The sequence below is a fragment of the Electrona antarctica genome (genome assembly GCF_951216825.1).
Source record: "Electrona antarctica genome assembly, chromosome: 3".
NCBI lineage: Eukaryota > Metazoa > Chordata > Actinopteri > Myctophiformes > Myctophidae > Electrona > Electrona antarctica.
In genome coordinates, this window is record NC_136808.1 from 20,989,939 (window position 1) to 21,051,638 (window position 61,700).

General features: G+C 41.4%; 1 protein-coding gene across 1 annotated transcript; it reads left to right on the plus strand.

The window, feature by feature from the left end:
- Positions 1–26,595: 26,595 nt before the first annotated feature.
- LOC306919691 (uncharacterized protein) lies at positions 26,596–60,748 on the plus strand (the record flags this gene model as incomplete). The annotated part of the gene is made up of 12 exons (XM_079496245.1): positions 26,596–26,796; positions 27,708–27,857; positions 30,037–30,148; positions 33,245–33,383; positions 33,689–33,798; positions 53,336–53,544; positions 54,000–54,052; positions 54,565–54,578; positions 54,761–54,969; positions 55,425–55,574; positions 58,237–58,327; positions 60,627–60,748. The coding sequence occupies 12 exons, from the start codon at positions 26,596–26,598 to the stop codon at positions 60,746–60,748; spliced, it is 1,560 nt and encodes a 519-aa protein (XP_079352371.1).
- Between the last annotated feature and the right edge of the window lie 952 nt (positions 60,749–61,700).

Sequence of the window (61,700 nt, forward strand, 5' to 3'; positions counted from 1 at the left end):
AAGCAACAGCGTAGCTGAAAGTGACGTCACCACGTCTACACTTCCTCTTTCACGTTGGCGCGAGTGTTCAGCAGCAGCAGTGAAAAGCTGAGAGAGACTAAGTTCATAAAAAAGTATATAAATAACAGAACAGATACACCAGCTGTGGCTACAGTGTGGTGCTGTATGTTAGTCTTGCCAGGGGAGAATCCTGCAGCCGTTTGGTGTGTGAACCAAACGTTAACCCACTCGGTGAGATAAACAAATCAACTCAATGACATGTTTTGCTAACTAGCTAATGCTAACGTCTTTCATACATGATGCTAACAGCTAGCACCCTGTTTATACAGGCAAACCCCTGTTGTGAGAATTGAGTCCTGACGTCGCTCAGTACTGGAACATTGGATGTGATTCGGTCAGGTTTTTTGATGAGGTTGAAGATCCCTGGAGACCAGTATTCCTGGTAACCAGAACCCTGGAGACCCAGTAACCCTGGAGATCCAGTTGATGGCGAGCTACCCAGTTGATGATTCCAGGACCAGATCTGCATCAACCACGTTCTCAAACAGCAGACGGACGGTCTGTTGATGGTAGGATTGTGCCAGTCACCCGACTGGTGCTGAATTCGAACGCGTGATTAAGAGTGCACTCCAACGAACTGAATTGATCACATAGACCCGGTCTGTGTGAAACTCTGGATCAGAGTCAGACTAGATCAGTCTGATTCCAACGAACTATTCACTGACTAATCGAGTGATTATTACAAACACTTGACTTACAGAGCTCTAAAAAGTGACGACTTCACTTAAGACATTTCATTTTCTATTTTTATTTTGGGGGTTATTGTTTGCCGGCTAATGTACCATTGTTTGTATGTATTTCATGTGCACTATACAGCTGCTAAAATACTAAAAGAGTGCCAAGAGGTTACTCAACAAAAGTTACTGTGTCGTCTGATGTGTCACTGTGGTCATTGTACATCGAACATAACAGCTTTAACGGACCTAGAACAAAGCGTCCACCGTAATACGCAGAGTGGGGTACAGGTGGGGGTTACACAAAGTGGCGAGCTAGCCAGGAGCTAAATACTGTTGTACAATTACCACAACACATCAGATGTATATGTTTTCATGTACTGTTATGAGCATTGGTCATTACGAGTGAACTTAACGAAACAAAAAACGAAAATGGATATGGATGTAATTGAGAAAGAAAGTGTCAAGGTTCCAAATTCAGTACTCATCACAGGTATGTCCAATACAACTGTAGATGAGGAGATATTTGACTACTTGAAACAGTTTGGGGCTATTGAGAGAAAAATATATATTCCACTGGTGCCAGAAAATATAATTTTAGAATTTAAATCTGGTACTACTGTTGAATCTTTACCGTTACCAATGCACAGAACCAGTGAAGCAGACCCTGACATCGTACACCATGTTGATGCACTAGCCAGTGTATATTCCATTGACAAGGGCTCAGTCTTAACAGGCAAGTTTTTGTCTGACCTTAAAAACATGGCTAATATTAGTGGCAAGTCCTTTGAACAAATTTTGCAAGACGAGTTAGCTAGGATAACCGATGCTGTTGGAGAACCAAACAAGGAAGTGTCTGGTGGAACTGAGGAAAACGCAGCTGATAGTTCATTAAATCTCAGTCCAAGTGTAGCTGTTAATGTCACACCAGCTAGAGTAGCATCAGAACCCATTCCAAAGCTTTCGTCCGAGCAAATAATTCCACCCGAAGTACAACGTCTAGTTGTAGAACACATTGTAAAGACTACAGATTCCTCAGCACAGAGCCATTCAACCGCAAGGTTGCGTTCTTTCTCGGGCAAGGTACCATGTCCCAATTTCGAAGTAGACTATGAAACCTGGAGAGATAGTGTTGAATTCTACATAGCAGACTCCACAATCTCTGAAAGACAGTTAGTGAGGAAAATTGTTGACAGTTTATCATCCCCAGCTGTCAGTGTGGTCAAGTCATTAGGCCCACACTCAACGCCGAGAGCTTATTTAGAATTACTTGACTCCGCCTATGCTACAGTTGAAGACGGCGATGAGTTATTTGCAAAGTTCCTCAGCCTGAACCAAAATTCTAACTCTGGAGAGAAAGCATCAAACTACCTTCAGAGGCTACAGACTGTTCTGAACAAAGCTGTACAAATGAAAGCCATCACAGCCAGTGATGCAGATATGCAGCTCTTGAAACAGTTCTGCAGAGGATGCTGGGAGAATGACCTTATCAACAAACTTCAACTGGAGCGTAAGACAAAAAAACCTCCTACCTTCTCTGAATTCTTAATGCTCTTGCGCACTGAGGAGGATAAGCAGGCAGCCAAAGACACCAGAATGAAGCGACATTTAGGTTTCACCAAAACCAAAGCTCAATCTCAAGCTCATAATGTTAGCTTCCCTGACAATGATGATGGTGAGTCACATTCACCCGCTGCAGTCAGCAAACCACCTCCAGAACTAAAGCAAATCCAGAAGCAGCTTGTCGCTCTTCAAACACAGATTGCGACTCTCATGCTACACAATGAAGGGAAATCTGATCAGAACAAAGGAGCAAAGAAAAAGTATAAACCATCCAGTGAAAAGGAAGAACCACTCAGTGTGAAGCAGCCACCAGTCAAACCTGTCTATGCAGCTAAACGACCAAAACCGTGGTACTGCTTCCAATGTGGTGAGGACGGACACATCAAGATCACTTGCAGCAATCCTCCTGATCCTGCACTAGTGAATGCAAAGAGACAAGAGCTGAAAGCAAAACAAGAAGCTTGGGAGAAAAATAACACAGACCCTTTAAACGACTAACTGTTCCTATTGCGGGGCAAATGGGAACAGATCAGTGCGAAAGTCCCAAAACTGAGACTGTACACAAAACCAGAGCATCACTAAAAGAACACAGAACTACACCAACCAGAATAATCCCCAAAGGTTTAGTAGGCAGCAAGACTGCAGCTAACATTAAAGTTAATGGAATCGACTGCAACTCATTACTTGATACCGGTTCACAGGTCACTACTGTGTCCCAGTCCTTCTATAACTTGCACTTGTCAGACCAAACTATGCACCCAGTGAACAAAATACTAGAAGTAGAAGGAGCCACTGGTGATTTAGTGCCCTATGCAGGTTGTGTACAGTTGAATATCCAATTCCCCAAAGAGTTCATTGCTTCTGAACCTCAAGTTGAAACCCTTGCTTTAGTAGTGCCAGACGTTCGTTCCAACAGCGACATGCCAGTACTGATTGGAACTAACACTCTCGACACACTCTACGAACAGTACTATGACTCTATACCCTCAGTTAATCCCTACTGCGGTTATCAACAAGTACTGCAGATCTTACAGTTCAGACACAAGCAACAAGATGGTCAGCTCGGATTTGTCAAGCTGCGAGGCAGTGAGTCAGATGTCATCCCTGCTGGTCAGAAAGTTGTGTTAGAAGGTTTTGTTAATGTCAGTGGCATCAGCAATGAGAAATGGGCATTACTTGAACAACCCACCTTTTCATCCTTACCCGGTGGAATCCTCACTGATCGCTGTCTCATTACTCTTCCAGCTCGTTCACCACACAAGATTCCAGTGGTGTTAAGCAATGAAACCAACCATGATATTGTCCTCCCAACCAACTGTGTTATTGCTAAGCTTAGTGTTCCACAGAAAATCACTGATCCCCAGAGCACTGGTTCACAGGAGAACCAGAAACCCGAAGCTAGTCAGCAACATCCTGCTAGCCAGACAAACCAACAGAAATGTGACACGAATGAAAGTCTCACGTTCGATTTTGGAGATTCCCCACTTCCAGAGGAGTGGAAGGCCCGAGTAGCTAAAAATCTCAACTCCTACTCTGATGTCTTTTCCCATCATGATCTTGACTTCGGTCATGCGACGAAAGTCAAACACCGAATCCAACTCAAAGATGAGACTACTTTCAAACAGAGACCACGACCTATACACCCTCAAGATTACGATGCTGTAAGACGTCACCTTCAAACTCTTCTAGAGGCTGGAGTTATCCGGGAATCTGAGTCGCCATTTTCATCACCGATAGTCGTTGTCAAAAAGAAGAATGGTGATATTCGGTTATGCGTTGACTACCGGAAATTAAACATTCAAACAATCAAGGACGCATACGCTTTGCCTAACCTTGAAGAGTCGTTCTCTGCACTCAGTGGATCGCAATGGTTCTCGGTGATGGATTTAAAGTCAGGATACTATCAAATAGAGATGGAAGAGAGTGATAAGGCCAAAACAGCATTTGTGTGTCCTCTCGGTTTTTGGGAGTGGAATAGAATGCCGCAAGGGATAACTAACGCACCAAGCACATTCCAGCGCTTAATGGAGAAGTGCATGGGCGATATCAACCTGCGTGAAGTCCTAGTCTTTCTTGATGACATCATCGTCTTTTCAAAAACCTTGGAGGAACATGAGACTCGTTTAGCCAAAGTCCTGAGTCGTTTGAGAGAGAATGGTCTGAAATTGTCTCCAGAGAAGTGTAGTTTCTTCCAAACATCAGTACGCTATCTGGGACATATCGTGTCTCGAAGTGGAGTGGAAACCGATCCCAAGAAGATCGAAGCCTTAAAGACCTGGCCGAAACCTCAGACTTTGAAGGAACTAAGATCGTTTCTAGGTTTTTCTGGATACTATCGTCGGTACGTTGAAGGGTACTCAAAGATTGCAAAGCCCTTAACAAGTCTCACGGCAGGCTATCCACCAACCCGGAAAATGACAAAAGTATCCAAAGATGGTACCAAATACCACAATCCCAAGGAACCCTTCGGAGAAAGATGGACACAAGCATGTCAAAAATCATTTGAGGAAATCATTGAGAAACTAACGTCATCCCCAGTCCTAGGGTTTGCAAATCCTGAGATACCATACATCATCCATACGGATGCAAGTACAACAGGACTGGGAGCGGCATTGTATCAGGAGCAGGATGGAAAGAGTCGGGTTATTGCCTATGCAAGTAGAGGCCTATCAAGAAGTGAAGCACGATACCCAGCCCATAAGCTGGAATTCCTAGCCTTAAAATGGGCTGTCAGTGAAAAATTCCATGACTATCTGTATGGGAACACCTTTACTGTAATAACCGACAACAATCCACTCAGATATATACTCACCACTGCTAAGATGGATGCCACCAGCTACCGTTGGTTGGCCAACCTGTCCACTTACACTTTTGACATCAAATACCGTGCCGGTAAGCAGAACCAAGACGCGGATGGTCTATCAAGAAGACCACATGGAGAATTGACCAACGATCTCTTTTCTCAAGAGGAAAGCATGAGAATCCATGATTTCACATCACACCACTTAGCTCCTGTGGATGTAGTCAAGGCAACCTGTCAGTATCACATTGTGGTACAAGAAGAGGAACAGTTCCAATCTCCTTGTCTCGTAGAGTCATTAGCCATCCATCCGGATGCTATCCCAGCTGCATATGAAGAGGAGGATGGGTCCTCTGACGGCCTTTGCACAGTTCCAAAGTACAGTGAAGCTGAGTTGGCGAGATTACAGCAAGCCGATCCTGTAATCTGTACTATCATTAAATTCCTTGAATCAGGAGAACCTGTACCTGACAGCTTAAAGCTAGAGCTGCCAGAGATTCCTCTTATGCTCAGAGAGATAAGTCGGCTAGAACTGAAGAATAGCCTGTTATACAGGAAACGACAGTGTGGCAACACAACCGTGTACCAACTTGTTCTTCCACGTGTGTTAAGATCGTCTGTACTCACCAGTCTTCACGATGAGATGGGTCATCTCGGAATAGAACGCACTCTCGATTTGGCCAGATCTCGATTTTATTGGCCGAAGATGACATCTGAAGTGGAGTCCAAGATCAAAACCTGTGGGAGATGTGTCAAAAGGAAAAAACAACCAGACAAGGCCGCACCTCTGGTCAATATCAGAACCAGTCGGCCTATGGAATTAGTCTGTATGGATTTCCTGTCACTAGAGCCGGATAGTCACAACACAAAGGATATCCTGGTCATAACTGACCACTTCACCAAATATGCTGTGGCCATACCGACTAGAGACCAGAAAGCCACCACAGTCGCTCGATGTCTTTGGGAGCAGTATTTCGTTCATTATGGATTCCCAGAACGTCTCCATAGCGATCAGGGACGTGACTTTGAATCCCTGCTCATCAAAGAACTCTGTGCCTTGGTGGGGATAAAGAAAATCAGAACAAGTCCATACCACCCTCGAGGGAACCCAGTAGAACGGTACAACCGTACGCTACTAAGCATGCTGGGTACTCTACAGGAAAAACAAAAGACGAAGTGGCGTGAATATGTTAAGCCTTTAACTCATGCATACAACTGCACGAAGAACGACGTCACAGGTTTTTCGCCCTACGAGCTCATGTTTGGACGACAGCCTCGACTACCGATTGACATAGCATTTGGATTGCCAGTCAAGGAAGGCTCAGCCACAACTCACACGCAATATGTGAAAAACCTGAAGTCTTACCTGAAAGCAAGTTACCAGCTAGCTACAACAAATGCAAAGAAAGTGGCTGACAAGAACAAACAAAGATTCGACGCGCGAGTGAGAGAATCTACTCTGGAGATAGGAGATAGAGTGCTGGTGCGTAATGTCCGCCTCCGTGGCAAGAATAAACTCGCTGATCGGTGGGAGTCTACTGTTTATGTAGTGCAAAAGAGAGCAGGTGACCTACCAGTCTATACAGTATGTCCTGAAGGTCGAGATGGACCAACACGTACTTTGCACCGAGATCTACTGCTTCCATGCGGATTTCTCTCTGAAATGGAGGAAGAGCCTGTTAAATCAAAGACACCTACTAAGCGTAGGACAAGACAAACCACCCAAATGGATGACAATCATCAGTTCTCGGACGAGGATGAAGATGAAATTCCATTATTCTATCCCTTAGAGATTGAGACACTGTTCTATCCCATAGAAATTGAGACTGAAGCCAGAGAGTCGTCAAAACCCTTCAGTGTGTCTCCATCGGAGGATGTCGCAGCAACTGGAAGGGAGACAAAACACCTACCTGAAATGGAGCAACCAAACTTACCTGAATCCACTGAAGCTGAAGTTCTAAACTCATCTGTGGAAGGAGAAAATTCAAACTTACCTTTGGAAACTGAAACAAATACGGATGAACCTGTGGAGAAAGACAATGATATAATGGACATGGAAAACCAACAAACTGAAACAGACTTACCTGCAACGGAAAGAGAGGAAATAACCGAAATAGGACAAGAAGAAATGGGAAGTGGAGAAAAGCAAGCAAGAGATGAGAATCTTCTATTGGAAGAAGAATTACCAGCAGATAATCCTCAGGAAGACTACCAGTCACCTGCAGAAACACCTGAAGATACTGTTAGTGAACAAGATCCCATACAATCTGTACGTAGGTCAGAACGTCAGAGAAAGCCTACTGGGAAATTCACTTACCCTCAGTTAGGAAATCCCTTTCTTTCTTTTATTCAAACCGTATTTGATGGTTTCAATAGAGCACTAGTTGAAACCTTTGAAAGCAATATGTTGAAGGAAGAACATGAAGGGACTCATGTTAGTTAAGGAGGGGAGGGTGTAACCCAGGTGGAAAACCCAGCTTACAAGCTAAAAGAGTTAACAAGGTTAACCAAGACATTATTTTATTTGTATTGAAATTCAATGTAAGGTATTGTTTTATTTAAAAACATGTACAAAAGAACCTACCTCAAACTAATACTACTACAATGGTTTAGTTGTTCATGAGGTATACTTGAAAGCAACACTAGAGGGCAGCACTGCTTTTTACAAGCACACACACACTTGAAAGCAACAGCGTAGCTGAAAGTGACGTCACCACGTCTACACTTCCTCTTTCACGTTGGCGCGAGTGTTCAGCAGCAGCAGTGAAAAGCTGAGAGAGACTAAGTTCATAAAAAAGTATATAAATAACAGAACAGATACACCAGCTGTGGCTACAGTGTGGTGCTGTATGTTAGTCTTGCCAGGGGAGAATCCTGCAGCCGTTTGGTGTGTGAACCAAACGTTAACCCACTCGGTGAGATAAACAAATCAACTCAATGACATGTTTTGCTAACTAGCTAATGCTAACGTCTTTCATACATGATGCTAACAGCTAGCACCCTGTTTATACAGGCAAACCCCTGTTGTGAGAATTGAGTCCTGACGTCGCTCAGTACTGGAACATTGGATGTGATTCGGTCAGGTTTTTTGATGAGGTTGAAGATCCCTGGAGACCAGTATTCCTGGTAACCAGAACCCTGGAGACCCAGTAACCCTGGAGATCCAGTTGATGGCGAGCTACCCAGTTGATGATTCCAGGACCAGATCTGCATCAACCACGTTCTCAAACAGCAGACGGACGGTCTGTTGATGGTAGGATTGTGCCAGTCACCCGACTGGTGCTGAATTCGAACGCGTGATTAAGAGTGCACTCCAACGAACTGAATTGATCACATAGACCCGGTCTGTGTGAAACTCTGGATCAGAGTCAGACTAGATCAGTCTGATTCCAACGAACTATTCACTGACTAATCGAGTGATTATTACAAACACTTGACTTACAGAGCTCTAAAAAGTGACGACTTCACTTAAGACATTTCATTTTCTATTTTTATTTTGGGGGTTATTGTTTGCCGGCTAATGTACCATTGTTTGTATGTATTTCATGTGCACTATACAGCTGCTAAAATACTAAAAGAGTGCCAAGAGGTTACTCAACAAAAGTTACTGTGTCGTCTGATGTGTCACTGTGGTCATTGTACATCGAACATAACAGCTTTAACGGACCTAGAACAAAGCGTCCGCCGTAATACGCAGAGTGGGGTACAGGTGGGGGTTACATTAGCCAAAAAGAAGACCTTGTTGTTTAACTTGTTAAGGTTCACACTTCAGCTATACGTCCATACCTCATGCATATAGCAGATTGTTATATTATATATGTTATCTTGTGAGCAGCTGCACCTGCAACCAGTCAGATTGAAAAAGGAGTGCTTGTTTTCAATTTGTTCACCTCCCGCGCTCCCCGGCGTACAATCACCAGCGACGATATGATGTGATGTAATATCACCATCATAACATACCGCAGTTGACATGGTGTTTATTTACTGGATTATTCTTGTTGGTGAAGCATGCAAAATATGAATATGTATCTGCGCAAGATGAGAGAAACATCATGAATATTCACGAGGTGTTTACAGAGAACCATGTCCGAATTACAAACGCATGCCAGCCACAGATGTTCCGTAAACCATGAAGACCCGAGGCCCATTCTCAGTGGTGAAAAAGTATACTCACTATTTCTACTTTCTACTTTCTACTACTGCAATTTAGAAATACGTTGTTACAATAAAAGTCTGGAATTCAAAATGTAGGCCTACTTGAGTAAAAGTACAAAAAGTATTGGCATCAAAATACTTTTACTACTTAAATTACTTAGATGTCGGTCTTCATACATTCTCTAAATTCTTACATTATATTACTTTTTGGTTTACGAATCAATACATTTCTAATGCAACAATTAGGTCTACTCATAGTTCAACCATTCAACAAGCTAACTAAACATAACTTATTTCCTAATCACATGCTTACTTCAGTGTTTCCTGGGAAGGTTGAACTTCTAAATAGAATAAATGATTAGATCGCTGACCTTTATCCAGGGATTAAACTCCACGTCCACATCATCTTAAATGTTTAATAGAACATAAAGTACAGAGGCAATCTGTATCCAATAATCAATTATTGATCCTTTTCATTAATAATAATGAATAATGTAAACTGGGCCGTCCAGTATAGAGCCCTATTGCTTTTTTCTCATTTTTTCTACGTTAGATGAAAAGAGAGAAATGTGTTTGTACAGTATGTCCCTTTAATATTCCCCATGAGCCACTGGGGGGGGGGGGGTCTGAATGCAGGATGGACCCCCAGTGTTCACTCTCAACCCCCTGGATAATTAAAGTGTGTGTGTGTGTGTGTGTGTGTGTGTGTGTGTGTGTGTGTGTGTGTGTGTGTGTGTGTGTGTGTGTGTGTGTGTGTGTGTGTGTGTGTGTGTGTGTGTGTGTGTGTGTGCGTGTGTGTGTGTGTGTGTCCACGACTTGTAAAATATAATTTTTTTTTGTAAAAAGATTTTTTTAAAGATGCCCCAAACCTCCCTGAAATGGATTTTTCCAGGGTGGGATGTCTGATGTGTGCTCTTGCCTGTGGGGAGTCAAATGTGATGTTCAAGGTTTCCTCGCTGCATGGTAAATGGTAAAATGGTAAATGGTGCATTTATATAGCGCCTTTATCCAAGGCGCTTTACATAGGTGCATTACATTCACTCATTTACACACACATGGCAGTGGAAACCATGCAAGGCACCAATCAGAACATCAGGAGCAATTTAGGGGTTCAGTGTCTTGCTCAAGGACACTTCGACACTACCTCTGGGGGAGCCCGGGTTCGAGCTGGCAACCTTGCAAGGTTGCGGTTACCATCCAGCCACTCTACACCGCCACCCCTGCATGGCAGGGGGGAAAATGAATGGCTGTAGTGTAATTATGGTGTGATTGTTTGCCATTAACCTTGAAAACAATGTGCTGTGATACATGACAATAGACAAAGCAATGGCTGCAACATGCATTCATAATAACAGCCACTACAGTACGTCTCCTCCAGATCTCCCTGTTAAACCATGGCAACGCTCCATCCCTCCTACCTTAAGGAACGTCCTCACACCTCCACTCGCAACCCCCGGCTCTGAAAATATTAACCTTCTCACGTATTTATGCAGCAGATGTTAAGTGCATTATAAAACAAATACATTGCAAAAAGTATTACATCCATCCATGTAAAAAATAATTTTCAGACTTTTTACGCATGTCTTACATTTTTATTTTTTGCTTTTTTTCCTCCCCAATCGTTATGCCAATTAATTCCTCCCCACACACATTCCGGTGTTGCCGTTCACCTGCCAGTGAGGAGCCCCCACCGGCCCACCGGAAGGACGCAGAGCCTCCGTCCTACTCCCCCCGCCCCAACACTCCCTAATGACAGCCTGTAGGAGTACGCCCGGCTTCCTCGTGTTCGGATAGACGTTAGCCGGATGCAGGATTCGAACCCCTAGCCTCCACGGTGGGCAGCTACTTTACAGCTACTTTGCAGCCACCCAAGCTTTTTTATGTTCATTTATTGGCAGTAACTTAAATCTACACTTTATCTATATACTCACACCTCCAGAATACAACAAGACACATAGACCATAAATTATGCAAAGAACAGTGCTTCTCAAAGTGGGGTCCGGGGACCCCCAGGGGTGCTAGGGGGTCTCCAGGGGTACTAGGGGGTCTCCAGCAAAATCAAAATAACTGCAAACTACTTTCACCCTATCTTATGCTATCTTTGAAGAATCTTGAGGAATCTCCGCTTATCTGGAGTCGGGTCATGGGGGCAACAGTTCCAGCAAAGAACTCAAGACTTCCCTCTCCAGAGCAACATTAACAACTTCCTCCTGGGGGATCATGAAGCGTTCCCAGGCCAGTGTGGCGATGTAATCCTGCCATCTGGTCCTTGGTCTGCCCAGGGGGGTACAGTCTCTCTCGTGTGACACCAGTGGTCCTCAGGTGGTCCCCAGCTAAATGATGGAGAGTTGGTAGCCAAATGGACCCTTATAAATCTAACCATAATGGTTTCATATTACGCTCCCTAGAGTTAAATTATTGTTAAAGTCTGCATTACTTCATTTACAAGAAGTCTACACAATTAGAGAATGTAGAATAATTGTTATTTTGATCAACGTTTGCCTGTCATCTCCCCTTATGGTACCATAATATGGTAACCATATGTAATATCGGAATTGGTCAGAATCGGTATCGGCAGATATGACCCCCGGAATAATAAGAGATCGGATATCGGTCATAATTTCATAATCGTGCACCAGTCGTACAAAATATTAGTAAGTCTTGGATCTAAGAGGATACATCTCATGAAATGGTGGTCCGTGGCTCAAATGTCGAATAAATAATGGATCTTGATCTAGGTTGAAAACCACTGTATTAGATGACTGCCACATGGTCAGGTCATCTGCATGCTAGTTGTCTGAACATATACAGTATATAGTCTATGTGTGTAGCCTATTGCAGGACCCAGCCACACTGGAGGCACATCCATCTAGTGTTGCCAGGTGCACGACAATGATCATATTTCTAATATAATCTCACCCTCTGTGAGTAGATCACCTAACAAAAACATTGTTTAATAAAAATCAGCAGAGAAGGCAGCGTAGATTTGTCTCAAGAAATGCAAATTAAAGGCTAAATGGAACTGAATCTGTTTTTCTTTTCTAACTAGCACTTGAATATGTTTACTGACCTTGCATCCCTGATTACTTGAGGTAAAGCATTCCACCATTTAGGGCCATAATTATTAACAAATGCAGCATCGCCAATTTTCTTTTTTGGGTGGGGATTTTGATTGTAATCTCCACCAAGACCTTGAGAGCTCTTTCTTGGGGGCATGTGGGTTGTCAGCAAGTGAATTAGGCTGCTGCTAGCTGCCAGCCTAGTTAGTGTTTTATACATGAGTACAAGGACTTTGAAGTAAATTCTACACGATGCAGTGATGAAGCAGTTCAGACTGACTGCATATATGCTCTCTCTCCTCGTAGGTTTATGTTGTCAGTGGCCTGGTGGCAGAATGTACAATGAATGAATGTGAACTTCTCTCTAGACTAGTTGGGGAAGCCAGTACAGAATGAGTGTGAACCTCTCGGCTACATGGGGAGGCCAGTACAGAATGAGTGAGTGTGAACCTCTCGGCTACATGGGGAGGCCAGTACAGAATGAGTGTGAACCTCTCGGCTACATGGGGAGGCCAGTACAGATTGAATCAGTGTGAACCTCTCGGCTACATGGGGAGGCCAGTACAGATTGAATGAGTGTGAACCTCTCGGCTACATGGGGAGGCCAGTACAGATTGAATGAGTGTGAACCTCTCGGCTACATGGGGAGGCCAGTACAGATTGAATGAGTGTGAACCTCTCGGCTACATGGGGAGGCCAGTACAGAATGAATGAGTGTGAACCTCTCGGCTACATGGGGAGGCCAGTACATATTGAATGAGTGTGAACCTCTCGGCTACATGGGGAGGCCAGTACATATTGAATGAGTGTGAACCTCTCGGCTACATGGGGAGGCCAGTACATATTGAATGAGTGTGAACCTCTCGGCTACATGGGGAGGCCAGTACAGATTGAATGAGTGTGAACCTCTCGGCTACATGGGGAGGCCAGTACAGATTGAATGAGTGTGAACCTCTCTAGACTATATGGGGAGGCCAGTACAGAATGAGTGCAAACCTATCTAGACTTAGCCACGGAAACCCAGACGTTTTTATTTCCAGGACTCTAGACTAGATGGGGAGGCCAGTACAGAATGAGTGCGAACCTCTCTCTAGACTACTTGGTGAGGCAAGAGTGCATTCCAGAGTAAATTGCAGGAATCATCTGGGGACCCCCCCCCCCCCCCAAAAAAAGAATTGGGGACCCCCAGTTTGGGAACCTCTGTTCTAGACTACTTGTGGAGGCCAGAGTAATTGGAATCTCTCTCTAGACCAGCAGTACTCAAATTAACTGGGGACCCCTCCCCCACCCTGACAAGCACTACATTACATTAGTTTGAGTTGGTTCCACAGATACTGTAAATGTTTTGAAAATAGCAGATCTTACATGCTCAGATAACCAGAAAAGGAGTTGATCCCAGACTATGTTGACATTGTTTCTCTCGCAAAACACATGGTGATATCATCATAACTAAACACTACCGCACAAGATTATGGTGTTACAACTCTGTTAGTAGAGTCATCGAACACAACGTGAGAGTTTTCCAGGGTTGTGATGTAAGATGGAGAAGCAACGTCTGATGCAATTTGGCCCCAAACCATGGAGTGATTTCAAGATGAGCAGCATATATTTCACAGTATAAATTCTTCACTGGAAGCCTGCACAGAGATCTAAGAATCTGTGTTAATGTGCTTCATGCTTTTTTATGTTCTTGTTAGAAGTCTAGCAGCTGCAATATGAATGAGCTGGATCCGTCTCATAGCTTTTATGGAGAGAACTAAAAAGAATGGGAAAAAAAAATACCAAGCGGTATAGGCTACTGTTAATTCAGTGGTTCTCAAATCAAGGACCACCAAATGAATGATGTATAGGCCTACAGTATTTGGCCATGGACCCCAAAATATTTTGTGCCAGGGATCAAGATTTGTTGTTAACATTTGTCAAAGATAATTGAAAAAGTTCACGTTTCACAATTGTTCTGAAATGTGTCAGCCTTAATAGCCTTTATTTTCAGTCTTTCCTTCTTGGTAATAGAACGTAGACCATATTGAACATATCCATTTAGAAGACATGTCCTATGTTTCGTATTATCCCAGTTTTGTCTTTATTTGAAGTTTGTAGGAAATGCTGTCAATGCACCGTCCCAGTAAATCTATGGAACCATAGTAATTCTTTCATAAATCTAAGATTATGATCCAATAGCCTATGTAGTGCAGTAGAAGTAAAAGTATTGGAAATGTGTAAATATTCAAGTAAAGTGCACCTCAAAATGTTACTTAACTAAATGTAGCCTACTTGGTTACTTTCCACCACTGATAGCCAAAGTTTAAACTGACATAGATGCTTTTCCTATCGGCCATCGTCTGCCCCCAAATCGCAGATTTGCGCTATAAAATAAATAATGTGAGAACAGCTCCTCAGTCTTTTAAGCTTGAGTTATATTCAACGTACAGCAGGTCGCATGTCGAAAATAGCAGACCTACAAGCTCTCACTGTGTCGCGGACGCCACGCGTTGTGCTTCAACTGTAGATCTGCCTTTTCTTTCAGCGGCAGGGTATACAAACTTGCCCCATATGGAACCTCTCCATCTGCTATACCGTAGCTCAGAGCTACAGTAATCCAATCCATGATTGCCGATATGTTCGTCCCATCTTCCAACCCTAGTATATGCCAGTATATACTGGCATTCTGTCATTAGTATCCAGGTTGGTGTCCTGTAGGATGATGCCAATTTGGCAGCAAGTGGCTGGTTGTGAAATTAATCCACATTCTGGAAGCAGATGGATTGTGCGTTTTAAACCATGGTTTATGTCTCTGAACTGGAATTCAGAAAACAGCGCCTCCCGTTACTGTGTGTGTGTGTGTAAAGGGCACCTATATGGACGGTTGCAATTCGAAACTGGCCCCCGTAAAATCTGAATCCCCCCACCGCCCACCCCCTTTTTCCCCTCACTGTATATGTTTCTTTTCCCTTTTTACCTCCTTTATGATGAATTCCTGTTCTGTTATTTGACTATATAGAAGTGTCTATTTGTACGTCTCTAGGGCAGTATTATGCGTGTCTTAAGTACCAGGTCTTATGACTTAACTTAAGACCTGAAGGCGTGGCCAATGCTGTTTGGCCACTCAGAATATCCAAATGGCATTGTTCACGCCTCCAGGTCTTAGGTTAAGTAATAAGACCTGGTACTTAAGACATGCATAATACTGCCCTAAATGTTTTGATGAATTGAACATGGTGGACCCTCTTGTAAACAAGTGTAATGCTTAATTGGGTCGTCCACTCACAGTTAACAGTCTTTGTATTGAGTTTGTGCTTGAAATGCACTGTAATTCTGCAAACTGTTAATACATATTTCAATCAATCAATCAAAGTGTGTGTGTGTGTGTGTGTGTGTGTGTGTGTGCGTGTGCGTGTGCGCGTGCGTGCGTGCGTGCGTGCGTGCGTGCGTGCGTGCGTGCGTGCGTGCGTGCGCGGTCATTATGAGGATTATATCTAGTAATATAGACACAGTCGTAATGCGACGTCTTGTATTTTCAAACAAATCTTGAAAGCTGTGTGTATGTAGCAGTTATTACTTTCAACTGTTTGAAAAGTGTTGTAAGTGATATTTTTGATTACCCCCCCCCCCCCCCCTTTTAAGCTATAGTTAAAGCTCTATATTGTGAATTTCTCATAGTAATCATTGCTGTGATTTAGATGTGTCCTTGCATATTGTTCCCACCGGAGGGCGCCCTACAATTGTACAATTGTTCAGAAACTGGTTCTTAAACTTCACTTCCTTCCAGGTCGTTTTTGTATGGTTGCTGAGAACAAAGCGTTTCTATTTGAAAGTGTGTAGGAGTAGATACTGTAGGTGCCAAAGTTTTGAGGTGGTGAAAAGTGTAGGATATCTACACAACTAAAACATGTGAATACGCGTTTTCCACCACTGCGTTCATTCACCCGAGAGTGAGTGGCAGTGCAGCATAATGATGAGATTGTAGAGTTAATACCTATAGAGGAAGGCCTGATGCGACAATATTTGCTACTATAATTCCCACAGTAATATGCACAGGAACCTATACTTAAACACGCACGCACACATGCACACACACGCACGCACGCATACACGCACGCACACACACAGTCACACACACAGTCACACAGTAACACACATTCGTGTTCATTGGAGAAGAATGTACCCAGCCCCATTTCAATTATCTTTTATAATGTCCCTGTTGGTGCATTTAAAACACAATATAATATAGTACTGCACAACAGTCAGTGGTTCCCACTTCTTAGATCGAGACCAGAATAAGAAAGATACATTTGCCTTGTGGTTAGAGTGTCCGCCCTTGGACTCGGAGGTCGGGGTTCGATCCCCGGCCGGGTCATATCATACCAAAGACCCAGTGGCAGTGCTGCTTTATCAACATCAAGGGTTGGATTGGGGTTACTGTAAGACCATGCGACATACAGCGTCACTATAAGGTCAGTCTTGCTGTAGCCATTAAATTGTAGGATTTATATCTTTGGTAAGACAAGCATAATGTATTATTTCATGTGACACTGAGAACAGAGTGAGAGCACATTAAGAATTGTACGGGACGACGAAGCAGTTAATTGTGGATAAAGGATTCAGTGCCGTTTCACAGTGCAACCATCATGGTATTATACAAGTCTTCAAACAAGGCCCCTGGAAACCACTTTTTCTAAAATAGCTAGCTCATAGCTACAAGCTCCTAGCTTGTAAATCTGCATTTTTTTGAATAGCCAAAGTACTATACAATATGGTTAAAGTGGTTCAAATGATTGTGATGTTATTAACTACTTTTGCTGGCGGGCACCCCTGGGGTCCCCCGGACCCAACTTTAAGGGCCAAAATGATCATATAAGGGGCAACTGCAGACTCATACCGACAGCGATACTAACATCAATAACGGCAATAACGTTTCCATGTTTTGGACTCTTTTTTTTGCCTTTTGTCTTCATCATGTTGGATCACATTGAATAATTGATCTGCCGGTGTCGGCCATGATCAATAAATTAATAGCCGTGTAATGGTGTGGTGAGGAAATTGAGGGAATAATTTGTCGGATTGGAAATGGGCTCCAGCCTGCAGGCTCAGCAGCGCAGCCCCCCTCCCCCCCTTCATTATTTATGGAATTACTCCTCCGACTACATCAAAGAATTGGTTCTGCCCAGACTGTGGAAGTGCTCCAGAGTCACATTGGCACACACTAGTCATACACTATCGTGAACGCTAACAAAGTGCTGCTCTGATGAAGGCTCGTAACAGAAACACGTAAGCGTTCGTTTACTGGTGTGTGTGCCAATCAGTGGTGGAATGTAACTAAGCACTAAGTACTGTACTTTACTTGAATATTTCCAATTTCCAATGCTTTTGCTTATACATCTCAGAAGCAAATATTGTACTTTTATACATTTTAAAACTTTAGTTACTATAGTTACTGTAGATTTTGATTGTTATTACAAAATAAATTAAGCACTTCAGCAATACATTTGAGCCATGGCTAAAAAAAAGATTTGTGTAAATTTTAAAACTTGAAATGGTACTTTAAGTACATTTTAATGCCAATACCTTTGTACTTCTATACTCAAGTACATTTTTAAATCCGAACTTTTGCTCATAACGGAGTATTTCTACATTGATACGTTTACTTAAGTAAAACATTTGAGTACTTTTTCCACCACTGGTGCCAATAAAAAAGTGGAACTGTGAGAACTTTGTCCATTGATTTGAAATGTTGGATGTGCTACTTTTTTTTCCCATCCTGTTCACGTCTCGGGTCCCAGTGGGCCTTCAAAATAAGGGTTTCACTGAAAAACACTGGCGGTTTTGGAAACATTTATTAATTCATAACTGGCAGTGAATGTGTGAAAAGTAGTGAAAATAGCCAATATACAAGCTCGCAACACGGAGTGAAGTGACGTGCACTAGCTTGTACATCTGATATTTTCACTAGTTTGGGTCCCGGGCAAACGTCTAATGTCTCTTTTGGGTCTTGACCTGAAAGGTTCGGGAACCACTGGTCTAGATACGACCCCAGGGCTTTATGTGTTATCTTTTTAACATAGCTTTTTTTAATGGTATTTGCCGTACTATTTGCAACGTGTTAATAAGGCTGCAGATCTGCAAGCTCTGGGTACAAGATATAGGCTACAAGCTCACAAATGCATCGCCTTGCAATGTGTTGTGATCTATTCTAGTAGATCTGTGATGCACTGATGTATCTGCCACATAATCGGTATATCGGCCGATATTGCTGTTATCGGTCCATATCGGTATCGGCAAATTAAACTGACATTAACCGATGGCAGTAGCCGATATACTACATACAACAGACAAACATCTGTTGTTGGTATGTTGGTTATACAAGGTGTAGATTCTGAACATTTATTTCTTATATTGAATATGTATGTTTCTCTGGCACAAAAGGGGGAAATAAAAACAAAGACTAAATAGACATATCGGTATCAGTATCGGCTAAATTGTTATTTTAAACATCGGTATCGGCCGAGAATTTCCATATCGGTGCATGCATCCCTAGTTGCAAGTGGTTAACTGTTGACAATATATTCTCTTTGGTTTTCAGTTACTGAAATATTTTTTTTTTTCAATAAATTAAGTTGCTGTCCATGTCTGCATTGAATGGGATTTATTCTGCTAATCTCGCTAATGAGTTGCTGCGGGGAAACAATATTGTGTTCCAGATCATTACCATCACCATCTTTACACCTCAAATGAAGCTTTGTATGTCTTGGCAGTCAAACGCTGCTGTGTCTACCACCAACTAGCTTATACCTATACATGCCTGTAACACTGAGGACGAACTAGACCAAAACTAAATGATTGATCAAAACATGTACATTTTCATTGCTCTCCCATTGTTGTGACACCGATTGGACATTATGTCTGTGCAAACGTAATGACAATCAATGACACACTGAGCAAGCAAAGCTCAATAGACGGATCAATTTGGAATGGCCTAGAATCTATAATGAATTATAGTTATTGCTGAGAAACATATGATGTCTAAGTGTCACGGTTTGCAGAAAGTTGAACCCAAAAGCAGAGCCAAACACAGGAACCAAGTTAAGGTATTTATTCACAATAAGTGAATGGGAAGGTATACAGCATAAAACAAACATGAATGCTGAGAAGAGCAGGCAGGGCAGGCAGCAGGCAGACAACAAGCAGGCGGATGAACAGGAGAGCTGGGTTCTGGAGGAGAGGAGAAGAGCTTGAGTTGCAGGAATCACACAGGAGCAAAACACTAGGAATACTAGGAACTTAAGAGATTACTAAACTATAACTTCACTACTAGGAAGTAAACACTGGTTTAGAGACACGCTACTACCATGAAAGGTTGTGCAATGATCTGGCGAGGAGTGGAGTGAAGACCAGGGTTTAAATACTGTCAGGGCTGAAGAGTTGATGGCCGGCAGGTGTGTCAATTGAGTGCGATGAGGTGACCACAGACGGGTGTGCCAAGGCTGGAAGCTGGGAGGAAAGCCGACGCCCACACACAGCCACAGTATGGCAACACAGAGCCACATACTGAGATTCTTCATTGCGTGACGGTGTTGCTTTCCTACCAGAAGTGATCTTTGAGATCACAAAATGCATGTGTTCAAATACAAATTGAGCAGTGGTGGAAAAAGTACTCAAATGTTTTACTTAAGTAAAAGTATCAATACGGCAATATTGATATCACTGTTAACACACCAGGGCCGGTTCTAGGGGGGCACATGCGCGTCCTAGCCCTGCATTCATCTATGGTCATATTTAACCCAGGGACACTAACCCTTTTTAACCCAAAGAAAGGAAACTCCTAATTTAAATCAGTAATCCTGAGCAAACACTAATCACCTGCTTCATATGCAATAACAAAACATCCGGGACAATGGGCTCCACACGTCCCAGACTCTTCTCCCTTCTTCTGGCTCCAAAACTATGGAATGAACTTCCCATTGCAATCAGAACTGCAGACTCACTCCCAATCTTCCGCCGTAGTCTGAAAACTCACCTCTTCAGACTCCACCTTATAGCCTGCAACACTTGCCATAGCACTTGTCCTAGCCTCATCGACGTTGCAGCCTTGCAGGCGTATGCAAAGGCTATAATTATGTAATTTAGATAGCATTTTATGTAGACATAGCACTCCATTATAGTTTCACTGTACAGAGTTACTGTTGACCGATGTTAGGTTATTAGCCTACTTATGATCCTTGATGACTATTTCTATATGATGTATTACCAGGGCCGGTTCTAGGGGGGCACATGCGCGTCCTAGTCTGGCTAATAAGGACGTCTGATTCGGTCTGGCTTATTAGCCAGGCTACATGCGTCCTGCCCACCTGCCAATTGGGCTCAGCCCTATAGGTAGGTTGTGCGTTGGTCTGGCGAGTGGGATCCCCGGGTTCAATCCTCGCTTCCGCGCAATGCTACAATCTGGCGTAGTCGGCAGAACGTGGAGCGTGATATCCTTGTGTGAGGGACATGAGGGACATCTTGTGTGGCGGTCCGCGGTGTGACGTGAGAAGCTTGAGGAAGCGCTTCAAAGACTGGGGGGGGTGATTGTAGCCAGGCAAGACCCAGCCTGCAACAGCCCTGCCAATCGGGCTCAGCCCTATTGGCACGGTAGGTTGCACATGGTCTGGCGAGTGGGAGCCCCGGGTTCGAACCCCGCTTCCGCGCAATGCTACAATCGCATAGTTTTCTATGCATTTTGGGGGTTTACAGGGATTTGACACCCACATTTCGCAGGGACACAAACACACACACACACACACACACACACACACACACACACACACACACACCCCAACTGAAGCTCTATTTTGCCAAAATTACATTTCTGCCTATAGTTCTATTCTCCTAACACTGCTGCTTCAATGTGCCATATTGCCATATCAGAATGCTGTTACATCCCAAAATGATTTATAGGCAGAAAGATTTAGTCGACTAAAATCGTATATTTAGTCAACTGAAACTAGACTAAAACAAAAACATTTCAGATGACTAAAATGTGACTAAAACTAAACTAAATGGAATGTTCAAAAGACTAAACTTAAATCAAAAATTTGCTGCCAAGCTTGACATGTCTGTTCACATGCAGCTCCAGGAAATGCATGCCCTGCTTTTTAACCAAGCCCGTAGTGCCCTCTTCAGGCCACCACATGTTATAACATGTCTTTGTCCTCCCCTGCAGTTTAATAATGATTTGCATGTCTCCAGCTGAAATGTCACACAGATCGAGATCTGAAATATAGACAAGGTGTTTGCATTATGAACCTAGATCCATAGTTTAATATGTCAGTCCTGACAGTCCATCACTAGATTGTGTGTGTGTGTGACTGTGTGTGTGTGTGTGTGTGTGTGTGTGTGTGTGTGTGTGTGTGTGTGTGTGTGTGTGTGTGTGTGTGTGCGTGCGCGTGCGCGTGTGCGTGTGCGTGTGCGTGTGCGTGCATGCGTGTGTCAAGTTCAACCAGACAATGGGTTGCCATCATCTTTTTGGTCAATTCAAATATGGTAACTACACACACGCACGCATGCACGCGCACGCATGCACGCGCACACACACACACACACACACACACACACACACACACACACACACACACACACACACACACACACACACACACACACACACACAGTGAAATGGGACATTCTGCATAATGAGTACTTTCTGTTTTTTGGTATTTTCGATACATTTTGTTGGAAATAACTTTGTACTTTTCCTCAGGTACATGAGATGCCATGCCCAACATTGCAAAGTTGTACTTGTCAGAATGGCGTTGTAGAATACTGTCACGCATCCTTAATTCAATGTTACTTTTCTGTTGTGTTCCTTTGATTTTGAAGTATTTTGTACGTCTTGTTTCTTTGTTTCAGTTGGTATGTTAGTTCCTTAGTCTCATCATGCAGTCTTTGCCATTGTTTCTGCCTGTGTCATATTACTCCCCCAGCCTATCCCAGTGTTGATTGTCAGAGATAAGGGTTTGAGGTTTGAGGTCAGATGTAGAGTTGCTGACCAATATTGATAACATCAGGGATCTCCATATATGGGCTTAATATTGATGACATCTGGGATCTCCATCCCTGATGATGTCACGTGATGTCACGTGCCTGGGGTGGAGGGAGGGCAGAATCCAAAAGATCCGGCTGGCCCGCCGGTTGGTGGAGAGGCCGGCCTCTTCACGGACCGGCCAGCCGGCCCATCCACAGACCATTCACCTTTTTATTATTGAACCTATGACCCACAGTTCTGGAAAAAAACCCTTCCCCAAAGCTAAAGGTAGCTCCCTCAGAGGAGGGAGTTATGGCCAAATATCACGATGCTACAATATCATTATATGCTTACAATATTATGACATTTTAATTTAAGAGTGGTAAATTGTAGACAATATATTTTGGGGTACTAAATAATTCAGTCTATCCACTATTGAGAGTATTTTCTCTCTTTAATTACAGCAGCAGTATTTCTTTTAGAAGCTTAAGTCCTTGTATCAGTAAGTTTGTAGAATAGATTAGTAAAGATACAGTAAAGATTAGTAAAGATAAGATATACAGAATGGGGCAGTAATGCAACTATTAAGGATGCCAACTGCCATAATACCCCACAAAGAAAAAGGATCAGTAAATCTGTGTTCCACCCAATGGGTAGGAGAAGCCAGGCTGTGCATTCAGCCAGGCTTTATGATCCTGGCTCGATAAATTCACCCATTCGCAGCCTCACTTGGCTTTAGTGGAACGAAATAAACCAGGCTGTACAGACCAGGATTTAACATGCCTGGTTTTGGCTAAAATCCTGATTTAGTTAACCCAGGTTTCGTGAAACAGGCCCCTGGTCTACAAGATACGCTACCACTACACCTCAAAGACACACATGTAAACAAAGTCCACAATCACAACACCAGAGGGAGTTCAACAAATCATGTTCAACCCAGATTTGGCTCAAACAAGGACTTAAAGTAATTTAGCTCCTATGGCAAAAACATTGGAATGCCCTACCAACAGTCGTAGAGGAAGGTGAATCCCTAGCCTCCGTCAAAACCGCTCTAAAAAGAGCACTTACGGGTGGCTGCAATTCGAAACTGGTGTCTAGATATATTTGGCCTTGTGTGTTCAGTTCCTTGTTTGTTCATAATGTAGCCTAAGTTACCGTGTTTACGTGCTAGATAGTTCCTATAGTATTATATCTTTGCTCCTAGTTCATGTTTGATTCCTACTCCTCGTGTTCCTGTATTTTTTCCGGATCCTCTGTTTTTGGTTAAATTAACCCCTTGTATTCAATCTGCCTCTGCCTGATAACAATGTAATGTACAGCATAATACTTCCACCTCGCTGTCTCCAACCGTGATGCATCTCATCAGTGTGACGTTGTCTGATAAGGGCTCTATAGGATAATACTCTGGTATAGGGAATGTTGCATTTTGAGTTCATATAACATCTCATCAGACCCTTGTAGGGTTTCTGGTTATAAACTAAAATATATATTTTATCAGACTTACATTCAGATGTTTCCGTAGCTAGATGTATAGATAAAGTATAGCTGCTGCTTAGATGCAATAAATTACAATAGGTATTCATGTAGCGAGTATCCCCATAATTCTGCTTAACATTTCAATGAAGGCATTAGCTGTGCGTGTCAACCTCTGATAATAAAATAGCAGGGAGAAAACTAAATAATAAACAAATGCAACATGGAAAACTTTTAAAACATACAGACATGAACCTATATTGTGAAAATATACTGCACCGTTTCAAATACAAACATAAATACCCCTGCTGGCTCCTGCCACTTCTACAGTAGGCCAGTCTTTAGGTCATCCCTGCATTAATCTATGGCCATATTTAACCCAGTGGGAGGAAACCTTAGAGGGAAACCCCTTCAACTAGTCCACAGTAATCCCTAGCAAACACTAAGCACCTGCTTCATATGCAATAATTATGCAAAGAGCAGGTCAGGAGATTAATTAACACCCTGGGGCAACTGAACCCCCACCCCTGAGAACACACACACACACACACACACACACACACACACACACACACACACACACACACACACACACACACACACACACACACACACACACACACACACACACACACACACATATGCCATAACATTATGAATTACTTGGACTGGATAATTAAAAGGTAAATAAACTGCATTATAAATTATATACCTTTCGCCAAAGCGCTTGTAGAACGTATTTCACATTCACCCATTAAAACAGATATGGTGGAGGAAACCATGCAAAGTAGGCTACCAACCTTCTCATCGGGAGCAGTTTAGGGTTCTTTAGTGTCTTGCTCAAAGACTCTCCTGATTTTCATCCTCTCTACATTATTTTTTCCTGTAAAGTGCAGTCTTCTGTGATGTTTGCTTAGTTTTGCCATATTTTTATCAAACTTTCATCTCCGACGTCCCTGTCTTTCGGATCTTGACTTCTCTTCAAGATTCCCATTGGAGAGTTTCCCTCCTGCTCAAAGTGAAAGAGGATTTGCTTCTTCCTCCATGTCAGAGGTTCGGGTTTATCTGTTTATTGGAGTAATAGACCTATTACTCCAATAAACCCACCTGATGCAGTTATAATATGCAAATATTCCTGGTGTATTTCCGGCTTCTTACTGAAAGCTGAAAGCCTTGAAGTCAAACAGCCAATAATTCTCTTATCATACAACAGCCACAAGCCTAGCTTAAGAGGCCCAAGTATTGTATCTCCCGAGTACTGCGTAATATCTGACATCTCTCTACCAGCCACATTTATACAACGCACAACGGTAACCCCCATGGCACAATCGTTACGCGATGCTCAAACACATACAGTTGGAGGCCATCGATATTGTCCTTTTCTTTTTGCTGAGGTTTGCGTGATCTGCGCAAAAGGACAGTTAACCCATTTTGGGCGGGAACCCCTTTTGGTGTTTTAAACATTATGTTATAATTTAGCTATTGAAAAGCAGATCTAAAAGCAGATCTACAAGCTCATAGCGCGCCACCGAGTGGCGCACTACGAGCTTGTAGGTCTGCTATTTTTGAAAAATCGTGAAAATATATATTTCAGAAAACTGGAGGATTTAGAAGGATTTTTTAAAATTTTGAGGTCAGGCCTAAATGGGTCAAATGATAAGGGACAATATCGGTGGCACCCAACTGTATGGCACATATTTATATCCCACCAAATCGCACCAGCCAATCACAATTTGCCTCCTCACTTTTGTCTTCAATGTTTGTGTTTACACAATGTTTGTGTTTACACAAACCCTCAAAGCTGGACATAGGAGGCCCTCAACAAAATGGGAAAGAAATGGTGTGGGCACCACATGCGTGACTAACTTTATGCTAATTATCTTTGCTTATGTACATACATCACACTTGACTTTCCAGGATTAGGCTGTATACATGTTCTATTAGCTTGGAATCCCCATCAATAATGTCATTGGTATATAGGTGGATCCTTGAACCGTCCACAACACACCAATGATCATCCAGACAAAGTGAGTAGACAGAAATCTTGTTGTTGGGGACCAATTGAACATAATGTTCAATTGATTGATTGATTGAGTGTCAATGTTTCAATTAAATTCAATTAAATTGAGGGAGAGAGAGAACGAGAGAGAGAGAGAGAGTTTTCTTTCCTTTGCATATACATAAATGCCAGCATGCTAACCTTCCAGGAAGAGGAAGGCCATCAAGTATCAAATATTCCACCACATGGCACATTCCTGATCGTGGCAGCTTTATGTCCTTTTGAACCTCGCTTGACCGATAAGGTCAGCTATCATAACCCTCTAGTGGCAGCACGCACGTCGGCATTAAACGGGAGATACCGCCATAGAGTAACCCTAGGTGAGCTAAAGTTCAAGAGGCCATTTAAACTTCAGGATCAGCTATGTGGATTACAGACTTTAGCTAAAAAGAAATCCCTGTTGGCTAAGTCAACACTTTCCAATCCTGTCAGGCTCTGACCAGCGAGCAGCATGGGTGCTGTGTAGCAGTCATCATGTGGCAGGCAGACATATTTCTCACAATGCTTTTCTACCATTGGAATATCGAGATAATCTGTCTACAATTTGCCCCCTGTAGGCAAAGCATTTAGACCCATTTCTTCTGTCCTATACTACATTTTGGATTTAAAATGGGACAAAACCAATAAGCTCAAGCGGCAAGATGAGGAGATCGAGATGGACTGACATCGAGATAATCTGTCTACAATTTGCCCTCTGTGGGCAAAACATTTAGACCCATTTTATTCTTCCTATACTACATTTTGGATTTAAAATGGGACAAGATCAACAAGTTCAAGCGCAAGATGATGAGATGGAGATGGACTGCATTCAGGACCTTTACAAAACCTTCATACAGGAATGTCCCAGCGGATCCTTGCATCTCCACGAGTTCAAGAGGATGTTTGGAGTTCAGCATGGAACGCCAGAAGCGCAGTACATGGACGGGATATTCAGAGCCTTTGATATGAATCACGTAGGTGTCATTATGCCGTTGCAAAATACCTATGCAGTGCATGCATCTTAAATGAATGTTCAAGACTATGTTTGCCAAAACATAGTCATGAATATCAGCTATATATCACATACAGTATTCTCATTTGACTTAATTTTACAGGTTAATACCTATTATATATTGTTCTTTAATTGACTGTATTTGCCAGAAGTACATAGCTTATCACTTTAAAATAACCTTATTTCCTTTCTTCCTTCCTTTTTTGGCCCACTCTAGAGTGACAGTGGGTCATGTATAGCCTTAAGTTCAAGGGGGCATATTGACCTCATGGTAAATATGGCCGCCTCTGCTACAGTATATGCCCTATAGTAGCGTGGCATGCTGCCATCACTAGGACAATGCAGAGGAAGAGCAATCAATAGGCCTTTTCAATCCCCCACATCAGTATCAGTGAAGAAGTCAGAACTTGGCAATAATTATGCCTATAATTTGTAATGAACATTATTTGTAATAGTATTTCTATTAGTGTGGCCTCTCACCTGTGAGGACTAGTTCAGCGAATAACTTTGCTTGATGTAATGACTTAATATCCTTTGTCTTCATGCACCAGCAACCATTGCAGAGACTATTATAGAAAAATGACATAATGTGTAGTTGTCATTGTTGACACAATAATTTCGAGAATGTAGATCATCGGCCTGCCATCAATGTCATATCTACAATATGGCTCTAATGATTTGTCATGACAACCGGTGATTTGTTGACACATTGTTAATTAGTTCAAATTGGTGTGTGTGTGTGTGTGTGTGTGTGTGTGTGTGTGTGTGTGTGTGTGTGTGTGTGTGTGTGTGTGTGTGTGTGTGTGTGTGTGTGTGTGTGTGTGTGTGTGTGTGTGTGTGTGTGTGTGTGCGCGTACGTGCGTGCGTTTTCAGGACAACACCTTGGAGTTCATGGAGTATGTGGCTGCTCTACATCTGGTTCTGCGGGGGAAGCTAGAAGATAAGCTCAGATGGTCGTTCAAAGTGTTTGACGGTGATGAAAACGGCCGCCTGGACAGGAACGAACTCAAGAAAATCATAAGGGTACATATTCTAGAGAACTTGAGTATTTCAATACATTTACGTCTACTCCGCTACATATCGGATCCAAATATTGTACTTTTACTCCACTACAATAATTAGAAAACGTACATACATTAACCACTATATGTATAGCCTATACACCAGTAATACGCCCTAAAGGGCGAGGTCACGTGCACGTATCCGCCTGGGTGACGGCAGATTGCTGGGTGAGAGTCAGATCAATATATGGAATTAATTATGTACTGGCCATATATGTAGCGTGTCTTGAGTGTGCAGGGTTTGATGAGGTCAGATCAACATATGGAATGTCAGAACAGGTCAGCTCCATATATGGAGATCTAAGGGTGGCACCGGGGGCAGTGTACAGTGTTTGATGAGGGCCCAGGTAGGGTCGGGCCTAAATTTTCGGGCCTTAACTCTTGTTTTCGACGGCTGCAGGGCATGTCTGCACTAATACGTTTGGGGCGGGCCCGTCTAGAGTTTGAATGGACAGGTATCAGTCAAAAGGGAGACATCGATGAGGATGGATCAACATATGGAATGTCAGAACAGGTCAGCTCCAAATATGGAGATCTAAGGGTTTGAGGTCAGATGTAGAGTTGGATTGGCTTTGGATCGATGGAACCACAAAATGGCCACCACTGCTATGCCCTATAGGGGGAAATGTCCACGTTTTCTTTGCCCGAGTTTCAGATCTACAAGCTCAAAAGTGTTGAAGCTTGTAGATCGGCTATTTTTTCCGCAGCACTGTCATGAGCGTCCAGAAATCCATAGGGTGCAGATTACTTTGAAAAAGTGCAAAACCTGTCCGTCCGTCGATCCATCCGTCACGCCACCATATATGGCCGTCAGTCCGTTACGCCTTGTGACACGTCACGCCACCACATATGGTCGACGCTCCATATGGCCGTCTCTAGACAGATCACGACACTGACCTCATCAAACCCTGGATAGCCATACATGGAGAAGACTGGATCATCACCTAGATCTGCATATTTGGAGCCGGCCAGCAACTCTACATCTGACCTCAAACCCTTAGATCTCCATATATGGAGCTGACTTGTTCTGACATTCCATATGTTGATCATTCCCCACCCGTCTCTTCGATGTCTCCCTTTTGACTGAAGCCTGTCCATTCAAACTCTAGACGGGCCCACCCCAAAGTTGTTAGTGCAGCCGCGCCCGGTAGCCGGCGAAAACTAGAGTTCCCAACAGCCCAGAATTAAGGCCCGGACGAAAATTAAGGCCCGGCCCTACCTGGGCCCTCATCAAACCCTGTACTCTCAAGACACTGCCCCTGCTGGCACCCTTACATCTCCATATATGGAGCTGACCTCATGCTCTGACGTTCCATATGTTGATCTGACCTCATCAAATCCTGAACACTCAAGACATGCTCCATATATGGCCAGTACAGTATGTTGATCTGACCCCCCATGCCAAAGCGGCAGCGCTCGCCCAGCAGTCTGCCATCACCCAGGTTGATTCTTGCATGCGACCTCGCCCTTTATGGCGTCTTACTGATAACAATAATCAAAATCTACTCTTGAGTAAGAGTATAATGTGCCTCTGAGATATAGTAGAGTAGAAGTAAAAGTATTGGAAATTTGAAATACTCAAGTAAAGTACGTAAATACCACAAATTTGTACTAAGTACAGTACTTGAGTAAATGTACTTAGTGACTTTCCACCACTGACAGTTATCAGTGTGTTGACTGTTACATAGGTCTGTTGGTGCTGAACCAGTTCCTTTAAGCTGAATAAGTCTAGCTTATTGTAAATACTGGACGTCAACACAGTCTGCTGGGATGGCTCTTAAACCTATTAGAGGCTTATGAACGTTTTTAGCTGCAACAAGCAAATCAACTTTTTTGTAACTTAACTTAAGACATTCAATAGACATTCTACTGCCATTACTAAATCTGATATTACTGTGATATTTTAATTGCATGTGTTTCACTCTTTTGCTAGCCACCATTTAATTTCCTGTAGGATCTTGAAATTAATTTTCAGCATAGGCCTATTTCAAATATATATTTAGCGTTGGTGGTGTCCAACATATGTTTTATTTCTCTACTTCATGCTATAAGATATCAACCTAATACTGCTGATGGAATGGGTTCAAGTTGGATTAACAGCCATCACAATGTTTATTAATGTGACTGTTTGATCCTTTCAGATCATCTATAAGATCAAACAAACCAATGTATGTGATGAGACTGGAACACAGACCCTCACACCTGATCAGGTGACCGACCAAATCTTTCAGAAGATTGATGCAAACGGTGATGGTAAGTTACATAGATGTACCAATACCAGTTTTCCATTTCCGATACCGATTCCGATACATACATCTTGTGCGTCGGTCGATATTGAGTACCGATCTGAGTGTGTAATTTAAACAAATTAAACAAATCTAGGGGTTCTCAAACTGGGTTCAGGCGCTGAGAGGGTTCCAAATCGACCCTTACAGGTCTGTAACTCTGAGAATGTATGGAACCAAATCGACCCTTACAGGTCTGTAACTCTGAGAGTGTATGGAACCAAATCGACCCTTACAGGTCTGTAACTCTGAGAATGTATGGAACCAAATCGACCCTTACAGGTCTGTAACTCTGAGAATGTATGGAACCAAATCGACCCTTACAGTTCTGTAACTCTGAGAATGTATGGAACCAAATCGACCCTTACAGGTCTGTAACTCTGAGAGTGTATGGAACCAAATCGACCCTTACAGGTCTGTAACTCTGAGAATGTATGGAACTAAATCGACCCTTACAGGTCTGTAACTCTGAGAATGTATGGAACCAAATCGACCCTTAAAGGTCTGTAACTCTGAGAGTGTATGGAACCAAATCGACCCTTACAGGTCTGTAACTCTGAGAATGTATGGAACCAAATCGACCCTTACAGGTCTGTAACTCTGAGAATGTATGGAACCAAATCGACCCTTACAGGTCTGTAACTCTGAGAATGTATGGAACCAAATCGACCCTTACAGGTCTGTAACTCTGAGAATGTATGGAACCAAATCGACCCTTACAGGTCTGTAACTCTGAGAATGTATGGAACCAAATCGACCCTTACAGGTCTGTAACTCTGAGAGTGTACAAATGGAACCAAATTATATGGTTCCATTTGGTTCCATTTGGTTTCATTTGTACACTCAGAGTTATGGTGGTCCTTCCTTGAAAATTCGAAGAAAATTGTCCTACGGTATCAGGTGCGTCGGATAAATTAACTGGAAGTGTAGGAAAAAACTGGAATTCTGCACACATTCAAAGGTTTGAGAACCACTAATCTACTAGGAATAAATACAAATTACTTTAATAATAGCTAAAGTGCAGCTCCAAGTTAGTAAAATAATAATGTAAATAGTACAATAATTCAATAAAGAGTACCAGTAAGGCGCTTGAGGGCGAGAAGCGACCTCGCCCTTGTGCACTGGCCATATATGGAGCGTGTCTTGAGTGTACAGGGTGTGATGAGGTCAGATTAACATAATATGGAATGTCAGAACTGGTCAGCTCCAGATGCACAATGATCATTATATATCATCATATCTTATCATTATACATCATCATACATCATCTCATGAACAACTGAATTTATGTGATTGGTTAGCCGATTTGCTCGTCTACATATGACATAACTTTTCCCATCATTGTCAATGGAATTTAATGTTTGTGTTGCCACAAATGTATGTTTGGTGGACATTTGACCTACTTTCTCCTTTCATTGTCAATGGCAAATATTGAGACGTGTGTGTACCAAAGCTGTATAGGAGGGGCTAGCACCCCTCAAAAACAGGTATGGACAAGGGTTCATTGCCATAGCCATGCAGGCGGGGTTCATGACCATATACAACATACTGTATATAGTGTGTCTTGGAGACGTGACTGACTAGACGTGATATCACAAAGCGTGACCATTTTTTTATTTTATTTAACCAGTAAAAACCACATTGAGACTGAAGTCTTACAAGTGTGAACTGGCCAAGAGAAGAGACAAAATAAGTGACACAGCTCTGCCAGTAACAATACATACAAGACAACAGGACAAACATGCAACGCTCATGAATACAGTACCGAAGAAGCTCAAAGGGAGAACAGGAACGTCTAATAACGCAACCAATAAAGGCTAATATGTAAAAACGAATCAACAAAATGTGCTAATAAACAAAAAATCACACCTGTGTGAACTGAGTGGTGTAATATAGCCTGTCTGACGTAATGAAATCATGTCTGACGTAATGAAATCACACCCGGGTGAACAGGGTGAACATAGCAACCATGCTCATTTTTCTGCACTAACAAAGCCAGTTGTAGGAGTGGTTTACACCACTCAAAAAGCAAGACCAACATTTGCTATACGTCAAAGCAGGAGCAATGTTGTTGCAATGTAGCAACTAGGGGAATCACAGAAGCCATCAGGTACAAAAAAAGCAAGGCTTTTTTCCAGCCTTTTGTTGGTCTCAACATTTGATCTGAGGTTCAAATTTAGAACAAATGTAAAGTGGGAGATTACCAAGAATGGCTTTATAAGTGAGAATATACCAATGTAGCAACCTGCAAGACGTCAAGGAGAACCAACCCACTAGGGCGTACAGAGTACAGTGATGGGTCCTATAGGGGGAGTTGGTTATGAACCTCAATGCAGCATGAAACAAAGGGTCAAGTTTGTTCAGAGTTGAGGAACTAGCAAAACGGTAGACAGTATCGCCATAATCAAGCTGCGACAGGAAGACGCCTGTAACCGGCTTTTTGCGAGAAGCATTAGAAAAGCCTATATATGGGGACATTCCCATATATGGCCTTAATATTCCTGATGATGTCATAGTGATGTCACGAGACCTAGGCACAATATATGGGGGCTTTCCCCATGTATGGGGATGATGATGTCATAGTGATGTCATGAGACCTGGGCACAATATATGGGGGCTGTCCCCATGTATGGGGATGATGATGTCATAGTGATAGCTTTCCCCTTGTATATATATATATATGTTAGTCCATATGACTAACATATGGACTTAATATCAGGGATCTCCATATATGGGCTTAATTGTGACAGCAGGTCACATTTACTATGATATGATCCCTGATTTACTATCATCCCTGATGGTGTCATAGTGATGTCATGAGACCTGGGCACAATATATGGGGGCTTTCCCCATCTATGAGGATTTTACTATCATCACATATGATGTCATAGTGATGTCACGAGACCTGGGCCAGGATTGTGAGTGACAGATTGAGTGACGATTGTGAGTGATGGGGATTGTGACTGACATGACGTGACTTGAAAAAGGTTTCATAGTTAAGTTAGACCTTCGGTCGCAACAATAAATCTGCTTGACATTAAATGTTCTGTCTTTGAAAATCCAGGTCAGATTACTCTGGATGAATTCATGGATGGGGCTAAGAACGACCCTTGGGTGGAGAACTTTCTTCGCATGGACATCAACCCTAATGCCTACGTCATGACTCACATGATGAAAGACAAAAAACTGGAGGGTGCCAAAAGGTGATAAGGTCAATGAACGAGAAGCAGGATGGTTTCCATTCAGTTTGTGTCCAATGGTGGGACTCCCTTATTGCCTTCCGGTGTCTGGCCGATCTACAAACAGCATTGGTGTATTCAGGTAAATCCACCGGTGACTCGTTAATCGGAGGTCAGAATAATTTTTGCGATACCTGACAATCGGAGATCTCCACCAATTCGGACACGCTTGGGGACTTTAAATGGAATAATGAGGGCCTTTTATCCAAAACGCTTGACGAAGGCAGAGGACAGGAGCAGTTTGAGTGTCTCCAGTGTCTTTGCTCAAGGACAAGAAGCCAAGAGGAGGAGGGGCCGTGGGAATCGAACCAGGAACCTCCGCTGCTCAGATGGCTGTACTGCTACCCCATCCATGTGCAGCAGTGTAGCGGCTCAGAGCGTCTGGCTGATGAGCACAAAGCCTAATATCGCCCCCTTTCTGGCTTGTGGGAAAGATGTTGGCTTTCCACACGGGACACCTGGGTTCGAATCCCTTGGCGTTATACACAAGGAGGAGTACGTCCACTGCTTTTGAAAGGAATCATGTAACCGTCACAATATGAAGGAACACAAAGACCTTGCATTGGTTGTGCAATGCAGTTACTTATGTATTTTGATTCTGTTTTTTTGTTTTGCACACAGAACATTAAAGGTGCCAACTGGAACCAGATTGGAAGTGATTTGTATGGCCCCTTTTCCACCAAAATAACTTTGGTTCTAGAACTGGTACGTTCTTTATTTTTTATCATAGGTTTATATCGCATCTGCATCTGACACACCCACTTTGGTTCCCACTCCAGGGCAAGAAGAAGTATTTTGTGGTTCCAGTTCCGAACCAACTTTTAGGGATCTGAACCAACCAGAACCGGTTCAACCCTGGGGGAAATGCGGCCTACTGTATAGTGATGCCATAGATAGAAGAACCAGTTATGGTTCCAGAAAGAACCCATGGTTCTTTAAAGAACCATATATTTGAATGGTTCTATAAAGAGCCCTTAAAGATGGAGTGCCGTGATTTTGTTCCACCCTAAAACATGATCATCAGGTCTTATTGTTATATAAGGAGGTATCATTTTTTCAAAAAAGTGTACAGTATTTGTTAAAATGTTGTTTTTATGTGGGCACGCCCACCAGTTCATTAAGTATGCCTGGTGGGTGGTGATGGGTGGTGATCCACCTGAACTGAAGCCGCACCCACAGCTGTAGTTGTATGATAAAGGGGGAGGGGTTAAGGGAGGGGCTGATAGTGTGATGTCACTATATTACTGTTTATTTCATTGGCCCGTTTGACTGTCAAGGGTTCAGCCTCCAGGAAGAAACACCTAAATACAAAGTTAATACACCATTGCACTTAAAAACGACTCCAGTGTGTCTAGTACTGTCACCTCATGGACACATGAAAAACTGGACAAATAAAAAAATTGTGGCACTCCCTCTTTAACTACTTAATCCCTACACTAAACTGGTGTCTCTCAGCGCTCTATTGATCTGCTCCTTCTCCCCCCACCACTACACCAAATCTATTGATCTGCTCCTTCTCCCCCCACCACTACACCAAATCTATTGATCTGCTCCTTCTCCCCCCACCACTACACCAAATCTATTGATCTGCTCCTTCTCCCCCCACCACTACACCAAATCCCTTCCTTGAAAATAAGAGATCTGCAAGCTCACAGCACCATACAACGCAAGGCATCATGAAAATGTGTATCTGCTATTTTTGCCCAAAATTGCTGGGGTTTAGTGGTTAAATAAAGGTGCCTCAAATAACCATTAGAAAAGGTTATTTAGTTTAGAACCATAATATGAGGCAAATGAAGAAACATTCACTAAATAAAATGGTTCTTTAGTAGGTGATGGTTCTTTGGAACCATTATCGTCTAGAACCAAAGTACCTACCTGCATACACAAATTCTATCAACGAATTTAGGCGTTTAGCAGACCAGCAATTACAAATGGAATGCAATTCACCAAACTAAAGTAACCAACATTAAAAAATGTTTTGATTGGATTATGAACCCTAGCGTTGTTATTCTTGGGCATTCTTTGGCAAAAAAAGGCTGATCTATCTCTAATCTCTAAGCTCACAACCTGTCTCGTTACAACATATGTGTAGGGTTTAAGTGGTTAAATAATTGCAATTCCCTCTCACCTCTCTAGTCAAGCTACGCTCAAACATGTATTTTGTTTAGAATACAGCAAAACAAACAATTCCCACATTTTACTGACTTTTCACCTTTTGTTATAAGATTACACTGTTAATATGATTAACATAAAGTACACAAGTACAGTTTATGTGGTTTGAGCCTAGTAAACCTGGAGACCTGCAGTTTCTGTTAAACTGAGAACTGGACAGCAGCTGCCTCCCTGTGGCAGCGAGAAGTAATAATAGGACCACAAGTGGCGGGTGGGTGGAATTAGCTTATACACCATGTGATGTATAAATCCCTGGTCAGGATGGGGTCAGGTCAAATATAAAGTTATTTATGAAACAGAGGACACCTGACTGTATATGTAACACATGGTGCACAACTGCACACAGTAGCCTACATGACTCACACTGACACTGTACTGACCCACAATATTATTGTATTAGGCACTCAGATTTTTGAAACACACTGTCACACATATATGGCATGTGATTCCATGAGAGGGGAGCATACTAAGACAACAACGGAGAGATTCATTGACCTAGGGCTACATTTACTCACTTTCCTCCAGCGGTCCTTGATGTGGTTTGGGGGTCCCCCCCATGCAGCTAAAATGATCGATTGATAGTTAGGCACTACATGGATCCGTATCTATAAACTGTCACAACACACAGCGTTTACCTGATACAGTATCATCATCAGGTTGGTGATGATGAATGATGTATTTTGGAATCCTGATATGGTTGTTATATGGTTGTTGTTGGCTCTGTGAGGTCAATTCAATGACAAATGAAATATTGTAAAAAGGAATAGGATATCCCCACAGTTTATTTATACACCGTGTATGGACCCAAAAAACGTATCAAATGAAGAAAAAAGGCAATGTCCGCACGCACATAATAGGTTGCTCTTTTCTTTATTCTTTTTAACAAACAACAACATATTGCCCATGCAGGGCTATCAAATGACACAATACTGTCAAGTTCTTATTCACTGTTCAAGTCATTATGGCCTATTCATAATTGTGTTGTTGTCAGACAAAAAACGTGTATGTCCAAAACTTTTCATTTTGTTTCTTTTCATGATGTTAAGAAAATAGCTGTGTTCCAATGGCTACAGTGTGTAAATATCATACTGTATGTAGGCGTACAGCTCTGGTGACATGGTGGGGACAACTCTGAAGCTGTTTATGGTCTCTGCAGCGTTCACTTATATGTCATCTGAAAGATGGACTCATAGAGGCAAAACTTCCAAAGCAGAGAAGAGACATTTACTGAAAGTGTAGCTGTTTTGAAATACCATGATTTTCTTCTCTAAACACTGTTGGAGGAGATTAAGTAGCATAGTGATACCTATATTATACAGTGCCTTTTTCTTGAAGTAAGATGTTTAAAACAAAATGCACACTGGGCTATAGGCGCAAATCATTACTCACTCCCTATAGTCACTACATGAATTGAAATTATGAGTAATCATGAGCAATTGGTTACAATAACTTAATTTGCATACACATGTTAGTGATTGGTATAGGTAACTCTGTTCATTCCTGCTTATTATTTGATTGTGTTCAAAACATGAGTGCACTGTAATTAAAATAATAGAGTGATATAAATGCCTTTCATTGGATGTGACTTAAAGGAGAATTCAGTAAAATGTTGAAAATGAGTGGTATTCCCCTTTAAGTGGTTGACACAGACAATGTTACAATTTAAATATTTCCTTTGATTTACATGTACGGTATGTTCTTCAATATGTTCTGCAATAAATGTTTGTGTGTGTGTAGGCTGTGTGTGTGTGTGTGTGTGTGTGTGTGTGTGTGTGTGTGTGTGTGTGTGTGTGTGTGTGTGTGTGTGTGTGTGTGTGTGTGTGTGTGTGTGTGTGTGCGTGTGCGTGTGCGTGTGCGCGTGCACTTGTGCGCATGTAACTTCAAACCATTACCCAGGGACCGGTATACTGAGCAGGAGTGCTCTTTTCCAGCAACACCCTTAGTCTAGTGGGAAGGAGGGATTTCATGCATAAACTGAAATATATATACTTCTAATCAGTGTTTTCTGATTGGTAAGAAATTAAGAATGTGCTGAAAATGATGAGCTATATGTTAAAAACCTGTCCAAATGTCCCATCTACCATTTGTATGCAAATTAGTGCTGACATAATAAAAACAAATCTATTTTCACTATAGCCAATACTACAGCCAATATTGCAAACAAATAAGATGTCCATGTTTTGAGGGTCACGTATAACAATGGTACTATGCTAAGAGATTATTTTCTGGACTTCACATCGGGTGGAGCAGTGTTAAAGTAGCTGCCAAACACCGTGGAAGTCTGGGTGTTCGAATCCACCGTGGTGCATGTTAACGTGCTTCACTATCTAGGAACCCAACTAGGAACCCATGACGTACGTGGACCAGATGGGTTGTGACAGACGCTCGTCTCTTCTTTCACCCAGAAAATACATTCTGTTGCCTGAGATCATCGGTTCTTTGATTATGGTCCGTTGAATAAAGCTTATTTTTAACAGGGACGTGGTCTGGGAAAGGAATCCGAAATGTTATGCATTTTTCTTGATCTTTTAATGTCGATTTAGTTTTCAATGTTTCAATGATTAAACATGGCTACCAGATTTTACACACCTCTGCTGTGCAAAAATCAGGGACATAGATCCCTGCATACAGAGGTTGTGTGGCGTCAGTTGGAACTGTATGGAGGAGGCTCATTCTGTTGTCAGAAACACTGTAGAATGACACACTGCCTGCCGTGTGACCAACGTACACCCCGAATACCCCCCCATCATCATCATCGCCGCTTACATTGGAACACTTCAATCCTAATCCCACTGGAATCTTTTTGCCCTTGTGCATTACCCAGTATTTTCCACCAGAGCGAAATAACATGCAGGACTTGTCTGTGCGTCCAAAGGCTGAATTCTCGTCCTTTCTGTTGATGTCTGGATAACAGATAGCTATAGAAACCAAACGCCCACTCCATTTTACTTCAAAGTAGCAACGTTCAGGCAGTCTTTCGCTACTCAACACCTGAGGGAATTGGGTAAATCTGTCCAGGTTATCAGGATGATGGTGAAGTTCGGTAGAAGTCACCGTCCTGTTGTCCTCTGACAGGGAGAGCTCGTTGTTCATTGAGGAGGGGTCCATTGACAGTGAACAGGAATCTGTAAGAACACACATGACAACATATAACCAAATTAAACACTTTCAACATGGTGTTCCTTTATACATTCACACAGACTTGTGTCATCAGGTGCGTCAATATAGCTTGGGGGTGGAGCCGGGGTAAAGTTCAGAGTTCTCCCAACCGGAATAAACAGTGGTGTGTTGGGTTTTCAAACGCAGATGCTTTAAATACTACTAATTTAAAAGTAGGCGTCATGGCTTGCCAGATCACAGGCACAGATCCTTGTTGCCACTCGACAAGGAACGCTACTTTAGAAAATGAAACAAGCTAGAGTCAGATTGGAATGTTAGACATGATCCAACACAACACAATGGCCTGATATATTTGCATGATAAGAGACACTTTTCTATAGATATAATCACTGAAACTTATCATAATATACATTTTAAAAAGCCATTAATTCATCAATGATGTTTATAGAACACGTTATAGTATAGAGGCTACCGACACCATTCGTTTCAACCGCACGTGCCAAATTACAACTGTCTCTAAACAACTTAGAATTCACTACAATGTGTTCTATAAACATTATTGATGACTTAATGGCTGTTGGTTTTTGATATGTTAAGTTTAATTGATCAGTGTCTCTACCAGGCGATTAAACACTGCGCCGCGGTAACACAATGTTTTGAAACATGGAGGGAGAGGGAGAGGGAGATGGAGAGGCATCTCTGATTTCGGTGGTGCTTATGCTTGTGCAACTTGACGTATGCAATAAAGTATAAAGAGATAAGGATACTCTGACTATAAACCACTTGAACCCCAGGTCCCCAGCATAAACCAAAAATCTACAAACTCACAACTCTCCATTTACAGTCCTTACGGCGTACGCCTACACAAATGTTCAGATTACAAATATAAAGTGCTCACCCCAGGGCCATGGATGTTACAATTCTGCTAGGGCGGGTATAAGTAGCGGTATCTTCTGTATTGTTCAATAAAAAGCAAAGTTTCATCAGTTTTTGGCCATGCGCTTTCAACTATGCGCCCCTATCGGTTGGTGCATTATAACTCTGGCCACTGATCGGATTAAAACGCTTTTTATTGAACAATGCAGAAGATACGGGTACTTCTACCCACCCGAGGAGGATTGTAACATCCGTGGCTCTGGGGCGAGCACTTTATATTTGAAATCTGAAGATGTATGTAGATGTTAACGTTATAAATGGGAAAAGTGCGTAAAACAGGTTGAAGTTCCGCCATGACAGACCAGCGCCATGTGAACTATGGCTAAATCGTCTCGTATACGTAATAATAAGTCAACTTTTTGAGGGCGAGTGTTCCAGATGTCCTTCTGATGGATTTTTCTTGGCTGTCAATATTTCTATCATCCAACAAATTGCTCTGAAAGTGATCCAAAGGATCGTACGCTATTATAACTCTATGGGGAAGACCATTTTGTTTACCCCGGGCTAAAACCGGACATTTGTGGATGTTCCTGTCTAGCTTGGTGTCAGTGTATAGAGCGTCGCAGTCCCGCCTCCTACCCTGGACCAGGAAATGAAACCCAATGCATTATTCTCATAGACATTTCTTAAAGTATTTATTTAAAGACGGTTACGCCACGGACAAAGCCAACTCGAGTCGTGACAACTCATGACAACACAAACAATATTTTGGACCAAACAAATAATTAGAAAGAAGAAAAAAACGGCAGGTTACAACACTTTTTTTGTTGTTTTTCTTCTTTGTAATTATTTGTTTGGTCCAAAATATTGTTTGTGTTGTCATGAGTTGTCACGACTCGAGTTGGCTTTGTCCGCGGTGTAACCGTCTTTAAATAAATACTTTAAGAAATGTCTATGAGAATAATGCATTGGGTTTCATTTCCTGGTCCAGGGTAGGAGGCGGGACTGCGACGCTCTATTGAATGCTGAATTTGAAGACGACCATACAATTAACAAATAAGCACTTTAAAAGCAGTTTGTGTAAAAGCAGTGTACTGATCACCATGGACTCACGTTTTAAAAAGTCCTCTCTGTTTGTGCTCTGTGGTGGAACAGGCCCTGTAGACACAAGAAATCATTAGCACCAGTAAGACGCCTGAGGGTGAGAAGCGTGCACGCATCCGCCTGGGTGACAGCAGACTACTGGGCGAGCGTTGGCGCTTTGGCTTACCATGGGGTGTCAGATCCACATATGGAATGAATTCTGTACTGGCCACATATGGAGCGTGTCTTGAGTGTATGTGTTTGGTGAGGTCAGATAAACATATGGAATGTCAGAACAGGTCAGCTCCATATATGGAGATCTAAAGGTGGCAACGGTGGCAGTGTCTTGAGTGTACAGGGTTTGATAAGGGCCCAGGTAGGACCGGGCCTTACTTTTTAGGGCTGTTGAGAACTCTAGTTTTCGCCGGCTGCTGGGTGCGGCTGCAGTACTAACTTTGGGGCAGCTAGGCCCCTCTAGAGTTTAAATGGACAGGTATCAGTCGAAACTTAAGGGAGACATCGAAGAGGATGGATGGGGAAAGATCAACATATGGAATGTCAGAACAGGTCAGCTCCATATATGGAGATCTATGGGTTTGAGGTTTGAGGTCAGATGTAGAGTTGAGGGCAACTCTACATTTTGATTACATTGATGACATCAGGGATCTCCATTCCTGATGATGTCACATGTCACATGATGTCACGAGGCATGTCATACACGCACACACGCATGCACGCACGCACGCACGCACGCACGCACGCACGCACGCACGCACGCACACACACACACACACACACACACACACACACACACACACACACACACACACACTGCACCTTGTGTTGAACCACCATCAGAGTGAAAATTGCCTGGCCTTAATAATCTTATATGACTAATGATGCATCTTTTTAAAATATTGCAAGGTTAACAATGGGACCATACAAAGCATCATAATTGAAAACAAGGTTAACTAAGTAAAGAAGAACTGTTTACTTGAATCTGCAGGGACCAGCTCCATTTGCACTTGACAGACTGCTCGAGGAATCCCAGGCTTCTGCATCTCATACAGGGGTTCTGTCTTAACAGTGCATTCTGGGAACAACACAGACACAAAGTTGATTCAGTTGCTCAGACAAACTGCAGTCAGTTCCTATAGACCCATGGGTAACCCTTCATTTTACGGTACGGTAATTACCAGGTAACTACCAGGTAATTACCTGGTAATAATAGGTAAGTACCTGGTATTACCTGGTAACAACCAGGTAGTAGTTATAAGTATTTACCCATTAATTACCTGGTAATTACATGGTAACTTCCAGATACATTACTCAGTAATTACTCAGTAATTACCAAGTATTACCCAGTATGTATAACTATTTACTGTATAATCTCCTGGTAATTATATGGAACTTACCATGGTAAATGACACACTGGTTGCCAGGTAATTACCAAGTATGTTCCTGACAATTACCAGGTATTTATACGTTTTTAATATGTAATTACCAGCTAACTACCCGGTATTTATAAGTATTTACTCTGCAACCAGGCACGATACCCTGGTTGCAGGTACTATAGGTATGTAGGTACTATAGGTATACCAAGTATTTTCAACAACTAACAGGTATTTACTCTGCTACCAGGCAAGTTACCCAGTAGGTACTAGGTCATTACCAAGTATTTTCCTGACAACTACCAGGTAATAACATGGTAACTGTATTCACTGCGTTTACATGGGTACTACCCATGAAACACGTGGGTAGTAGCCTACCAGGAAATGACCAGTTGTTACTAGGTCATTTCCTGACAACTACCATGTAATTACCTGATAGGTAACCAGTAAGGAAGGAGGAACTGTACTGTAAAAGGAAGCGTGCTCTATTTCCATGATATTACCATGTACCTACCTGGCAATTGTAGATTATAATCCTCCCCATTACCCATCAGGGTGTATTTTGAACTTTGTACTTTGAATTTTGAACTGGCAATAACTGTTAATTACCAGGTATTTACTATGAAAATGAACAGGTAAAACCAAGCAAGTTACCGTGTAAGAAAGGTGGAATTGTACTGTGAAAGGAAGCGTGGTTTGTTACAGTGAAAGTACAGGGTAATATTATGGAAACAAACCACGCTTCCTTTCACAGTACAGTTCCACCTTTCTTACACGGTAACTTGCAAGGTTTTACCTGTTAATTTACACAGTAAATACCTGGTAATTAACAGTTATTGCCATGGGTAGTACCCATGTAAACGTATTCTTTGTATTTTGAACTTTGAACTTTGAACTTTGAATTTTGAACTGGCAATAACTGTTAATTACCAAGTATTTACTGTGTAAATTAACAGGTAAAACCAAGCAAGTTAACGTGTAAGAAAGGTGGAACTGTACTGTGAAAGGAAGCGTGGTTTGTTTCCATAATATTACCCTGTACTTTCACTGTAACAAACCACGCTTCCTTTCACAGTACAGTTCCACCTTTATTACACGGTAACTTGCAAGGTTTTACCTGTTAATTTACACAGTAAATACCTGGTAATTAACAGTTATTGCCATGGGTAGTACCCATGTAAACGCATTTATTGTATTTTGAACTTTGAATTTTGAACTGGCAATAACTGTTAATTACCAAGTATTTACTGTGTAAATTAACAGGTAAAACCAAGCAAGTTAACGTGTAAGAAAGGTGGAACTGTACTGTGAAAGGAAGTGTGGTTTGTTTCCATAATATTACCCTGTACTTTCACTGTAACAAACCACGCTTCCTTTCACAGTACAATTACACCTTTCTTACACGGTAACTTGCTTGGTTTTACCTGTTAATTTACACAGTAAATACCTGGTAATTAACAGTTATTGCCAGTTCAAAATTCAAAGTTCAAAATTCAAAATACACCCTGATGGGTAATGGGGAGGATTATAATCTACAATTACCAGGTAGGTACATGGTAAATATCATGGCAATAGAGCACACTTCCTTTCACAGTACAGTTCCTCCTTTCTTACTGGATACCTATCAGGTAATTACATGGTAGTTGTCAGGAAATTACCTAGTAACAACTGGTAATTTCCTGGTAGGCTACCCATGCGCCCATGTAAACACAGTGATTACAGTTACCATGTAATTACCTGGTAGTTGTCAGGAAAATTACCAGTTGTTACTAGGTAATTTCCTGACAACTACCATGTAATTACCTGATACGTATCCAGTAAGAAAGGAGGAACTGTACTGTGAAAGAAAGTGTGCTCTATTGCCATGATATTACCATGTACCTACCTGGTAATTGTAGATTATAATCCTCCCCATTACCCATGAGGGTGTATTTTGAATTTTTAACTTTGAACTTTGAATTTTGAACTGGCAATAACTGTTAATTACCAGGTATTTACTGTGTAAATTAACAGGTAAAACCTTGCAAGTTACCGTGTAAGAAAGGTGGAACTGTACTGTGAAAGGAAGCGTGGTTTGTTTCCATAATATTACCCTGTACTTTCACTGTAACAAACCACGCTTCCTTTCACAGTACAATTACACCTTTCTTACACGGTAACTTGCTTGGTTTTACCTGTTAACTTACACAGTAAATACCTGGTAATTAACAGTTATTGCCAGTTCAAAATTCAAAGTTCAAAGTTCAAAATACACCCTGATGGGTAATGGGGAGGATTATAATCTACAATTGCCAGGTAGGTACATGGTAATATCATGGAAATAGAGCACGCTTCCTTTTACAGTACAGTTCCTCCTTCCTTACTGGGTACCTATCAGGTAATTACATGGTAGTTGTCAGGAAATTACCTAGTACAACTGGTAATTTCCTGGTAGGCTACTACCCACGTGTTTCATGGGTAGTACCCATGTAAACACAGTGAATACAGTTACCATGTTATTACCTGGTAGTTGTCAGGAAAATACTTGGTAATGACCTAGTACCTACTGGGTAACTTGCCTGGTAGCAGAGTAAATACCTGGTAGTTGTTGAAAATACTTGGTATACCTATAGTACCTACATACCTATAGTACCTGCAACCAGGGTATCGTGCCTGGTTGCAGAGTAAATACCGGGTAGTTAGATGGTAATTACATACTAAAAACGTATAAATACCTGGTAATTGTCAGGAACATACTTGGTAATTACCTGGCAACCAGTGTGTCATTTACCATGGTAAGTTCCATATAATTACCAGGAGATTATACAGTAAATAGTTATACATACTGGGTAATACTTGGTAATTACATAGTAATTACTGAGTAATGTATCTGGAAGTTACCATGTAATTACCAGGTAATGAATGGGCAAATACTTATAACTACTACCTGGTTGTTACCAGGTAATACCAGGTACTTACTTATTATTACCAGGTAATTACCTGGTAGTTACCTGGTAATTACCGTACCGTAAAATGAAGGGTTACCGACCCATGGCTATGCTTTAAGTCAGTTCCTAGACCCATGTCTATGCTTGATACTGTTTTGTATGCTGTGTAGTCCTTTGATTATGTAGATTATTACAATTAAAGTTTGTCTTGCTCTCCCTCTCCTTGCCCCCTCCATTTTATTCATCTCATTTTCTGAAAACAAGAAAGTTAGATGTTCTATTGAATAGAACACATCTACCAGTTAATGATAGCAACCACCTTATGGCACCCAATCAGATGTGTTGCTATTTTAGTATAACAGTAAATTAACTCTGTTCTCTTTTCCCCCCCACTCTTTACATTTGAATACTGAGCATGTTGTCTGTATAGTTTCTACTCTTTTCTACGTTATCATTTCATCTTAGCCTACATTCTGTTCTGTTCATTCTGCCATTACATTTTTCGCCCATTGGTGATCAGTTCACCAGTTTCTCTACCAGTGTTTGGACTAACGTCTTACAAAGTAACATGTTACTGTAATGCACCTATAGTTTTTATACCTATAGACTCCCCCCGGAGTCTGTCATCTAACTTACAGGTACGTTTTAGTTACTTTTATAATGTTGTTGTAACTAAAAATAACAAGTAACTAGTTTACTTTTCTGAAAGCAGTAACTATAGCTATAACTAGTTACTCTTCAAAATTGCTTGCCCAACACTGATCTCAACAGGTGTTGGGTATAGTGATGGTTGTTGCAAGGCAGTCTCCTCACCTGTAAAACTGGGTCGGTCTTCCTTCTTTTGGCTCCAGCACCTCTTCATGAGTTTCACCAGCTCCTTCAGACCGACGGCCTGCATTCCGTTAATATACTCTAGGGGTGGCCTTTCTCCCTTGGCAGGTTTAAAGCTCAAATTTTCATATTCATGGCCAGTAGCTGAGAGTGCAGGGAAGAGGAGAATGAGTACTTGTCAATGAATGTGTTTCTAATGAAAAAGATGTTTCACTTATTATTTGAGGGTCATTTTATCAGCTACTGAACCCTAGCCAGTTTTTAAAGGCTCATTCATAGTCTGGATTTTCGGTGGTGAGGTGACCACCGAACTACAACATGACGTCACGAGCCGCGGTGAACAAGCAGTAGTTGCAGGAATTGGTGTAAATTCAGCAGGAGCAGAGAGCAGGTTTGGAAGCTGGAGCAAAGTGAAGCAATGGCTGCCGCTCCAAAATTCAAAATTCCATTGAACCCGCCTCACACTCTTAGCCCCGCCCCCTTTCACTATTAGCCCCGCCTCCCACCCTTGCTGATTAGACGCACGCGAGGGCCAATTAAATTGAATGCTGCCTCAGAACACATTCCAAGGCATATACTCACATCTGTCACATCTGCGAAGAGCAGACCACCGCCCCAGCCCTTCTCTCTGTTTTTACTCACCACCGCTCAACGTTATTTCAGCTCCGGTTGTCAGCTCACCACCGGAGCGGTGGTCACCTCACCACTGAAAATCCAGACTATGAATGAGCCTTTAGTTGCTCGATTCAGTATTTAGATATTTGATATTAATTTCATCAGACACGCCCCTTCCTATACAAACCCATTGTTAGATAAATCGAAAACACCCATCCTTGGTTCTGGTGACTGATATTGTTCTTCTATTTGTTGCATTTGTTTTATTTGTTTCATTTTATTTTTTGATTCTCTTTTTTGTCTCGAGCTAAAAAGGTTTGGGAACCACTGAGTGAAGCAGGTGCTCAGTTCATAACAGAAGAAAAGACATAATCAACAGCAAGAAAAAAAAATCTGAGAATTACTCACATAAAATGCTCCACAGCAGCACCGCGTAACTAAAATAAAAAGAGACAATGATCAGAAATTAGCGTACATGTATCCACATATCACATATGGAACAGATAGCATGTATAGTTTACCAAATAAAAAACCCAAATAGCAACTGGATAAAATTGTATGTCGTTACAGTATTGTAGCTAGGCTACATCTATCTACAAGTACATACTTTCTGTCAAACAAAACATCTAATGAAACAAAAATATCAACATGACTATTGAATGTTCAACGTGCTGGTATGGAACCTATCCACTACAGCAACTGTGGTGCGTGAACACCCTCTAGGGGGTATACGTTTCCATAATCACACTCAAAAATATATCATTTTAGGCCAAATACAACAAGACTTAGCGTTGGGGTGCAACAGCTATAGTTCTGGAGTTAACAGGGGGTGCACAGCCGAAAAGGTGGCTTTGACCGCTGCATTGAAGCTATAAGCAGCAGTCAATGCATTATGTTGGCTATTCACAGGGTTTTGCAGTGACACACTGTTGACTTGTTGAATTTCAGTCACACAGAAAATGGCACAGGGAATGATGAATACCTGTAGACATCATAGGCACAGGTGGCTCCACCTATCAAGCCTTCAAAGGCCTCTGGAGGTGCATAGAAAAATGTGCACGCCCCCTTGAGATGAGGGGCTGTCTTTTTTGTTTCAAACCTGGCGAGGCCGAAGTCAGTGATCTAGATGAATAAGAGAGGAGAACGGAGAGAAAATAAAAGGAACAGAGAGAGAGAGAGAGAGAGAGAGAGAGAGAGAGAGAGAGAGAGAGGGAGGGAGGGAGGGAGGGGGGGGGAGATATATAGACGAGGGAATGAGAGAGGGAGCAAGAGTGAATGATGACGTAACACTACTGTGACAGAGGCCAGGCAAGCTCAAGTGCCTGAACACGCAACTTAACAGTCATATCTTCATGCAGATATAAAGTGAAGCCAACACGGTACGCTAACCCTATAAAGTTTAACTAAAGTTCTCCACCTGTCCATATACATATTCACATGAGTCAAAAATAGCATACACATTTTTTGAACTTTTTTTTTTACCCCTCCCTCCCCCCAGAGTTCCCGCTCTAAAAGAGCCACAACCCCGGTATCTTGTACCATTAACAATTAAATAAAAGGCACATACAAATATACATATTCAAAAATGGGAGAAAGTAATCAAATATTAGACTCTTTTTTATTTATGTATTTGTTATTGAGCGAAGCATGACTAGGTCGCTATTAGAAGCTTAGGCGGTGTTTCAGAGTATGGTGAGTATCCTATTGGCTTAGGGGCAGCCAATCATGACTAGTTCACTAATAAAAACGGGCCTGTTGTATGTCAGGTTTCACCTGACAAAAATAACAGCGATTAGTTTGAAGAGTGCCAGAGGAAGGACATGATTGACCCATCATTGGTGTTAATCACCCCAAAAGTGCCTGGGACTCACCTTGGCATTTAGGCCTGCGTCCAGCAGTATGTTTTGAGGCTTCAGGTCCTTGTGGATGAGATATGGTGTGAGACTGTGAAGGTAGTTCATGCCCATAGCCACTTGGTGAGCCAGTCGAAATGCCAGGGGCCATGGTAGTAGGTGGTTTAGCTTCTCCTGGAGAGGGAAGGTTGGGGTAAAACAGAAACATTGAATTCACAATCACAGACAGGTTAATTTAAAGATATCAGATATCATTATCAGAGTACCCGCTGTAACCATCCTGCCTGTCTGTGTCCCTTTTGTGCCTTATGCAGTTGTAAACGTCTTGGGAGGATGTGTGGAGTATGTCAAAAGATTGCAAACTGACTAAGTGGACTGATTATAGTCAAATCTGGAATCAGGAACTAATCACATGGCAAGGGTGTGGGTATTTTGACAGGTGTGGGGAATGTGTCAAACCAAGTTTAAGCTGGGGTTGCCCTGGCAACCATGGCTCATTTGGGCCACGGCCAGAGCCTTTCCTGCCGTTTCCTGACAACCGCCTATCCAACAAACTCGATGCTGCTCTCAACTCACTTGGGTCGTCTGTGACACGTGTGGCAAATTTTAAGTCAGTCGTCAAGACAGTCCTCGAGATACATGAATTACATACATACAGAAATGCTGTGCATTTATTGCAAGATTATTATTACATTATTATATAAATTGTTCAATCGGTAAAGAGTAAAACATCTGACCTGCAAGGAGGCAAGGGATCCATTCTCCATCAGCTCCATGACCATGCCCACCTCCACGAAGCTGCCATCGGGTTTAACGCCCTTGAACAAGCCCAGGACCTTCATGACATAGGGGTTCGCTGCACGTCGCATCAGCTCAGCCTCATGAACCATGAGCTCATCTGAGAACGAACTGAAGAATGAAGATGATACATGATGAGACATCTCCCTCTCTCTCTCTCTCTCTCTCTCTCTCTCTCTCTCTCTCTCTCTCTGTGTAACCCTTCCACATTATCAGCCGTTGACATTTTCCTATAAATTATCAGCAGCACTCAGCAACTCACCCGTCATCAGTCCCTAATAACTTAATGGCCACGTTCCATCCCCACTGATGATGTCTGGCCTTGTAGACTTTACCAAATCCACCTGCACCGATCTCCTTCCAGTCCCCTCCCAAACTCTTTACATCAATCACATTTACATCTGCAGGGATCTGTGCCGGGGACGATTTGGGGTTTCGAGCCGACATTGTTAGCTGGAGAGAGAGAGAGAGAGAGAGAGAGAGAGAGAGAGCATTAAGACATGGATCAAACATCCAAAAAACTAATAAAATGAATAAATAAATAGATACCAGTCTAAACCAAAAACTGTCTGAACTAAGTACTGCACCCCTACAATGCGTTAAACCACATTTATATTGTTACAATGCACTTCAAAGTCATTGTTACACTTGTTATACATGTTTATAATTATGCATAATAACTTGTGACAAGGTTTGTGAAGTATTATAACTTACAATAATATCAGTGGAACAGCACATTAACTACCAGGTAACATTTGACTTAAAAGTACAATATTTTCATAAAATTACATTACAAATTTAAACCCATGTGATTTGTCTTGGTTTGTTTGATAGCTTTCATTAAATTACAATCATTTTATTAAGCCTCCTTTGTGTCCCCATAGGGAACCACTGCTGGTCATTATTGACTTACAGTAGGAATGTGACAAAAACACACACGCACGCACGCACACACACACACACACACACACACACACACACACACACACACACACACACACACACACACACACACACACACACACACACACACACACACAACACACACACACACACACACACACACACACACACACACGCACACAGAAGTTGGAGCCATGCAGAAACAAGATAAACACTGTTGCACTATACAGACAGAGAGACGTAGCCTGTGTGATTTCAGTGGAAGTACTCCGGTTAGGTATAGGCCAGGGTAAGTTATTGTCTTTGCTTAAAATAAGTGTTATATAAGTCTAGAGTGTTTGTTCAGTAGCAGTCTCCATGTCTATCCAGATCTTTATCAAACAGAAACTGCATTTTCTGGGAAGGATACCAATTTTATATCATTGATAGAGAACTCGGACAGTAGGCCTATACAGATTTAATTTGGTGTGACATGCACAAAATAAATGAGCAGACAAAATTGGAACTGGAATACAATAAAAAATATCTGATGAATGGCTACTTTGCTGATTGTCTGACATTTTTCCACCTACTGTATGAATGTTCTGTTTATCAATAATTAAAGAACTGGAGAGACAGGGAGACTCCTGTTACTGAACAAACTCCCATAGCAATGACTATATAATATAGTGCTTTAATCTTTTAACCAAACAATATATCACTTACCTGCAGTTACCAATGAGTAGGTATAGCAATATGTTGAAATATTAAATATTGGGTAAAAGTACAAAAGTATTGGCATCATAATAAGTAAAAGTTATCATTTTGCATTTTTCAAATTTCAATGGTTTTCTCAATTGGTAAAAAATCTTTCAAAATGTGCAGATCTACAAGCTCACAATGTGTCACATCACAGGGATTTGTGAGCTTGAAGAACAACATCTAAATTTAAAACAATTCACTTAAATGACAAAAAGGAAAGCACAAGCCCTCTTACTTACTTGACAACAGCTGTGGAGTAGAAGAAACGGATTCTCAAAAGTAATTTTTGCAGTGATTATGATGGCTCATCCAATTCGGTCAAGTCCTCAAGCCTCAATGTATGAACTGAGGTTCATGATGTGCTATTTATGTGCTGGTGAACTTCATTAGCATACAGTTCTTTGATATAGGCCTACAGCCTGATCAAGAACCGTTTCAGCTAATTTGGTGATTTACATTTAGGCTATATCTGACAACAATCAGCTTGATCAATGGGCTCTCTCTCTCTCTCTCTCTCTCTCTCTCTCTCCCTCTCTCTCTCTAAAAATAAAACAATGTATTTACAAATAAATATTGGATATAAATAGGAATTAAATAAAGTGTTACATTAACACTTAATGGTAATACTATCTTGTGAAACTATAAAATTATATAAAACTATGACATTTTCTGTCAGAGATAGTTATACAATATACATCCATATGGGAGACGTTAGCTTTATACTTTTGAAAGTTAACAGCAGTATTTCAATGTTTTTGCATTCACTCCCCCCCCCCCCCCCCCCCCCCGCCCAGAGAGTCTTATGTTGCAACATAGTAAGCCACAAATTGTATTTTCTAAATGTTTTTTTGTGACTTTCGCCTTTATTTTATATTTTTTATGGAGGGACAGACAGTAGGACATTTTTGTACATGCACAATAGAGCGTCGCAGTCCCGCCTCCTACCCTGGACCAGGAAATGAAACCCAATGCATTATTCTCATAGACATTTCTTAAAGTATTTATTTAAAGACGGTTACGCCGCGGACAAAGCCAACTCGAGTCGTGACAACTCATGACAACACAAACAATATTTTGGACCAAACAAATAATTAGAAAGAAGAAAAAAACGGCAGGTTACAACACTTTTTTTGTTGTTTTTCTTCTTTGTAATTATTTGTTTGGTCCAAAATATTGTTTGTGTTGTCATGAGTTGTCACGACTCGAGTTGGCTTTGTCCACGGCGTAACCGCCTTTAAATAAATACTTTAAGAAATGTCTATGAGAATAATGCATTGGGTTTCATTTCCTGGTCCAGGGTAGGAGACGGGACTGCGACGCTCTATACCCTCTCTTTCATAGAGCACAAAGGTCAGATTTCACAGTGAGTCAGTCAATGTAGACTGATCAAAGGGTTTTTAGTTGATTCAATCTGTCTGTTGGTGAAACTGAGATAGACAGATGAGTGGCAAAAAACTACTTTCTGGCCTTGACAGCCCATTCATCCAAACAGAAAAGTCCTGTCTGATTGCATTAAACAATGTTAAACTCACCAACATTGCAGCTGTATGATAAGCTTGAATTATCCTCTTTCTATCTGCAAAGTTTTTGTTTCATGAAAATCCACCACAGAAACGTTATGAGCTACTTTCTGTCAAGAAATGCCCTGCATTTGATTATTTTTCTAAGTGTCAGAGTTTGGAAGTGCTTGTTTTCAATAACACAACATTTTGCTGCCTCCTGCATTATGTGACATTTAGAAACAGGTGGTACGCAGGACGGTTGAGTGATTTCCAACGAGCGCTTCCAAACTCCAACACTCTACACAAAAATTATATATAATATATTTTTTTTTTATCCCACGATTTTGCAAAAAAAAGGAGGCATCGGACTGGGTGGGGAAAGTGGGACAGATTTACTAGGGCTCCAAGGTTTGTGTGTGTGTGTGTGTGTGTGTGTGTGTGTGTGTGTGTGTGTGTGTGTGTGTGTGTGTGTGTGTGTGTGTGTGTGTGTGTGTGTGTGTGTGTGTGTGTGTCGCGTGTGTGTGAATGTGTGTGTGGCGGGGGGGGGGGGGGGGGGGGGGATTAAAAAATTTAAAAAAAACATGGAGATTGCTTGTCCCAATACATGACTTATTTCTTTTTTATGTTCATCTTGTTTTTCCAATTATTTGGGGGCCCACTTGACCTGACTATCAAAACTGAATCTGAATGTTACACGTGCTGACCAAAAAATAAAATAAAAATAAAACCACATTGACATTGAATTGCAAAAGTTTCTCTCTTTCATAAGCGTTGGTTGTCTCTGGTATCCCCTGGCCCTATCTGCTCTGGTGACTGAACTGACGAATTGGACTGTATGATCAAGTCATTATGCTAATCAGATTAGTGACCTTTTCCTAAACTGCAATATCCACTCTGTCCACCAGGACGGCTCAGTGGGGTCCGATGTGATGCAAACGCTAATCCCTTCAGTTGAGTTTGATGGGACTGTGTGAGCGGATGCTTCAGTGAGGTAGCCCTGCACACATGTAGCCAAAAACCTTTATCGGTTTATCAATTCAACAATTCCCATTTTTACCACACCACCTTTTTTCTTTCTTTTTTTTAATCAACTTTAAACAGCAGCCATGGGACAGGAGGAAAGCCACTATAGCGATGAGGTGGTGGATTTGGCACAGATTCAGGATCTGTGCATCTCCTTCATGAAGACCTGTCCCAGCGGCAGGTTACATCTACACGAGTTCAAGAGGATATTTGGGGTGGGATCGAACACCTGTGAGGAGGAGTCCCTCTACCTGGAGACCATATTCCGTTCCTTTGACACAAACCAGGTAGGTTGCAGTCAATGTTACTTTACTTGCAGTCAATGCTACTTCAATGCAATTCTGTACGTGAATTGTTATTTAAATTAAAGTCTGGTAATATTATGTTATTAACTAAGTGTTAAATAGCTCACATTTCTGATAGAAATCATTGATAGAGTGAATAAAGACAAGAAAATTAGGTTGGGATACCATTACCAACCAGGAGAAAGAACACGCAGATAAACAAGTGCATTTGGAAGTGGTGACACAAAGACATTATCAGACAATAAAACACCAAATAGGTATAGCCTACTTTCTCTTGGCAACCCACCTGGAAATGTGTTTGCTGTTTATTAAAGAGCTGGAGAGATGGGGAGATGCCTGTCACTGAATAAAGTCCACAAACACCCTATAATAGTATAGCAATGATGGTGCTTTAACTTTGTTTTAACGAAAACACCCACCTTAACATTTAATTCCAGGACAACACATTGGACTTCATGGAGTACACGGCTGCTCTTCACCTGGTCCTGCGGTTTGTGTGTGTGTGTGTGTGTGTGTGTGTGTGTGTGTGTGTGTGTGTGTGTGTGTGTGTGTGTGTGTGTGTGTGTGTGTGTGTGTGTGTGTGTGTGTGTGTGTGTGTGTGTGTGTGCGCGTGTGTGTGAATGTGTGTGTGGCGGGGGGGGGGGGGGGGGGGGGGGGATTAAAATTTAAAAAAAAAACATGGAGATTGCTTGTCCCAATACATGACTTATTTCTTTTTTATGTTCATCTTGTTTTTCCAATTATTTGGGGGCCCACTTGACCTGACTATCAAAACTGAATCTGAATGTTACACGTGCTGACCAAAAAATTAAATAAAAATAAAACCACATTGACATTGAATTGCAAAAGTTTCTCTCTTTCATAAGCGTTGGTTGTCTCTGGTATCCCCTGGCCCTATCTGCTCTGGTGACTGAACTGACGAATTGGACTGTATGATCAAGTCATTATGCTAATCAGATTAGTGACCTTTTCCTAAACTGCAATATCCACTCTGTCCACCAGGACGGCTCAGTGGGGTCCGATGTGATGCAAACGCTAATCCCTTCAGTTGAGTTTGATGGGACTGTGTGAGCGGATGCTTCAGTGAGGTAGCCCTGCACACATGTAGCCAAAAACCTTTATCGGTTTATCAATTCAACAATTCCCATTTTTACCACACCACCTTTTTTCTTTCTTTTTTTTAATCAACTTTAAACAGCAGCCATGGGACAGGAGGAAAGCCACTATAGCGATGAGGTGGTGGATTTGGCACAGATTCAGGATCTGTGCATCTCCTTCATGAAGACCTGTCCCAGCGGCAGGTTACATCTACACGAGTTCAAGAGGATATTTGGGGTGGGATCGAACACCTGTGAGGAGGAGTCCCTCTACCTGGAGACCATATTCCGTTCCTTTGACACAAACCAGGTAGGTTGCAGTCAATGTTACTTTACTTGCAGTCAATGCTACTTCAATGCAATTCTGTACGTGAATTGTTATTTAAATTAAAGTCTGGTAATATTATGTTATTAACTAAGTGTTAAATAGCTCACATTTCTGATAGAAATCATTGATAGAGTGAATAAAGACAAGAAAATTAGGTTGGGATACCATTACCAACCAGGAGAAAGAACACGCAGATAAACAAGTGCATTTGGAAGTGGTGACACAAAGACATTATCAGACAATAAAACACCAAATAGGTATAGCCTACTTTCTCTTGGCAACCCACCTGGAAATGTGTTTGCTGTTTATTAAAGAGCTGGAGAGATGGGGAGATGCCTGTCACTGAATAAAGTCCACAAACACCCTATAATAGTATAGCAATGATGGTGCTTTAACTTTGTTTTAACGAAAACACCCACCTTAACATTTAATTCCAGGACAACACATTGGACTTCATGGAGTACACGGCTGCTCTTCACCTGGTCCTGCGGGGCAATCTTGAAGACCGGCTGAAGTGGTCCTTCAAAATATACGACAAGGATGGCAACGGCAAGCTGGACAAGCACGAAGTGTACCATCTCATACGGGTAAGGATAGCACTTCACACTTCAATATGTTATAGATTTTTATAGGCCTATACGTGTATTTTATTCTAGGGTTTCATAACACACTTTCTGTCCAGCTAAATAGGCTGTATTATTAAGACCTGGAAAGCCTACGGCAGCCAAATACATATCATTTTGGGGGTCCTTGAAATGAAAAGGTTTGAGAATTAAAAGGTTTGATATTTAGCATTTTTAACTGTTTTTAGAATGGGTCTCTGCATGGTCTTCATGGGTAAAAGCAGGTTAAAGTAGGTTAAATATTAGTGCGGGAGGTGAAGGATTAAGGCTGTGGGTCATTGGATAAGGTGAGAACTAAGCCGTTGACTTACTACCGTATAACTAATTCCCCAATTCCTCTGTGTGTGTGTGTGTGTGTGTGTGTGTGTGTGTGTGTGTGTGTGTGTGTGTGTGTGTGTGTGTGTGCGTGTGAGTGTGTGTGTGTGTGTGTGTGTGTGTGTGTGTGTGTGTGTGTGTGTGTGTGTGTGTGTGTGTGTGTGTGTGCGTGCGTGCGTGCGTGCGTGTGTGTGTGTGTGTGTGTGTGTGTGTGTGTGTGTGTGTGTGTGCGTGCGTGTGTGTGTGTGTGTGTGTGTGTGTGTGTGTGTGTGTGTGTGTGTGTGTGTGTGTGTGGGTCCACATAGCAGCAGTATGTAGGCTGAGGTTAAACATAATGGACAGTATACATGCAAGGTTATACTCAGAGTAATGTAGTAAGAGAGTGGTGACACGCTTTGATCTCGCCGCAAAGCGGGTGCCTATAGGGCGATAGTTCCAAACATTGCTCCTATGGCTGGAACTATTCCATTGAGATAGAATTAGCGCTTCCTCATTCCATTGTTACAATGAGAGTCAACGGGAGTGTCATTACTCTCTTTTATACTACTCTAGTCTGGTTATACTGTACATAAGGTGCATGAGGTTAAACACATCTGTGGTAGCACTTCGGTAGTTCCACAAAGCAGCAGGGATGTGCATGAGGTTAGACATTATGGGCTATATCTTACCCCTAAACTTATTTGCCCTTTTTTACTATTTTAAAAAACCTTTTAAAATAGTTCAAATAGCTGATCTACAAGCTCGCAATGTGCAGATGTAGATCGGCTAGTTGAACTATTTTAAAATTATTTTCAAAATAGTAAAAAAGCGATAACATTCAAGAAGTTATCGGGAATGATTGCCAGTGACAGGAATGATTGCCAGTGACACCATACAAACCATGGGAAATACATGGAAATGATGCAAAAGAATGAATGCAGACCAGGGGTCTGTATACATTTTTTTGATAGATTTTTCCCCCCATTGTTTGAAGGTTATCCTTCACATACTGCCTTTAGTTTTAAAGAGCTCGCCTGTCAAATCAACCTGGTCACGTGAATTGACTTGATTATCATGTTATTATTTGTATGTATTAATATATTATTATATTATATTAAATATAAGTGTTATTATGTGCATTATTTTGTGTCTTCTGCAGAGTGGTCTGGCCCCAGCGCTGGGTGGATGTTTTACAGAAAACAAAAAGTGGAAGTGTATCAGAGAATCAGCGTCTGAGATCAGCATCAGCCCTTTTCAGTTTCTGTAAAAAGCCCACCCAGCGCTTGGGGACAGATCGGTCTGCAGAAAACACATGATAATGTGAATTATCATGTGCGACAGGGATGGTTTACCAGGCTAATGAAGAGCATGTTTTCTGAATTTCAGTGAATACCCCCATAAATAAATGTGTAATCAATACAGTTGAATAATCCTCTCATAAATAAAGATGTAGGCTAATCAATATAACAAATATCAATAGAGGGTATGCACATGCATAAAGTGAGGGGCAAATCGAGTGCACTGGCAAAGGGAGTTTAACGTCTTTAACGTTGTTTAATGCAGGGGTTCTCAACGTTTTTGGCTGCATGGGGACTTGTTTGGATGTAGACTGTCAAGGCCAGAAAGCAACTTTTTGCCACACAGACCCCTTTTCTACTGGTTGGGAACAGGTTCAGTTCAGAACCGGTTAATTATGAATTGAGTGGGAAAAAAATCATACCTATATTAAATTGTCAATATAAGTAAATGAATATGATAACCCTTCCACGGTATAGTAGCTTTTTCATATTTTCTATTTCTTTGCATATTCTCCTACATAATGCATACTTTGCATATTTAAATGTACAATTTCAGAAAATGTGTAATAAAATAAATCATTGTCTTTGTGTAGGCCTAAGTAATCAACTGGGAAAGTTTCATGGTGATATCTGGTTACAATAACTATATGAATACAATTTGTACCTATTCACGGCCTACAGGTGAAAATTACAAAATGTGTGATACAGTAAATATGAAAAAGCTAAAGATATTAATTTAGTTATATTGATCCTATAAACAATTTAATATAGGTATGTTTTTTCCCACTCAATTCAATTAACGTTCCAATTTTGGAGGCCTGGCTCATGGACTAAAAACTGATTCTGAACTGAACCGGTTCCCAACCGGTGGAAAAAGAGCCTCAGTCAGTGTTCCTGCATAACTTCCGGGTATGATGGTGATGTCACGTGCATATTCTCTATTCAATTAAGATGTTATCAATACGGTTGAATATCCTCTCATAAATAAAGATGTTTATGAGATCAATACAGTTGAAACTTCTGTCACCCAACAGATAATTTACAAAATCAAGGCCCGGCGCACCGACATGAGACCCAAAGACATCTGTGACAGAATCTTTGAGTTGGTCGATGAGAATCAGGATGGTGAGTAGGCTACAGGACAAACAAGTATACTGGGAAAGCATCTGTGTCATTTTAGATTTTAACGACAGGTATACAGTATATTATATACGATATATGACATTTCAGAGAACTCTTAGGATGTAGAACAGTGGTTTAGAACAGTGGTTCTCAAAAGCAGCAGATGTGCAAGCTCACTTCGTATAGCGCGCTTGGAAATTCTTTAAGGCGAGACATGGTAGGTGAATAGGGAAAAAAGTTAACTAATAGCTATCACAATGAAACTTCTCCAGTTGATTACTTATATTAAAACTAAGATTTTTTGTATTACAAGTTTTCTGAAATTATATGTTTAAATATGCAAATTAGGCGTTATATGCGCTAATTTGCATACATTTCGAGACGATAAATCTGAAGATCGGATAAAGCCAGGTTCAAAATTATTGTTTCATTCTGTTGACATATTAGAGACAAAGAAAATTATAGAAGGGATTTTAGATATCTCTAATTATGACTCCACAAATCAGAAAATAGTGTCAACAGGCATAAAAAAACCCAATTTTCGGCATGTTTTTAGGTATAAAATGTGATGTAAATCAGGCTGTGAATGATATATCAACAAACCCATCTGTAAATATCTGCAGAATATAGTTATGAATAAGACTGGAAAGTGTGGTGTATGTGAGTGCAACTGAAGTGGAGATTATGTCCCAGGTATGAGGAAAACTCATTTTGAGTAAACGGCCTTTAAAGAATTGTATTGTAAAATTCCAAAACGTTTTATTTGAAGCCACTATTTTGAGACAAAATATCTCATCCAAACCTTGGCAACAACATATAATGCCATAAATCATTGGAAAGGTCTGGACCTCGAGCTGACTGGTTTGATCCAAATATGGTCACTTCCTTTGTACCAACAACCAATCATGAAAATTGAGAGGGTGGATTTTCACCCAGCAAAACGAGCTGTCATTGGCTAAAATAAACTACTAAAATAAACATCTAAATCTGTGTTTTGAATGTTTATTTTGCTTTAGTTTGAAAGAAAACATGTTTAGGAAGCAAAATAGCAAAAATAAATAAAAATAAAAATCATGATTTCACCTACCATGTCTCACCTTAAAGTGTCGAGTGTTGAATAGTTTAGATTATTAAATAATAATACAAATGTATTAATTTAATTAATTAATTAACATTTTTACGAATCCAATATGCATACGATATGATACATGGACAATATTGGTTCGTTCATGGCGATACGATATAATTCAATGATTTAAAATCGATTCAGTAAATATTTAGCAAAGAAATGAAATCTGTGTGAAATGTACAGGGAAAAATGTTTTTTTTATGGATATAAATAAGTATATTCTGGTGATTCCCTGGCTGGCAAATATGGACAAAACCTGCTCATTGACGAAATAATGATCTGTTCATGAGGTTACTGGTTATCCCTCAAAATGATGACGGCTGATTTGATCATATAGTCGTTCTTTCAACAAAACAACGGTTTTAATTGTTGATCAAAATGATGACGGCTGATTTGATCATAGTCGTTCTTTCAACAAAACAACAGTTTTAATTGTTGATCAAAATGATGGTTGATTTGACATGTTGCAGGGTACTGCATTCACCAGGAGGGGGCAGTGGTTATCCATGCAGGTTATAAAACACTTTTAAACAGATCAAGTAGGCTACTTAAAGATTACAGTCTTTAAATCCAGCTCATCCTCCCTCAAATTAGGCACTAATCTGTTTTATAATTACTGTTATATATAAACATACCCAGCCACATTTTAAAGTTATTCGGAATGCAAACAGGCCACATGGGTACTTTTGATAAACAAGGATTATGGAAGTTCAAAGAGCAAACTTATTTTGCAGCCAGTTTACACTTAGTTAAAAATATATGACAGATTTGAAAGGTGCTCAAGGCGTTTTCCCTTACAGGTATAAGAGTGTACAAATGGAACCAAATGGACCCTTACAGGTCTGTAACTCTGAGAGTGCAAATGGAACCAAATGGACCCTTACAGGTCTGTAACTCTGAGAGTGCAAATGGAACCAAATGGAATGCACGACAGGACCACAATGGAAACAAACCCCGTTCCTAGAGCTTTTTTGTTATCCTTTTAGCATATCATTCTAAAATCGTTATAAAATAATCAATCAATCAATCAATCAATCAATCAATCAATCAATCAATCAATCAATCAATCAATGGACCAGGTCCATATGTTCCATGTACATTCTCACAGTACGGGTCCTTGGAATTGAAAGTTTAATCAACTGATTTAATTGTTGTTTATGTCTCCCTCTACAGGCCAGATAACGCTGAACGAGTTTCTGGAGGGTGCACAGAAGGATGAGTGGGTGATGGACATGCTGAAGCTGGACGTCAACGCACCAGGCTGGTTCATTCATAACTGTGGCAAGGTCCCGTGACCCTGGCCCTGGCTGGCTGGGTCCACCGCCCATGAGCTTTGATCTGCCGCTGACAACAACTGTTGTCTTATGTAAGCAGCATGACTTCAATTGGGTTTCAGTTCCTCTTTTTATGCGAGAGCTTGGTCTGGGAACTCAGATTAGGTTTCAGAGGGTTTGACTGAGCCTAAATGCTGCCCCCTTGTGGTGCGTTTTGGCACCGTGCACTTTCCACAGCTTCAGTTGGTGTTGTGTGCTGGCTGTGACGTTATTTCGGTTGCTAAAGTCTTTACCTAAAGGCAGTGTGCACATTGACACGATCCCCGTTCAAAGGGATTTGTTGTATATTTGCATGTATGTTCTGATTGCATTGTATATTTTAGCCCTAAAATATTGTGGAAATTAGCTATTTTCACAATAATTTGTATTCTTTAGAACATTTCCGGAAAGTGTTTTGGAAATTAAAATGTTAATATATAGAAATGTACAAGAAAGAAAATGTACTTTGAAAAGTAGTACTTTTTCGGAATGATATACTTTTGAATAATGTTTTTTAAAAGTAAATACTCCAGTACTTAAACAAAATTTGACAGAACAACTTTCACATGTAGTTCAGTAATATTTGACCAGGAGTAATCCATACTTTGACTGGATACTGGAGTTGAGTACTCAGTCCACCACTGATCACCATACTGTACATAATTCAATAAAGAAAAAAAGGAAAAAAAACATTTTACATTTGATTATATACAGTACATTCCAATAAGATCAAGTCTCATAATAGCCCATCTATTCCCAAATGTATTCATTTAAATTTAAGATTAAGTTGAATCTTAAAGAATTTTTGTATTTTTTGTATTTGTGCAATGATGTATTCTCTTTGTATTTAGGGTTTCTTCCTGGGGGCTGAACCCTTGACAGTCAAACGTGCCAATGAAAAAAAACAGTAATATAGTGACATCACATTATCAGC